Source organism: Castor canadensis, chromosome 1, assembly GCF_047511655.1.
Source record: "Castor canadensis chromosome 1, mCasCan1.hap1v2, whole genome shotgun sequence".
NCBI classification, from domain to species: domain Eukaryota; kingdom Metazoa; phylum Chordata; class Mammalia; order Rodentia; family Castoridae; genus Castor; species Castor canadensis.
Window position 1 is genome coordinate 187,648,842 of NC_133386.1, and position 72,089 is coordinate 187,720,930.

At 35.0% G+C, this 72,089-nt stretch overlaps 2 protein-coding genes and 4 pseudogenes across 2 annotated transcripts; 3 read left to right on the forward strand and 3 right to left on the reverse strand.

The window, feature by feature from the left end:
• Positions 1-6,436: 6,436 nt before the first annotated feature.
• LOC109702087 (olfactory receptor 5T3-like) lies at positions 6,437-7,420 on the forward strand. Its single transcript, XM_074050400.1, has one exon. It carries the CDS (start codon positions 6,437-6,439, stop codon positions 7,418-7,420), a length of 984 nt encoding a protein of 327 aa, XP_073906501.1.
• A 3,296-nt stretch (positions 7,421-10,716) lies between these two features.
• On the forward strand, positions 10,717-10,839 carry LOC141416687 (small nucleolar RNA SNORA51; annotated as a pseudogene).
• A 4,112-nt stretch (positions 10,840-14,951) lies between these two features.
• On the forward strand, positions 14,952-15,900 carry LOC109676755 (olfactory receptor 5T9-like; annotated as a pseudogene).
• Positions 15,901-29,067: 13,167 nt separating this feature from the next.
• LOC109674236 (olfactory receptor 8H1-like) lies at positions 29,068-31,201 on the reverse strand (annotated as a pseudogene).
• A 6,846-nt stretch (positions 31,202-38,047) lies between these two features.
• LOC109674232 (olfactory receptor 8H1-like) lies at positions 38,048-47,923 on the reverse strand (annotated as a pseudogene).
• A 4,402-nt stretch (positions 47,924-52,325) lies between these two features.
• Positions 52,326-53,261, reverse strand: LOC109674233 (olfactory receptor 5T9-like). Its single transcript, XM_020151264.2, has one exon. The coding sequence runs from the start codon at positions 53,259-53,261 to the stop codon at positions 52,326-52,328; it is 936 nt and encodes a 311-aa protein (XP_020006853.2).
• Positions 53,262-72,089: the final 18,828 nt, after the last annotated feature.

The window sequence follows — 72,089 nt, forward strand, 5'->3', positions numbered from 1 at the left end:
TATCAGACCACAAACTCTAAAGTTGATACAGGAAAGAGTAGGAACTACTCTGAAGTTAGTAGGTACAGATAACAACTTTCTCAATGAAACCCCAGCAGCACAGCAACTAAGAGATAGCATAGATAAATGGGACTTCATAAAACTAAAAAGCTTCTGTTTATCAAAAGAAATGGTCTCTAAACTGAAGAGAACACCCACAGAGTGGGAGAAAATATTTGCCAGCTGCACATCAGACAAAGGACTGATAACCAGAATATATAGGGAACTTAAAAAACTAAATTCCCCCAAAACTAATGAACCAATAAAGAAATGGGCAAGTGAACTAAACAGAACTTTCTCAAAAGAAGAAATTCAAATGGCCAAAAAACACATGAAAAAAGGCTCACCATCTCTAGCCATAAAGGAAATGCAAATTAAACCACACTAAGATTCCATCCCACCCCTGTAAGAGTAGCCATCATTAGCAACACCACAAACAACCCTTGTTGGTGTGGATGCGGGGAAAAAGGAAACCTCTTATACTGTTGGTGGGAATGTAAACTAGTACAAGCACTCTGGAAAAAAATTTGGAGGCTACTTAAAAAGCTAAACATTGATCTACCATTGGATCCAGCAATACCACTCTTGGGAATATACCCAAAAGACTGTGACACAGGTTACTCCAGAGGCACCTGCACACCCATGTTTATTGCAACACTATTTACAATAGCCAAGTTATGGAAACAGCCAAGATGCCCCACCACTGACGAATGGATTAAGAAAATGTGGTATCTATACACAATGGAATTTTATGCAGCCATGAAGAAGAATGAAATGTTATCATTCACCGGTAAATGGATGGAATTGGGGAACATCATTCGGAGTGAGGTTAGCCTGGCCCAAAAGACCAAAAATCACATGTTCTCCCTTATATGTGGACATTAGTTCAAGGACAAACACAAAAAGGGGATTGGACTTTGAGCACATGATAAAAGTGAGAGCACACAAGGAAGGTGTGAGGATAGGTAAGACACCTAAAAAATTAGGTAGCATTTGTTGCCCTTAATGCAGAGAAACTAAAGCAGATAAAAGCAGAAAAAGGGGACCAGGAACTAGAGAAAAGGTTGGATCAAAAAGAATTAACCTATAAGGTAACACACACACACAGGAAATTAATGTGAGTCAAATCCCTGTTTCGCTATCCTTATCTCAACCATCAAAAAAACTTGTTCCTTCCTATTATTGTTTATACTCTCTCTTCAACAAAATTAGAGATAAGGGCAAAATAGTTTCTGCTGGGTATTGAGGGGGTCGGGGGGAGAAGGAGGGGGTGGAGTGGGTGGTAAGAGAGGGGTGGGGGCAAGGGGGAGAAATGACCCAAGCCTTGTATTTGTATGCACATGTGAATAATAAAACAATAAAAAAAAGAAAATTAATACCATCAAAAAAAAGTATTAGAGTTAGGAAAAACTCTGCCATGTATAATTATAATTTTCCCACTAAGGAATCTTTCAAAAAATTGAAATCCAAAATTACTTTAGGTAATCATTTTCAACCTGTAGTTCATTATTCTGGAACCACTCACTTTTTTATTAGGACACAATCATCTTGACACATTCCCAGAATAGAATGCTTCTCCTCACTGGGGACTCCTTGTGGATCTCAGGTGTTTGAGGAGTTAGGGTGAAGAATCCAATCGTGTTATGCATAGTATTTCTTAACTGAGTGAGAAGCTCTTCTTCATGAGTAAGAGAAGGGACTTTGCTTCACTTTTAAAATATTTTAAAAGTTATAGCAGTGCATTTGAAGGTAAATGTTTGCCTACATATATAAATATAACAGGCAAGATTCTATTCAGCTCAAAGTTTTGAATTGCAAATTCAAAGAAATTCTGGAAACATAGAAGGAAAAAGATGAAGAGTTCCTAGATATTTTGGCTAATAGATAGATTTGTAACTTAGAAATTTGCTTTAAGTTTTTGATGATAGATAGCCATTAAGATAATGAGAAATAAAATTAACTTTCAATGAGCCATTGATTATATTTTACTTTTGGTTCATTTTTCTTTAGTTTTGTTTTCTTATGTATTAATTCAAATCTTAAATTTATTTTACTCGTTAGATAATTTGAAAGCAACTAAATTTCTTTCACATTCCATACCTTATTGTGCTTATTATGTTTTTATAAATCAAGAGGTATGCTGTTTAACATAATTTTTCAGGGATATTATTTCATAATTTCAGCTTTAATAGTGAGTTGGAAATATGGTAAGGAAGAAATTATATTAGGGTGAAGTAAGAGAAATTTAAGTTTGAATTCTGTGTTTTTATTAAACAACAATTTGACCTGATAAAATTACATGTCTTGGTGGGTCTCAGTTTTATTATGGACAAAATATGTTATATGATGCATTTTGAAGTTTGGTATGTGGATCACAGATGATAATAACACACAATATATTGCCTCTTTTAGTGGTTTAATAATATGCCGTGACTTCTTTGAACTGTGTATTGTAAGTATATTGTCTGCAATAGGATTGTTACAGAAAGTTGAGAAATAAGATTGACCAGCCAAGTTGAGAAACTGATTTTTTAAATTTTAGTTTTCTATATTGATCATATTATAGTTAAAAATTCTTTATACATAAACTTTGCATTTTTACTCTATTTGTTTTAAAGGAAATTAGGTAGGCATAAATAAATCATCTCTGGAATTGTTAAATATAAGTTAATAGAAATATATGCTTGACAGGTATGCTGGATAAAGTAACTAAATATGATATTTCCCCTGTCATGTCTATTGTTCCCACCAGGAAGTAGATAAATGCTCTAATGAGACATGATTTTGTGTAATATACATGTCCATTAATAAAACATCCTCTTGTTTTACATCCAAAATCAAAGACATTAAATTAACTAGAAAATTACATTGGCAAGAGTAGTAGAGGAAGTTAAGTAAACATACTTTTATTTTAATGACATCTTTGGGCAGAAAAAATGAAAAAGATATATTTTTTAAATTTGGCATGTAGCAATATAGAGTCATTGGATTTACTCTCAATAGGATACTATTTAATAGTTGTAAACTTATAGTCACATAGCAAATGTATATAAAACATAAAAACAAAAATGTTTCCAATTTTGTGAACATTCATTCATTGTCCAAAGTATTAGTAAAACAATCATTTTGTACAACTTTACCATTTTTACATGAATAAAATTGGAAGACATGATTCATATGTACACACTCTTCACAGATGATAAAAAGTTTCATTCACTGAAATATTAACACCTTTCATAAAATGGCATTCTACGATTACTCCATGCTCATGAAGTTGAAAAGTTTAATCTTATTCTTTTATTTAGAAGAGGAAATAATGTTTCCAAACTCATATTAACCAGGTATTGAGTATGAGATTTTAGAATCATGGTTTACAGACAAATATATTCTACTTTTTATTTTATCATTTTACATTTACTCACATGACATATGTATATATTATTTGCTATACCCTCCCCCCCGGACCCCCTCCCTACCCAGTTCTGGGTAAAACCTGTTCTGCCCTCTTGTTCTAAGATTTTGTTGAAAAGAAAACATAAGGGATAATAAGAAAGAAATAGCATTTTTGCTAATTTGAGATAAAGATAGCTATACAGAGAGATTCCTAGCATTGCTTCCATTCACATATGTATTGCAATCCACATTGGTTCATCTCTACCAGACCTCTTCACTACTTCCTGGTCCCCTTCCCAAACTGGCGTCTGGGAGTTTAAGATTGCTATATTCACTCCTATACAGTGGGCACATCAACCACATCCAAGTTTTACATTTCCTTCCCTTTCCCTATTCCTCCCGTGCACGTTCTCCGCTTAGTGTGTGACCCATGTCCAATAATATTACTTCATTTGTTTTGGGTCTATTATCTGCATATGAGACAGAGAATGTGATTTTTGGCCTTCTGAGTCTAACTAACTTTGTTTAAGATGAGAGACAAATATATTCTTAATTATCCACAATTGCTTTACATCAGACACTGAGAGAGACAACATTAGTTTGAGTTGTAATGTAGCTGACATTTTCTTGTACATGATGATCAGCATCCATTTTATAATGAATTCCCTTCATAGATTATTAGTAAATCTTTGAACATTTGTTGCATAATTATTCTTTGCTCTGTGTTTATTTATTCGTAATTCCTACTTGCCTCTGACCATCTTTAGTAAACAATTATATATATATATGCATATATATATGTTATATATATGCATATATAATATATATAATATAATATATAATATATATATATATAAATTCTTTTTGGGGGGAGGGGGACTGGGAAAGCAAGAAAATGAGAGAGAAGAAAGTAGGAAAGAAAAGACAAAGCATAGGGATAATTTAAACAAACAAGTATTTTTCTGAGCCAACAAAAACAACAAATTTATACAAATTTGTCTTTAGAAGCTATTTTATTAACATGAGTATTCCAGCAAAATTATACATTAATAAAGTTCTGAGTACTCATGTTTAATATGTAAATTATCTGTATTTAATTTAAATTAAACTTTACCTTGTTTATGCAGGTTGCTCTGGAATTTTCTAAGAAATAAATGAATGTTTTGTTTGGTTCTGTTTTTCTAGATTTATTAACCTATTCTGTGTATTAGAAAAAAAATCTTTCACATACAATTTTAAAGACACTCTTAGGGTAGTATAACTACATGTCTTCCGTTTCTTTCCAAAAGTAGCTAAATCTTATCAGTTTATTCTCTTCTTGGTGTATGTTCATCTTAAGATAGCAAAACTTATCAGGTTTCACATTATTAATACCAACCATTTGTAATCACTGAATTTAGTTTGCTCCTATGTATGGCAGAGTTTAAAATATCCTTTAAAAATATTTTCAGTCTATGACATATGGAAGGAAAAAATCACTATATAGAATTCTCCTCAATACAGCTCAGTGTACCCAATAAATTATTTTTTAATAAAAGGGGCTTTTAGGTCAGATACATGTGACTCTAACTTTATTTTCCTTCTTTCTTCACTTTTAAATTTCGGTCATATGTTTTCTTCCTTCACACTCACTGAATGAAAAAAGAGTGATATATCAGAAAGTATGTCCAGAAATTATAGGCTGAATTTGTAAAATATAGTGACTATTTTTTTTCTTTTGTGGAGGTACTAGGGTTTAAACTCAGGGCTTCACACTTGCAAGCAAGCATTCTAGTGCCTGAGCCATACATCCAGCCCTTTCTGCTCTGGTTATTTTGGAGATAAGAGTCTCACATTTTGCACAAGTCAGCCTGGAACTGTGATCCTCCTGATCTTTGTCTTCCACATGGATTAGGATGGGAGGCATGTATCACCACACCCAGCTATTGTCTGAGATGCACTTACAAAGTCTGGCCTGAACCACAGTCCTTCTGATCTCAGCCACCCAAATAGCTAGGATCACAGGCATGGGCAACCACTGGCCAGTTAGTGACTTTATTCTTTTAGCAAGAGTTTTAATAATTTTATTAGCCACTATCAATGACTTTTAGTTCATAGTATTTTTAGAAACTCTTATAAAAACTAATAGCATATTAAAAGAAAAGTCATGATTTATTTTCAACAGAGATATGTCTCTAATGACTTTGTAGGTAAGCATAAATGAGAAATGTCTTTCATGGTTATTAACTTAAAATTCGATAGGCAGTAATTTAATTAAGTAACCAGGCCTAAAAATTGGCAACCAGATTATACATACCAGGGTAGAAATAAAATTGTAAACAAAATACTTTACTGTTTTTGTTTGTAAACAAGGCACATCTGTCTCCACAATAAAATCTCTGGTTCTCTTTAGTGGAACAAGCCAGTTGCCAAAAAGAGAAGACATGAAATGGTTTTGTTTGAAAAGGCCACTCCATGTATCAAGTTGAGATGTTAGTCTAACATATCTATTGTTGTTATATGAGAACACTTTTCAGGAATTTTGATATGCTTTTTCACATTTTAATTTACCTGTGAGGTAAGTGTGGTTTTTCTAGTTTGGAAATTGTAATCCATTAGTAAAAAGTATTTCATGTACTTTGTGATATATCAAGGTCATTAATCAGGTGTGTTTTCCATTGTAACATTTTTTATTCAAGTATGGATATATTCATGCATATTGATAAATTTTAAGACAATGTGCTATAGGAAGAAAAGATAGGAAATCCCCCCAATTAATGGGAATATAAAATCACTTTAATTTCAGGATGTGTTAACACAATAAAATTGACCAAGTAAATGAAATTATTTCTTCCTTTCCCTTCTATAGAGAAATTCATATGCTTGGATCCATCAAATTCTTCATCACGGCCTATCTCATTATTATTAAGGAAGCTAAGATGTCCTAAGAATCAAATGCAGATATAATTAAAAGACCTCTGTTTACTGAAGCTACTTAGTTTGGAATCTGTAAATCAAAACTGAAATGGAACAATTGTCATCAGAGTTGGATATATATGAGACTAGGTTAAAGAACCTGACTGAAGTCACCATGTTTATCTTGAGGGGATTCACAGATGATTTTGGTATTCAAGTGCTTTTATTTCTATTATTTCTTGTCATCTATCTTTTCACTCTCTTAGGGAATTTGGGACTGGTTGTTCTAGTCACTGGTGATTCTCGGCTCCACAACCCTATGTACTATTTTCTGAGTGTTTTATCTTTCTTGGATGCCTGCTATTCTACAGTTGTCACTCCAAAAATGTTGATTGATTTCTTAGCAGAAAATAAATCTATTTCATTTCTTGGATGTGCAACACAAATGCTTCTCTTTGTTACTTTAGGGACCACAGAATGCTTTCTGTTGGCTGCAATGGCTTATGACCGCTATGTAGCCATCTACAACCCTCTTCTGTATTCAGTGAGCATGTCACCCAGAGTCTATGTGCCACTCATCATTGCTTCCTATGTTGGTGGCATTTTACATGCTACTGTACACACAGCAGCCACATTTAATCTATCCTTCTGTGGATCCAATGAAATTAGGCATGTGTTCTGTGATATCCCTCCCCTACTTGCTATTTCTTGTTCCAATACTCACACAAATGGGCTACTACTTTTCTACTTGGTGGGCTTTATTGAGGTAGTCACTATCCTGATTGTCCTGGTCTCTTATGGCTTTATCCTGTTGGCTATTCTGAGAATGCGTTCTGATGAAGGAAGACAAAAAGTTTTCTCTACTTGTGGGTCTCACTTAACTGGAGTATCCATTTATCATGGAACCATTCTGTTCAGTTATATGAGACCAAGTTCTAGCTATGCTTCAAACCATGACATGGTAGTATCAATATTTTACACTGTTGTGATTCCCATGCTAAATCCTATCATATATAGTTTGAGGAACAAAGATGTAAAAGAGGCAATGAAAAAATTGTGGAGAGAATTTGGTTCATTATTAAAACATTTTTAGAAATGTATAAAAATGTTGGATGTCAGTCCAAACATGTGTGGTCAGAAACTAGAGAGGAAAATATTCTTGTTTTGGTTAACAGTGCTATATGTGTTAAAATATTTTTAAATAAAGCTTTAGTCAGCTCTCCCATGCAGTATTTTTCAAAAATTGTAATTCCTATGTGCTACGTTGTTCAAAACAATTCATATTTAATATACTTTGTATAAATGTTATTATTGTTTGAGTCTTGTGATTAATTTGAACTTTCCTTAAGTAGTGGTCATGTTCCCAAGATTGTGTAATAAAAATTAAATTTTCACATTTTTTGTAGTAAATTGTCAACATTTGTGATGGAGATATTTCCCCATTCTAGAATCCTTGTTAGGGCATTCTCAATTCTTACTTTTCCACCAAAACATGTCCTCACATGATGACATATATCTAAGCTACACATCTCTTTCTGTGTATCTCTGCCTCATAAATTTTCTTATACTTTCTTCACCTCTTTCAATCAAAGAAATTAACTGCACCCATTCTGAAACTATCAGAAATGTAGTGAAATGATACTTTGATGCTCATAGAATATGTTCTGGAGAATCAGAAAAACAAATAAAACTTGGTTATGGAACAAGCATTTATGTAAACATGCATGTGTGTTTATACATATATGTGTGTATATGTGTACATATATTTGTGTGTATACATACATACACACACACATACTAATATGTATGGCTACCATAAGATTTGAAAAATTAAACATCTTTTGGAATTTCTCTTATGCTAAACCCTTTGATAGTAGTTCTTGTTCAGTCACAGCCATGCCTATCTTTATCTACACAAAATGATTTTACATTTTTATCATGCCTCAAAAATATATGCCAATGGAACAAGCCAATAGAATGAAAACAGTCTTACTGCACTTCTACTCCCATCAACGTCTACTTTTTTATCCTATTTGACTTAGCTTTATCCTAATATTTGTCTATTGGAAAAGAGTATAAGTTCACCTTCCTTTCAATGAACATTTGTTTTTCACTAAACTTATTTTTCTTTGAATCCACCAGAACAGTCCATTCAAAGCATAAGTGATTGAACAATGTTCCTTTTAAGAATTATACTTGAATTGTGAATTTGAGATCATATAATTTTCATGCATCAGTTTCTAACCTTTTCTAACCAATTATGCAAAAGGAACTCAACCATCTACACTGAAACAAGAAAATATTTGCAGGCAAAATGTATATTCAAAACTTGTCACCAAAAAAATTGGGTTGAGAGATGTCATACTATCTTATAGACAACATTTTGTTTTATGAAAGTCAAGCAGGGCCCTACAGTCTCATCCTTGTAATCATAGCTGCTCAGGAGGCAGAGATAAGAAGGATTGCAATTCACAGCTAGCCCTTGCAAATAATTCACCAGACCCTATGTAAACAAAAACCATCACAGAGAAAGACTAGTGGAGTGGTAGAGTGTCTGCCTAACAAAAGTGAAGCACAAAGTTAAAACCCAGTGTAAAATGTCAGACTACATGGACTACTACATCTTAATATTTACTTTGTGTTTTATGTAAGATTAAATAATAGTATAAAGGGGTTTCACATGAAGATTACATATTGCTTACACTGTATTTTGAGCATTTCTACCCTCCCCTCTATTATATTACACTAAGCCTCTTTGCCTCTTCCTCAATTTTAAAAACAATATTTAGTGCATTTCTTTATGTGATCTCCATGAATATACAAGTAACATACCTGAATTCTTTTCAGCCCCTGTTGCTCTCTCCATTTACCTTGCCCCTCCCATTGAACACCCTTAAGTTATTTTTATCATTTTGATCCAAGTTCCACATATATCAAAACTTTATGATATTTGGCTTATTAGAGCTTGAATTATGACACTCAATATGATCAAGTGTCAGTTCCATCCATTTTTCTGCAAACAATGTAATTCTACTCCTTTTTATTGCTAAGTAATACTCCATTGTGTATATATACCACATTTTCTTTATCCATTCATTGGTTGTTTGGCACCTAGGCTGATCATCACTTGGCTATTGTGAATAATGCTCAAATATGAATGTAATAAATATGAATGTGAAGGTTTTTCCCTCATATGTTGATGTATACTTCTTCAGATATATGCCCAAGCATTATCTAGTAGGATCATAAGGTAGGTTTATTTTTAGTTTTTTTGATGAATCTCCATCTTGATTTCTACAGTGGCTGGACAACTTTACATTCCGCTCAATCATCTCTGAAGTTTCCTTTTTCACCACATCCTTGCCAGCATTTGTTGATTGCTTTTATTTATTATATATTGACGAGAATTATCTGGAAGAAAAAGGTAAGTACTTCAAAAATATGGCTAAATATCCATGTCCAAATATTTTAGAAGCAATTGCGGTATTTCCTTTTTATCACAGATGAGGAAACAGGAGCACACCAATGTGAAGGAATTTGTTCAGTGACACACATAGCTCCTGATTGTACAAGGATTCAATTGCAAGCTACCTGAGTGCTGAGTTCTTGTTTTGAGCAAGCTATTCATTAAATGAAAAAAGAGGCTTATATTTTTCTTTTCCAGCCTCACTATTCAGCCTCATTAAATGTACTTTAGGAAGTATTGAACAGCCTCATTAAATAAATGGCAGAAAAAAAGAGGAAAATATTTACATTTAAAATATTAGAAATGTCATTTCGACAAGACTTGATAATCTGTTTTACTTGAGTCATGAAGAATTTTCAAGTTTTGAGCCTGTGTAGTTAAAAACACAAAGACAAATTTTTTAGTGAGGAGAAAAGAAGAAAGATGGAATAAAAAGAAAGGAGGGAGGGAACAAAAGAAAGCAAGAAGAACATCATTTTGGAGCTGAGTGCTTGAGAGAAGTTAAACTATACTGATTCTGAGATTTCATTGCTTTACCAATGAGGAGACCAAGAACCTCAGAAACATTGTATGGTGGAAGTGGAGCTACCCAGAAAGGACATATTTGAAATCATAATACTGGATAAGGTATAAAGAGGCTTACATAAATTCTACTTCCTCACAGGATTTGGAAAGCTGTAAAGTATATACCACCAAATCTAATCATCTCAAAAGCCAGATAATTACAAAACACTGACTTTTGGTGAGTCTAGCAGAGATCTGTGTCAAAAACACACAATCTCAGTTCCTAGGAGATAAACCTCTTCAAATGGAGATAAGATACATGAACTCTTTAGAACACAGTGTAGGAGAAAATTTGTTCATCTTTTGAACAGATAAGGAGAAATCAACTTACATATAAAATTATTAAAACTGACCAGGGAGGCTTCCTGGTATTTATCTCAGACTCTGTTCTTACACTGACTGTTTAGAAATTGGAGGCAAAGTAAACCTATGCTATGTTCACCTCAGCCATGATTGTTCTGCATTGTGAATTGGTGACAAAAAAGTAAAATAAATTAATTAACTAAATAAATAAATAAACTGACCAAGAACTACTGGAAAAAACTGAGATCCCTACAATGAAAGGATTTACATTCTTTCTCAAAGTCTTTTCTGCATGCCTTTACTGAATCTTTATAAAAATTACAAAATCTGCTTTTATAAATTGAGGTGTTTCTGGTAGTCTGTGACTATAGACCCTTCAAAAGTACTGGCATGAAAGTTCAACTCTACAGGAAAACCAACATGTATAAATTATCAATTTTTCCATTAGAAAAATGGAAACTATGAGGAATTATGCAATGAAATTCTAGAAATAAAAACACATTTTCACACTTACAATATTTAAGAAAAAAGTTTTCCTTCTATGAGATCATCAGTAATTATATGATGATGAAAGTAATTATATGATGATTCATTTTATCAATGAACTTGAAGATAAGAAAATCAGAGCAATTAATTTAATGGTAACAAAGTAGAAATAAATGTATCCCCAATAGTTTTACAAAAAAAAATCTGTCTCATGAACATGTAATCTGATTTTCATAAGAATACTAAAGAGAGACTCCAGTAGAAGTATTTGAAAATATAACGGCCAAACATTTCTAAAAATAAACATCAAATTGTACTAATGAACTTAGGTTGGGTCTTTTCTGTCAAAGAGTTTAATCAATAACAAACACCGTTACAAATGTTAGTCTCCCTAACTTGTTTTCCATATGCTTTATGAGCTCCACTTGACTTCATAAGAAGTCGGGGTATGAACAAAGGTTGTTTTTCATAGCTGAATAAGTTCCAATCTTCACAGATGTCCTGGTTCTGACGTTTATGACCTAAAACAGCTATTGTTTTACTGAACCTTTAAACTTCTTGCCACTAAGGCTCTTTACCTGATCTGTCAGCATTCAAATTATCCAACTGTGTAGACTGTGAACCTGAAACTCCACGATCCAGGTAGGAGAACAGTGTTATGTTTGAGATAAAATCTGAGAGGACTTCCCGCCCAGTGTGCTTGCTTACTGGACTCTTTGTAGATTGCACACTGTTTTGAAGAAGTACATTTTGCTTTGTCCAGTGGCTTCTGAGTTGTGTCATCTCTTTATTGACAACCCAATATTATGAATTCATTTCTAGTGAAACTATAGGTACCAAAAAAATCAGAAGCCTCAAGGAAGCATGAAGGATATATTAGATCAAATTCTAAAGAGAAACAGAGTTTTTATTATACAGAGAGGACAAATATTTATTATAAGGAACTGGATGTTGTGAATATAGTAGCTGCTAATTCTACATTCCTCAGATAGTCAGTAGACTGGTGAACAGGCAGAACTGACAAGTTATTTCTAGCCTAAAGGCAGTGGGTTAGAGAGGAGGGAGAGTCCCTGATACGAACAAAGTTCAAAGGCATGCTGCTGGGGAATTAGCTCTTGCTCTAAAGAGGCTGATCTTTTGCTCCATTCTGTCCTGCAGATGATTGCTTGATCCTCATCTACAGTGTGTTGGGCAACTCAAATCCACCAACCTCAATATTTATGTTATTCAAATCATCCTCACAGCTACATGCAGATTAATTTTTCCCAAACATGGATACCCATGACCAGTTTCAGTTGACACATTAAAATCAGTCATTACAAATCTAATCCTTGCAAACTTGACATTCATATGGATATACTTAAACCATATTTGATTTCCAAATGAAGAAAATAGTGTCATACTTCTGATGAATATGACATTCTATTCTAATTACAGCCAAAAATCTCCTAGCCCTCTTTCTGCAAAAGAAAATGTGAAATCCTTAATTGATATCTATTCTTCTTGATATCCTAAAACTTAAATGTCAAGTTAACAATATTTAAGTAATTTGATATAAAGTCAATAAATCTTGTGTGTCATAGTCTGTTGTGAGCTACCATTACTGAGTATCTATGACTAGGTATTGTAATGATTATGATTTGATTATAATTAGTTTTGCCATGCTGGGGTTCAGAACCAAAACTTCATGCATGCTAGAAAAGTGCTGTGCCACTAATTTATATATCTAGCCAGGTGAGACTGTGTAATTTATAAACAGCAGAATAGTAATTCACTTTGTCTCAGTTCTGAAAGCTGGGAAACCCCTGATTACAATATCAGTATTTAATCTCTGGCAGGAGTCTTTCTACTGAGTCCTCATGTGGTAAAATGTGGAAAGACAAGAGAGGGAGCATTCCAAATACTTCAAGCTTCTTTCATAAAGACCTTAGTCTCACTAATAAGAAAAGAATCTTTTTGATAACTACCTCTAAAGACCCCACTATCACAATGACAGCATCTGAATTTTGTTGAATACATCCAAGCCATTTCACCTGACCTATGTTCTTCTCATAGAAAAATATATTTATTTCATCTCAATAGTTTCAGATAGTCTTTGCATATTCCAACATCAACTCAAAGTTCTAAATTCCAGATTCATTAAAATTAGATAGGCATGAGATGCAAGACAGATTCATCCTGAGATAAATTTAACTTCAGCAATTAGCCTAGGCAATCAAATGAGTTTTTTTGGTTGTAAAACACAGAGGCAAAGTAGACACAGAACAACCATTCCTATCACAAAGGTAAAAAACAGAACTATGAAAGGAGTAACAGGGCCTAACCTTAAGACTTAATAGCCAAACAACATTCAATCTTAAGACTGGAGAGCGATCTTTCCTGACTTTACATCTGTCCTACTGACAAAATTGGGGCAAGGTATTGGGACCCAATAGCCATATGCCTGCCTGCATTCATGGTGTTGCTGGCCAAAATGCCTATGTCAGCTCTCATGCATTGAAGTATTGTGCCTTTGGCTGTGCATTTCCCAGGATGATGCAGCACACTGATGGCTCTAGAAACCACAGGTCTTAGGTGTGGCAATGCACCCATGGCTACACTAAGCACTGCCATAGTGGATGGTCTCTGCATTAATTCAAGCCTTGTGTCAATTCTCCTCCTTGACAAAGGGGCTATCAAAATGGAGGAAACCATATCTCCACAGCTTGTGCACTCTGATAAGGAGCTTCAGTGATACAGCTGTTCACTTTTGGGTAATGACTGCATGTCATGCAAAAACATCTATAAACCAGTATGGAGGCATTGTTTAGCCCATTAATACACGGTAGGGAGCTCCCTATGCGACTGAGAAAGAGAATGCAATCTGAAAGGATTGTGAACAATGGTGTCTTTGGACAGTTCATGTAAATTTTCTGGGCCTTTGGAGCATGCTAAGGCCCTTTCTTCATCATACAACTTTGATTCAGTGAGGGAGTACTTCTGGACATACCAAAATTTGACATTAGAAAATAGCATTTTCCATGGAAAGCTGAAGTCTTGTGGAAACTTGGTAGTTCTTTGCTAAAACTCAGTATTTATCAAAGTCCACCACAACCTATAACTATTTCTCTAAAGATTGTTCATCAATAGATGATGACCGGGCCCTGATCCAAAATCTTCAAGGCACATATAGGGGGATTGAAAAATGCTCCAAACAGTATCCCTGTTCACCTCTGACATCTCAAGAACTTTGATCTCCTGTCTCTAAAGAACAAATAGTCCCATTAAGTATTTTGTACCCTCCTAGGCTTAATGAAAGTGTTCCTCAGTTTAGAAAGGATCTTGCAATATACTCCATAACCCTTGACACCTAGAACTTCTACTGAATTAGAAGGCCCATGAATTTTTATTAGATAGTTCTCCACTATATGCCAAAAAATGTCTGATGAGCCTAGAATAGCTGCTACTTGTTCAGCAGGTCTATCCAGTATACTATCAAGATACTGTTCCAATATGACATATTCTGGAAGATAAAGATGTTTGGGTTTCTGTGAACCAAGTTATGATGTAGGGCTGGAGAGCTGATATACCACTGAGTAGGACAGTGAACTTGCATTTGAAACCTAGCTGCTTCTGCTGGTATTTATTAACAATGAAATGCATCTACTTGGACTTAATGCCTTCATCACTGCTGATCCCCCAATGGCCATGCTTTCATTTTGCCTTTATAAAATGGAACACGATGACTTAACTTGGTGGGCTCTATATTCACAAGGTATTGCCTTTAAAACCTCTGATAATGGAATTGTCAGGTATTTAATCAGATATGGAATTAAACAGGATTCAGTTGTACAATGTAACTGACTTCAATATGTTTATGTTAATGGGCTTCATATGATTTTGACCTGCAAGTCATCTTATTTTTACTATTTCTTGCCATCTATATTTTCATTGTGATAGGAAACCTGGGACTGGTTGTCCTGGTCACTTGGGATTCCTGGCTTCACAACCCCATGTATTATTTTCTGAGTGTTTTATCATTGTTGGATACCTGTTATTTTCCAACTGTTACCCCAGAAATGTTGGTCAATTTCCTGGCAATGAATAAATCCATTACATATTCTGGTTGTATATCACAGATGTTTCTCCTTGTTACTTTTGGAAGCACAGAATGCTTTCTGTTGGCTGCAATAGCATATACTGATATGTAGCCATGTACAACCCTGTTCTGTATTCAGTGAGCATGTCACCCAGGGTCTATGTGCCATTCATCATTGCTTCCTATGTTGGTGGCACTCTACATGCTACTCTACACACAGTGGCCACATTTACCCTGTCCTTCTGTGGATCCAATGAAATCAAGCATGTGTTCTGTGATATTCCTCCACTTCTTGCTGTTTCTTGTTCTGATACTCAAATGAATCAGCTTTTCCTCTTCTACTTTGTGGGTTCTATTGAAGTAGTCACTGTCTTGATTGTTCTGGTCTCCTATGGCTTTATCCTGTTGGCCATTCTGAGAATGTGTTCTGATGAAAGGAGACAAAAAGTTTTCTCTATGTATGGGTCTCACTTAACTGGAGTATCAGTATATTATGGAACAATTCTCTTCATGTATGTAAGTCCTAGTTCCAGTTATGCCTTGGAGCATAACATGATAGTGTCAACATTTTATGCCATTGTGATTCCAGTGTTGAATCCCATCATCTATACTTTGAGGAACAAAGATGTAAAAGGAGACAATGAGAAAATTATTTAAGAGCAACTTTTATAAATGAAGTTCATTTTATAAGTTGAGTAGATTTTAATACTCATGTTTGTAAGTCTATATCTTTATGCCTAGAAAACAAGGAAAAATTCTTGATTATAATTAAAAGTGCTTATATTCCTTAAAGATTTCACAGAAAGCATTATCCATTCCTGTAATACAGTGTACCATAAATGCCAATGTATTGCATCATTTACATACAATTGAGTATCTTCAAGCATATGTGCATTAAATAATGATACACCCACATTTCTGCCTTCACAGCATTTTGTAACTTGATTTACAATGGTTATGTGCAAATAATTTCCTCTGGATTCTCTGAATTCAGATGTCTTCACTTTGGTCATAAGTCTCTGGGACTCACTATGAATTTAATTATTCCATCTTCAATCCCTCTGCTTCCAGATGTTACTGCAATTGTCTCATCTGTTCACATACTCAGATCAAGCCAGGCATTACTATCTGCATTACACCTGCTTAGCTCATGCATAGATTTTTCTTTCATTAATAGTTTTTCCTTTCCACTATCTGATATTTTCTTTATCCAACATTTTAGTAGAAATGGATCAGATTTATGTGAATTTCCAGAAAATACAATGGTAACAGGCAACAATGTTTGTTGGGAGTACACACAAGTATGAAGAAAATAAATAAAAATATATCTTAAAGGATACCTTACAAAAGGCTACTATATACATGACTTCTCCAAGATTTGAAAGCTGGCCTGTTTTGATGCTGTGATTCTTGTTCCTGATTTCCAAGTTATGACTCAGTCCCTAGTTCCCTTTTTGTCCTAGATCTGTGAGTCATGTTCTTTTGCTTGTTATTGAAAAATTTTAAACATGTTAAGCAAGGCCCAAGTTAAAAACTATGTTTTCTACTTAAATTTATATTCCTATTTCATTTATTATAGTCTATTTACAATTGTCCTAAGATTTCTGTATATAAAGGATCATGACTAAATATCTACTTTTAAAGATTTTCCATCATTTCCCAAGGTGGTGATCATCCTATAACTGTACCAGAAAAATCTCAGCAGATTATAGCAATCAAAACAACATTCCTTTGAGTTAATACTTGAGTAGCCCAGTGGTGTATCACTAGCTTAGTATGAGTGAGACCTTTGGTTCCATTTGAAGCCCCACAATAAAAATCAAGGAGTTAAATTGTAAATGTGTGATTGAGATTAAAAATAATAATTTTTAGTAATTAAGTCTTTGATTTTGTTTTCTGCTCCATTAAGCAAAAAAGAGCCACAATCTCTACTGGAACAAGTAAGTATTTGAAAGAATATATATTTTTTAGAGGAAACATATTCAAAGTGCCTCTAAAAATAAAACAATCTGGTTTTAAGAGACCCAGCACAGGCTATCGTTGTATGTAAGAGTTTATCTTATAAAACTAAGGAACTCAAAGACATAAGACGTTGTTTATCATACACAGTAAATGTTAAATGACAAGACGACAGAAAGTAGAATTCATGCTTTTCTTCTAAGGAATGATAATTCATTGGTAGATTTGTTATTGTTACTTTTCTTTGGCTTTGCTTTACTTTCTTTTTAAAAATATCTTTTTTTTGTACTTATTTTATTGTGTGTCTCTCACTATTCCTTTCTTTTTTTTTTTTGTGGTACTGGGGCTTCAATTAAGGGCCTACACAGTGAGCCACTCCACTAGCCCAGGCTGGCTTCAAACTGGAAACATCCTGATCTCTATCTTCTGAATAGTTATGACTACAGGTGTGAACTATGAGCACCTGGCTTCTCTCACCTTATTCCTATGCCTTCATACTATCTACTTCACTCATATATCTTGCAATTTCTCTTTTCTGTGAGCCTATGCAAGACTTGAGTTTGCATGCATTATAGCAATCTGAATTCCAAGGAATGATAAGATCACAAAGAAACCCTTGAACTTTTTGACTTTCAGCAAATGGCATGAGGAAGATTTGGCCACACTGCAAGCATGTATGAATAACTCAGGAAGATGTGGGAAGTTGGAAAAAGCAAAGAGTCCTGAAATGACAGCATTTACATTACTCTCAGTGACTTCCCTAAGACTAAACAGAGTGCTCATAATAATATCTTAAATAATCAACAGGCTTAAATACACATATTCCTCATCATCTTTTACTAAAGCTATTGCAATTGCTTAAATAAATTTCTAGTGGAGAGGGTAAACATCAAGAAAAGATAGTAGGAAACTACAAAAAAGTGTCCAGTGAAATATGGGAAATAAACATAGACATACACAATCACATGCATGAATCAGAGACAAATAATTCCTCCAATAAGCCCCTTAGTAGAGCCCCAAAGTTTAAAAAAGGATCTGCAAACATGAAAATAAAGACACCCAGGTGTGGGCACATTTGATAAGAAGCACACTGAGTACTCTAACATTAATGGTACTTATGGAGAACAAGTGGATTGGTATTTGGCTTTAATGTACCCTAGGGTGGGTGTTCCACTTTGTTTTGGACACATTGTACATTCAATCAATTTTGTGGGTACACTGTTTTGACATTATCAATCAGGCCTAGAGATACTATGTCTGTTCAGTTTTCTAAATTTGAGTCTCTGTGATACAGATGTCTGTTTTCCTTGATCATCTCCTTAAACAAAAGATGTTTATTTGAGTTCAAACTATATTACAGAGCCATATCAGTAAAACAGCCTGGTACTGGCCAAAAACAGATATGTAGACCAGTGGAACAGAATAGAAGACTTAGAAACAAATCCACACACCTATGCCCACTTTATTTTTGACAAAGCCACCAAATACATACAATGGAGAATAGACAACTTCTTTAACAAATGTTCCTGGGAAAAGTGGTTATTTACCTGTGGAAAACTGAGTCTAGATCCATGTCTATCCCGTGTACTAGTATCAACTTAAAGTAGATCAAGGATCTTAATATCTAACCGGAAATTATGAAGTTAGCACAGGAAAGAGCAGGGAATACTCTGGAAGCAATAGGTATAAGAAAGGACTTCCTCAATACAACTCTATCATCCCAGAAACTAGGAGAAATGATGGACAAATGGAACTGCATGAAATTAAAAAGCTTCTGCACAACAAAAGAAGTGGTCTCTTAACTGAAGAAACCACCCACAGATTGGGAGAAAATATTCTCTGCCTATACATCAGACAAAGGCCTGATAACCAGAGTATATAGGGAGCTTGAAAACTAAACTCCCTGAAAATCAATGAACCAATAAAGAAGTGGGCAACTGAACTAAACAGAACTTTGTTAAAGGACGAAATCCAAATGGCAAAAAACACATGAAAAAATACTCACCATCCCTGGCCATACAGGAAATGCAAATCAAAGCCATAGTAAGATTCAACCTCACTACTGTTAGAATAGCTAGCATCAAGAATACCACCAAAAACAAATGTTGGCAGGATGCATGGAAAAAGGAACCCTCATGCACTTTTGGTGGCAATGTAAGCTAGTACAACCACTTTGGAAAACAATATGGAGGCTTCTTAAAAAACAAACATAGCTCTGCCATATGATCCAGCAATACCACTCCTAGAGATAAACCCAAAGGAATGAAACTCAGGTTAATCCAAAGGCACCTGCACACCCATGTGTACTGCAGCACTATTCACAATAGCCACATTATGGAAACAGCCAAGATGCCCCACCACTGACAAATGGACTAAGAAAATGTGATATTTATACACAATGGAATTTTACTCAGCCACAAAGAAAAATGAAATTTTGTCATTTATGAGCAAATGGATGGAAGAGGAGAACAACATCTTAAGAGAAGTTAGCCAGGCTCAGAAATTCAAAAAACATATGTTCTAACTTATATGCTTATTGTAGGCCTAAAACAACTGCAGGAATATTATTGGATATGGTCACATGCTAAGGGGAGAACACATACAGAAGAATAAGGAAGGGAAACATAAAACTTGCAAGTGTTTGGTGTGGCCACTGTACAGGAGCTAATAAAGTAATCTTAAAATGATAGAAGCCACTATGGGAAGGTGACCAGGAAGTAGTGAAGAGATCTGGTAGAGATGAACCAATTCAGGTTGTAATATACACGTGTATGGAAACAATGCTAGGAATCTCTCTGTATATTTATTTTTATCGCAAGTTAGTAAAAATGCTGTGTCTTTCTTATTATTGCTTATATTTCTCTTCAAAAAAATTGGAGAAGAGAGCAGAACAGGTTCTGCCTGGAAGTGAGGGGAAATGAGGAGGACTGATGGGAGAGATGGTCCAAACAATGTATACACATATGAGTAAATGAATAAACACTATAAAAGTGATGGTTATTATCAGGTGTTCTTTTTTAGTCAGGCGTCCCTCATAAGATAAGTTTTTTTTTTCTTATTTGCAAACACTTCTGTGATACAAGGAGACATTTTGAAAGTTTTTCCCAGGACAAGGGTCATTATTTAAGATATTCTTGTTCTGATTCCAGTAATCATTTGTGAAAGTTGACAAGGTGTGAGAAAGAAAGAGCTTTAAAAAAAAAAAACCTGTATATTGCAGCTTAAAAAGTATTGTGAAAAAAAGAAAGTAGTGTCTGTGTGCTTTTCATCAATCTATTCATTAATATAATGATTATATCTGAATTCTGAACTGCTCTTCCCCATGCCTCATTTTCTTTGATCTATCCTGCCTCAGTTCCCACATAATATTAAAAATAAAAATATTATAAACACAATTTGCTAATAAATTTAATTATTAAATGAGCATAAATCAGAAGATAGGTAATCAGAGTAGTCTTATAATTGATTGGTTATTTAATGAAGACCATCCATGTGAAAGTTTTGAAAAATTTTTCAAGTGTAGAAATCTTGCTTTTTCATCAAAGTGGAATGCAGACCTTTACCTCATATTGGATGAACTTCTTTTCAAGCATATACAAGAGGGCAAAATATGAGAGATTGCAGAGCAATAACAGAAGCTGCTGATACCCTAGATATTCCTGTGAAGGATAGTGATCCACACACTTTATTCAGTACAAGAGCAATGAGAATGAGGCTGTATGTAAGGATATTTTTCTTCTTGCAGAGTCAGTCTATTGTTGCATCCTTTTTACCACTAGAGTAATCTGTATCCTAACTAATACACTTTTCCATCCAGGATTCATGTTGTGTAGTCTATTACCAAGTTCATTATTCTATATGTTAGACTATCTGAAAGTTTGAGAAGATTTGCTACTGCCAAAATCATACCAGCTGCCTACAGCACCTCTAGAGCTCTAGATCATATTTGAAGAAATGTACACTTACCAATCATTTCTGATATTTTTAGTTTATGTTTTCTTTGATGCAAAAGGGAAACAATCTGACTATAATAAGATACTCTCAAAAATTTTCATATAATAGTATGCCCATGAGTAATGGGGGCTCTTGGGCAAGTCTCTCTGAGTTCAAATGTGTGTTTGTTCTTTACTTGTGTGACCATGGATAAGTTATTTAATCTCTCTGTGTTCCAGTTTCATTTTCTATAAATTGATGCAACCAAATAGACTTATGCAGGTGCTATTCTAGACTGTGGAAAAAATCTTGTGCTCATCGTTCCCTAACCATTGGTAAAGACACAAAAAACAAAAGGCAAGTGCAATACATGTAAAACAACAGGTAGTTATACCTACTGTGAAATATTAAGGCAGTATAATCGAGGGATATGATTTTAAAGAGAGTGGTAAGGAATGCACTTGTTAAGAAAAGAATAAAAAAAAAACATGTAGTTACTTGTATGAAGTTTCAGGAAAGAAAGAAATTGAATCTTTCCAGACAATATCAGGATTATTTTTTGAGAATAGTAGGAAATTCATGCAGCAAAAACTAAGTGTGTATGACGGGTATAAAGGATGAGTTCATAGAGATGATGAAGGAGAGCAATATCATTTCCATCCGTTGGCAGTAACAAAGCTTGGCATTTTGCACATCCTGAGATAAAAAATCTTGTAAGTTTTTTAAATAAAAAATTGAATTGACTACTTCACACTACAACTATGTTCAATAATGGAGATTATACTGCACTGTTAGGTGCTATGTTTTATATTTGCACTACTTGAGTTTAATTTCATGAGGAGAATATTGAGTTAGACAGCTGAATCAGTAATTTAGTCAGTGGGGGTTGAACTGACCAAAATAAAGTATACTTGAAGCTATGATGCATTCAGTAACTCCTTAGAACTTTGACTTTGAAGTTAAAAGTGAAAGTCAGGACTGTAAAATAGGTACATGTGTGTGGGAGGGGTACTTATGGGTGGGGTGAGGGTGAATGGAGGTGATGAAAGTGAGGGAATATGGTTGATTGGCTTCATATGCATATACAAAATAGAACTCATAAAGAAGCCTTTATAAATACTTTAAATGGAGTGGGGAAGGAGTTGTGTTGGGGAGATGGGTGGGGTAGATCTAAAGAATGTAAAATGGAAGGTTATTCAGAATTGGCAAAATTAATTCCCACTGCATAATAAATATTTCTAACAAACATGAAAAAAAGCAAAACAAAAAACAAGCAAAAAAACTGAAATAATAGCTTGTCGATGTTGATAAAGTGTTGAATTAGAGTTCAAATTTATTCTATGCATACAATCAACTTATATTGTATATTGAAAAGATGTAAGATGTATTAAATTAAAAAATTCAATAAAATTTGTAAGGCTTTGATTAAACACATAAAAATAATTACATTAAATTATATTAGATTAAAGCTTTTTTATTGCTATTGCCCCAAATGCCAGCAATTTTGTAAACCTAAAATATATTAATTATATATGTAAAGTCCTTTGTATGTTGTCAGAAGCATGGGAAGTGCCAAACAATGTGTTTTATTACAATTACTATTTTTCTATCAATTTTCAAAGCAAAAATATTCATACTTTGTCATTGTGCATTGCAGTCTATTTTTTACAATCATATTTGTATTACATTGCATTTGACATGGTGCCATGAGCTAAAGGATAATTTAAGTTATTTCAGACAGCATCTTATGTAAAATATAATATGTGGTGATATAATATTGAAATTATATGACAAACATAAATAGTTTAAATTTTCATATGGCCTATGTAATTATTTAGTAATGGTATATAAGTGCTTTTGAGTCTTTATTATGAAAAAGAAAAGAAGTCTTATTTTAATTAAAATTTAAGAATTTTCTCATCTTAAAACAGTATGCAAAGTTGTTGATGTCATTGACCATTTTGCTAACACAAATAGAATAAATTTTCTGTAACATAGAAACAGACATAAATGCAAGTGAGATAAAAGCAAATGGTATAAAAATGTGCCCACAAATATTTCATGACACATAAGGAATTTACAGCATCAAGATGACTCAAAATCATCTATCAGAAGCATTAAATTTGCTCAGATAAGATAAGGATATGCTAAATTCTTTTTTCTAATTTCAAAAAAGGTAAAATGCCAACAAATATAGTTCCTATACCACACAGATACAAATGCTAAATAATATATGTTATTAATAATGAATGAGGCAAAATTTTGAAATTGATTAAGAAAGTTGGGGATAACAATTTTGTTTAGAGCCAAAGCACTGGAAGATGAGAGTCTTGATTTTGTTCACATTTTGAGAACACATTCACTTCACAACCATCATTAACAAAGAGATTGCCAAATATAAAACTGTTAAGTGAATGTAGAAAGTTACAAAAGAGAACATAGGAAATGACAGAATCATTGTTTGCATATGTTATATAAGGACATATAGTAATAATTATTCACTTTTAAAAACATGTACAAAACTGTCTCCAATTTTTACATTGCTCCTCTTCATTAATAAAAAAAATGGACTCAAACATAGGATACACCATTTTCCTTCAACAAAATAAGATAAAATAGTTTATTCAAAAAGGAATTTGGGTAATGCTGATTGTCTCCTTTTTAAAAAATTATTCATTTATTCACATGTGCATACATTGTTTGGGTAATTTCTCTCCCTTGTGCCCCTCCCCCCTCAGTTCCAGGCAGGTTCTGTTCTGCCTTTATCACTAATTTGATTGAAGAAAAGACACAAGCCTAATAAGGAAGAAAAAATATTTTTGTTAGTTGAATTGAGGATACCTATACAGAAATATTCCTGGCATTACTTGTGTGTACACATGTGTTATGACCCATGTTAATTCATCTCTAACTGATCTGCTTCTCATGCTAACATCTGTCACTTTAAGGTTTCTGTATTAGCTCCCCTGGAGTGGGGACATCAAGCGCTTTCATGTTTTGGATTTTCTACCTATTCTTATATCTCCCGTATGTGCTCTTCTCTTGTCATCTGATCCAAGTCTAACCACATTGCTGCATTTGCCCTAGATCTAAGTCCACATATGAGGGAGAACATACAATTTTTGGTCTTCTGAACCTGGCTAACCTCACTCAGAATGATGTTCTCCAGTTCCATCCATTTACCTGCAAATGATAAGATTTCATTCTTCTTCATGGCTGAGTAAAAATCTATTGTGTACAAATACCACATTTTTCTGAACCATTCATCAGTAGTGGGGCATCTTGGTTGCTTCCATAACTTGGCTATTGTAAATAGCGCTGCAATAAATATTGGTGTGCAGGTGCCTCTAGAGTAACCTGTGTTGCATTCCTTTGGGTATATCCCCAGGAGTGGGATTGCTGGATCATATGGCAGGTCTATGTTTAGATTTTTAAGAAGCCTCCAAGTTTTTTTTCCAGAGTGGTTGCACCAGTTTGCATTCCCACCAGCATTGTACAAGTGTTTCTTTTTTCCCCACATCCTTGTCAACACTTGGTGGTGGTGGTGTTTTTGATGATGGCTATTCTAACAGCAGTGAGGTGGAATCTTAGTGTTGTTTTGATTTGCATTTCCTTTAGGGCTAGAGATGGTGAGCATTTTTTCATGTGCTTTTTTGCCATTTGAATTTCTTCTTTTGAGAAACTTCTTTTCAGTTCAGTTGCCCATTTTTTAATTGGTTTATTGAATTTAGGAGAGCGTAGTTTCTTAAGTTCCCTGTATATTCTGGTTATCAGTCCCTTGTCTGATGTATAGCTGGTGAATATTTTCTCCCACTCTGTGGGTAGTCTCTTCAGTTTACAGACCATTTCTTTTGTTGTACAGTAGCTTTTTAATTTTATGAAGTCCCATTTGTCCATCCTCTCTATTAGTTGCTGGGCTGCTGGGGTTCTATTGAGGAAGTCTTTGCCTATGCCTATTAGTTCCAGAGGGTTTTCTGCTCCTTCCTGTAGTAATTTCAGAGTTTCAGGTCTGATATATAGGTCCTTGGTCCATTTTGAGGTGATGCTAGTGCAGGGTGACAGAAATGGATCTAGTTTCAGTTTCTTGCAGACAGGTAACCACTTTTCCCACCAACTTTTGTTGAAGAGGCTGTCTTTTCTCCATTGTATGTTTTTGGCACCTTTGTCAAAAATGAGGCAGGTATAGTTGTGTGGATTCATATCTGGGTCCTCTAATCTGTTCCACTGGTCTTCATGTCTATTTTTGTGCCAGTACCATGCTGTTTTTATTGCTATTGCTTTGTAATATGGTTTGAAGTCAGGTGTTGTGATACCTCCAGCATTGCTCTTTTTGCTGAGTATTGCCTTGGCTATTTGTATCTCTTGTGTTTCCAAATGAACATTCGGGTAGATTTTTCAATCTCTGTGATGAAAGTCTTTGGGATTTTGATGGAAATTGCATTAAACATGTAAACTGCTTTTGGTGGTATAGCCATTGTCACTACGTTGATCCTACCGTAGTCTTCTTCAATCTCTTTCTTCATGGATTTGTTATTCTATGTGTAGAGGTCATTCACATTCTTTGTTAAATTAACTTGTAGATATTTGATTTTTGTTTTTGAGGCTACGGTGAATGGAAATATTTCCATGTATTCCTTCTTAGTTTGTTTCTGTAGGCAATGTTCCTTCCTTTCCTATTTCATGGAGCAGTTTAAGGAGAGTTGGTATTAGTTCTCCTTTAAATGTCTGATGGAATTCAGCCATAAATCTATCAGATCCTGGACTTTTCTTTTGTGGGAGGCTCTTTATTGCTGCTTCAATTTCTTTTTGTGTTATAAATCTATTCAGGTGATTAATATCGTCTTGGTTTAGTTTTGTGTGGTTGTAAGTTTCTAGAAATCTGTCCATTTATTCAAGATTGTCAAATTTGTTATATTATAAGCCCTCAAAGTAGTCTCTGATGATTTCCTTGATTTCTGTAGTGTTTGTTGTTATTGCTCCCTTTGCATTTCTTGTTTGGGTTATTTCTTTCCTCATTTTAGTCAGATTTGCCAAGGGTCTGTCAGTCTTATTTATTTTTTCAAAAACCAGGTTTTTGTTTCATTGATTTTTTTGTATTTTTTTTTTGTTTCTATTTCATTGATTTCAGCCCTTATTTTAATTATTTCTTTCCTTCTGCTTGTTTTGGGATTTACTTGTTCTTGTTTTTCTGGGAGTTTGAGCTCTAGTATTAGGTCGTTGATTTAAGATCTTTCTGTCCTTTTAATATATGCACTCATGGCTATAAAATTTCCTCTTAGGACCACCTTTGCTGTGTTCCATAGATTCTGGTAGGTTGTGTTTTCATTTTCATTAACTTCCATGAATCTTTAATTTTCTCTTTTATTTCATCGATGACCCATTCATCATTGAGCAAATGATGTTCAGCTTCCAGTTTGCATGTTTTTTATTTCTGCTTTTGTTGTTGATTTCTAGTTTTAATGCACTGTGGTCAGATATAATACATGGCATTATTTCTATTTTCTTATATTTGTTGAGTCTTGCTTTGTGCCCTAAGATATGATCAATTTTGGAGAAGTTTCCATGGGCTGCTAAGAAGAATGTGTATTGTGCAGAAGTTGAATGAAATATTCTGTGATATCAGTTAGGTCCATTTGATCTATGGTATAATTTAGGTCTTGAGTTTCTTTATTGATTTTTTGTTTGGATGACCTATCTATTTGTTGAAAGGGGTATTATTTTACTGAATATATTATACATTCCTTTTGCTTACACCTCTTCTTCTTCAATGCTCATGATTCTCAGGTTTGGTCTTCTGATGAAGTCAGTGAGTTCTTGAATTTTCTTTTCACAGGTCTTGAGTTGTTTAACTAACAGTTCTTCAGTTTTTCCTTTAGCTTTCATTTCATCTTCAAGTTCTGAGTTTCTGTCTTCTTTTTGTTCTATTCTGCTGGCATAGCTTTCCATTTTGTTTTGTATTTCTGTTTCATTCTTTTTTCTGAGGTTTTCCATATTGTGGGTTACTTCCCCTTTAATATTGTGAATTTTTATCTTTAATTCATTTATCTCTGTTTATGGTGGTCTCAGTTTCAGTTTGGTGTTTATTTAGGGCTTCTATGATTTCATTTATATTTTTCTGGGTTTTCTCATATTCTTTGTTTTTGTTGTTGTGGAATTTCTTGAATGCCTTCTGTACATTTTGGTTGACCATGTCTACTAACATCTCTTTGAAATTTCCATTAATTACTTGTAGGATTTCTTCTTTCAGAGTGTTCTTGTGGGCTTCATTGGGTTCCTTGATAAAATAGTAAATCCTTTACTATTTTATTTTTGGGGGGAGAATGGTTTTCATCCCTTTTTCTTGTACCTGTATTTGCACTAGGTACCGTTTCTGTTCCTGGACTATGTGTAATTTAGTATTAGCTGGGTTGCAATATTAATACTAATGAAACCAAGAAAGGAGGATAAAAAAAAGAAAGAGAAGGAAATATAAAAGGAAGAGAGAAGAGAGGAAAAAGAAAGAAAAAAATGGGAGAGGTGGGGGGTGATCAAACAGCAAACCAGGCAGCCAAATCTTTAAAGAAGGGATAAAAAAAATGGAAGAGATGGTGGGTGATCAAATAGCAAAACAGGCAGCCAAATCCTTAAAGAATGGAAGACAAAAAAAAGAAAAGAAAAAGATCACCAATTCTGGAACAGTAAAATTGCAGGCAGTCTTAGTTATTTTATTACTCCTTTAGCATCAAGTCCTTTCTGTGTGTCTCTTAGGCATAATTTGAGCTCTCTAGTGGTGGCCTGAGCAGGAGCCTGGTGGATGGTTATCTGGAAAACCTTAGAGCTGGGGCCTGGGTCTGTCCAAGGGGTGAGGATACCAGTGGGCTGAGGATACCAGCAGGCTGAGGGATGTGGTTGTCTCACGCCAAGTTTGTGCCCAGCCCCAAGGTGCAGGGATCCAGCATGGCAAGGCTCTGGGCATCTACCACAGAGCTGGGGCCTGGCAGAGCTTGACGGGTGGGGGCCTCAAGGAGCAGGAGTCCCCACAGGGCATGGATGCAGTGCAAACTAAGAAGCCAGGGTCCTGGTGGGGTGTGGATCCAGAACGGCCCAGGAGGCAGGGATCCAGGCAGGGCATGGATCTGGTCATCCCACAAGGACCTGATGACCAGCAAAGATTAAGGGGTGTGGGGTTGATAGGCAGGTGTCCTGGTGTGGTGTGGATCCAGTGCAGCCCAAGAGGCAGTGGTCCCAATGGAGCATGGATATAGTGCAGGTCTGGGGCCTGGCACAGCCTGAGGGGCGTGGATCCTGGTGGTGTTGGTGCATGGATCCGGCATGGAGCTGTGGCTTGGCACAGCCCCAGGGAAGGAGAGTCCAGGGGAGCTGAGCACTGGCTCTGCAGGCCTATGGGGTTTGGACTTGGCAGACCAGCTGTTATTTTATTAGAGGTGGCCTGGAGAATCCTTCTATGATCTAAGGGTTTAGAGTGTCATATTTTTGGCCCTCTCTGGTGCTTTACCCCAACCAAGTATGTCTCCAACATCTCTACAGGGTCCCTGGTTCAGGAGCTCACCAGGTCTGTGGCTCTGTCTCAATTGCCATCTTGAAGTCTCCTGATTGTCTCCTTTTTTATCTATTTTTATGTTTGTGAATCAAAAACAGAGTGATTTAAAAATTATACATATTGTGCTATAGTACCTCTCTTTGTCATAATAAAATCTAAAATTTCAGTTTCCATGAGGTATCACATTTTGAATAGTAATTACCCTTAAAACATATTAACTAATATTTCAAAACTTCCAATTGTGATATGGATTTCTAAAATCAAATCCTGGGTATGTCTAAGACTATGTTTGCATGAGATTTGACAGCTCCAGAGAAATATATGCAAAGGATTCAATTGTTTTGAGAGAGAGAGAGAGAGATCAAGGGCATGCCCAACATGAAAAAAGATGAGTATAAATATTTAACATCACTAATATTTTATTTGCTTTGATCCCCTTCTCTTCTGCATAATTCCAATGAAAGAATATTTTACTTCTTTGTTTCTATGACTATAAATGAGAGGATTCAGCATGGGGATGGAAATGGTGTGAAAAACAGAAGCCACTTGATCCTTTCCCAAGGAGTAGGACATCTTTGGTTTTAAATAAGTAAACATCACACTGCCATAAAAGATGGTGGTTCCCAGGAGATGGGAGGTACAGGTAGAGATGGTTTTTTGCTTTCCTGAGGTGGAAATAATTTTCAGAACAGTACAGAGAACAAACACATAGGAACCACATATTATGATAAGGGACAATATTAGGGTGGAACCAGCAGGAAAGATTATCATCATTTCAACATCAAATATATCCTCACAGGATAGGACTAAAATTAGGAATGTTTCACAGAAGTAATGTTGGATTATATGAGGCTTTCAAAAATGCAGCCTACTCATCAAATCACATTGACAAAGGAATCCTTAAAGCCAATCCTACAGGACCCAGTGAGGAGGGCATGGCACAGCCTTGTGGACATAATAAATGGAGAGTGTAGCGGATTGCAGATGGCTATGTAGTGATCATAGGCCACTGAGGAGAAAAGAAAAAATTCCTCACCACTAGATAGAACAAAAAAGAACATCTGCATAAAGCAGCCCACAAATGAAGTATTCTTGTTGGAAGTTACTAAGTTCCCTAAGGTTTTAGGAGTGATGACATTTGAGTAACAGAAGTCTAGAAATGACAGGTGACTGAGAAAAAAGTACATAGGTGTGTGAAGCTGGAGATCCAGGTAAATGATCAGTATCATCCCTAAGTTCCCCAGCACAGAGACCAGGTATATCAGCAGAAAGAGCACAGAGAGTACCAGCTGGATCTCCTCAGTCTGTTAGCCCCATTAGGATGAAGTCAAACAATTTTGTTTTCATTTTATTCCACATATTTATAATGTGCTGTTTTTAACTGTTCAGAAATCAAAGTCAAAACTTAGTTTAAATGGCTTAAGTTTTATATAAATGGCATAGTATTAATTTTTATAATTGGATTTTAAACATTGACAATAAATTTTTACTCTCTGACTCAAAAATCAGTTGGCAAATATTGATGTAGGCCCACACTGACATTTAAATATTGGAAAACAAAATGTTACATTTTTCATAATTAGAAGAGACCTGGTAGTGTTCCATATGTTTCCTTCATTTACACATTTAATGTCCATGAAGCATTAAACCACATTTATTACTATTTCTCACGAAATTTAGATGTAGAATAGGATACAGAAATTTCAAATTACTAATATGAGGTCACTGTAAATATATGCTGACTTTAGGGTTTTATACTTTGATTCTGAACAACATCATAGTATTGTATGGCAGTTGATGATTAGTGCTGCAAACCTGAGCAAAATGCAGAACACATAATGAACAATGATAGAAAACAACTACAATGTACCATGGACTGTTCTTTTCTTTGCAATATATGTTAAGTCTAATTACAAATAAATTTGACTTACAGGATATTCTACAATGGTGCATAAAGAGTACACATCACATGTAAGTCTTAATTTCAGAATGCATGATATTTTCCTAACCTGAACATTAAAAAAATGTCTTCCATGTTATTTTCAAGAAATGAACACTGCTTGTAGACTCTGATTTTATCATTTTTCCACTAATGCTGACATCACTCAGGGTATAAAAAAAGATACATTTACTGGTAGAGCCTCTGTTTATTTTAATGTATCCAAAACACTCCAATTTTACAGTTTTAGCATCAATACTTACTGTGAGCCAAAGATGGTGAAAAACAAAAGAATTCTTCTAATATCATATGCCTAAAAATTCATCAAGTCCAATTTTTCTCACAAACAGAATATGAAATCCATTTAAGGAGTTGAAAAATTCTGCATTGTAGCATTTATTTCCTTTAAATAGTTTATTTTACACTTTTGTACATTAATTTTTTCATTCTGTAATAAACTAAGTCACACATAAATTTTGTTTAGGTCTCTAAAAGTGAAGGTTTACCAGGAAGTTACATCTCAAAATAATTCAAGGAGGCTACTGTGATTATATTCAAAGTATTGTGTGCCTTCTCTCTTACCTTGCAAAGTCCAGGGCTTCTCATTTACTACAGATGAGAATCATATGAGAATTTGTCATTCTCATGGAACAATTTCCAAGGAAATTTACTTGGCATATTTTTAAGTACAAAACTTGAACTAAATCAGCAAAAGGTTTGCCTTTCCACATACAAGCTCCATAATGAATCAGATGATCACTTCAGAATCTTTTTTGGTGACCTAATTTTTTAATAAACTATTATTTTCACTCACACCTAATAGTTACATAAATTTATAAATTATAATGTTGACATAGTACATTTAACAAATTAAGCAATTTTAAACTAGTTTGCAGAAGAGGTTTTCAGAGAAATGATTGGTTTATGATTAAAATTATAAAGAATAGCAGTGTAAATTTTTCACATGAATATTGTCAAATTCAAAAGTGTGATTTCCTCATGAGTAAAACATGTTCATTAAAAATGATAGACTGCCAAAAAGTCAGTGAAAACAATTCTAAGCCATTAACACAATAAATGTTTCTCTCAATCATTTCACTTTGTGCACATAATACTTATATGGAAAGACACATGAAGATTTGCATAATTATACTTATACTGTATATTCAGTATCTCATGCTCACATTATAGGTAAATTTTATAACCATATGTTTGTATTACTTGGTGTCCCATAATTCAATAAGTGAACCTAGAGTTCACTAGGTGATATACATCTTGAGGCATCACAGGAAATGACAGATTCTTCTTTCTGGTTTTGTAGTGTCATATATTTCATCATATGCAATATTTGTACTATATCATATGCTATCTTATTATACTTGATTTTCTTATTAAAAACATCAGCAAAATGACAAAAACAACTTTGAAGATAATCATTTTGGAATTAAGTTAGAGGCTAAAACCTCACTTCTTGTGTATATAAAAAGGTCAAAATGATAATTAACAGAACTAAAGAATGTAATATATGATTAATAAAATAAAATGTTTTACTATAATTTACTCCGGATGAGGAAGTAAAAGGAAAATCTGAACAGCTGTACAGTGAGAATCAGGAAAAGGTCCTTGTGAGTTTTGAATTAAGTGATTATAATATCTATTTCTATGTAGATATGTGTGTTCACACTCCAGAATTACAGGAGAGAATATGTTTGAGTAGATAAAGAAGATAATTTTTTTTGCATTATTTCTCTGAGGAACATTTTGAAAGACACAGAGTAAACTGTAGTTTATAAAAGGAGCATCAAACTATGGGAAAAAGTGTAACCATGAGGTACAAGACAAATGAGCAGCCAGATGTGATTTTCCTGGTCATGATGCATGGTGTGGCAATTCACCTTGGACAGTTTTTCTAGTCCAGTTTTCTTCTCATTGAAATCAATATTATGCAGTATATAGCAGCTTATGGAATCAAGGCAATTCTTATTCCAGAACTGTGTCATAGCAGAAGTCAAAATGTGATAAGAGATTTTAAATGTTCTTCCATGTAAGCAATATTGTAGTTTAGTTCCTAGTTCATCACATTTTAAACCATGATATTTGCATCTTTCTTTGCTCTTTCACTCTCTAATCTCACACTTTTTCTCATCTTCATTTCTCTATTTGCTCTTCTCACTTTTCCTTTTTAATGAATTATTTTTACTGTTATCTCATTTTTTGTATCATTGGCTCAATAGAAAATGAGAAGAATTTTTGTTTTTTTCTTTTACTTATTTTTGACAGTACTCATTAATTGTAAAAATTTTTTTCATTGTGATATTACCTTACATGTACATAATGTACATTTATCATATTCATCTTGCCTCCTTCTGGTTGTCTTCTTTTTCCAAAATTACCTACCATTGTAGTTCAATGTCTTTCTACATTCTACATATGAAGGAAAACATGCAATTTTTGTCTTTCTGTGTCTGTCCTATTTTATTAAACATGATCTTAAGGATCACTCATTTCCTGCAAACATGATTTTATTCTCCATAATTCTTCATTATGGACATATGCCACATTTTATTTATCCACTCACTTCTTGATGGGTACTTAGGCTGATTCCATGACTTAACTACTGTGAATTGTGGTGAAAAAACATAGGTATGCAGGTATGAATATTATATGCTTAACCATGATTCCTTGGGCTATGCCCACACACACACACATAGTGTGTTCCTGTGGCATATTCAAATCATCCCTATGCACTGCAAATATTTCACTCCTTTAAATACAATTTGACATAGGACATACTTTCTTTTTTCCTGTTGACTCTTTGAATTGAATTTAGCACTCAAATTTTAGGCAAGCATTTTATACCCTGAGCTCTCATGATGAAATATTGGTGTGAAATATGTTGGCTCTAATATTTGTATCAATAACAGAGGTATTCTTTCCAGATTCTGTTGCCTTTGCATCTTTTGGGTTTTTCACAGTTGTGAAATAATTTAATTCTTTTAGCAGAAGTTTCTATAGATAATTATATTGGTTATTATTTGGTGATATTTAATTTGCAATAATTTTGCCAAGCCCATAAGAATTATGACAGATTAAGGGAATGGTTATGAGTTATTTCTGACACAAATATATCTCAAAAAATATTTCCAGGGTTTGTATAAATAATGAGTACACAATTAAACATATGATATGGGTATTAGGTTAAAATTAGAAATAAATCTTTAAAAAACCCCCAAAACCCAAAACGGATTATACTATAATATTTGTTTCAAGAAATAAAAGGGAACAAGAAAAGTAAAACTTAACAAAAATTTTAAATAACACACAGGGTTTTTGTTTTCAAACAGTTCTGTCCAGAAGAACACCTGTTCTGTTCATCACTGTCCTTTGAGTAGAAACTAAATGAAATGTGTTAGGAGAGAAAACTTGAAATTCTTTGATCAGAAAATCTGATCTGAATGACAATTTTTAGATGTAAGTCTCATTTTCCCCATGTTCTAGTTATGTTATTATACTTGGGGGGGAGAGGGAGGGGGCGGAGTGGGTGGTAAGGGAGGGGGTGGGGGCAGGGGGAGAAATGAACCAAGCCTTGTATGCACATATGAATAATAAAAGAAAAATGAAAAAAAAAGTTATTATACTTGTATTTCTATTAAATTTTTATTAGGGTATATTTGTTATACGGGGGGAGGGATCATAGTGACAACTCCTATTAAGTTTATATTGTACGTTCTTTACATTGCCCCACCATCATCTCTCCCCCTCGCCCCTCTCCCTGCTCCATTTAAACTAATTGCAAGAGGTTTCCTTGTTCGATTTTATACAAGTATATGAAGTTCATCAACCATAAACCCTCACCTTAATCTCCTTCAATAACCCTCCCCTGCAACTAATACTCTCCATGCACTATACCTATTTTAAAGTCCTGATTTTAATTATTAATATTTAAGTTGATGTTCAAAAGTGTTTCTCAATGTATCCCTGCTGTAGGTGTGCTTTACTTTTGTCCATTCAACCCCTTCCATTACTCTCTCTTACACTTTTACCTCCCACCCACCATTTTCAGCAGCTTTTAATACATATCCTTGTATTCTCTACTTTCACAGATGTTAGGTTTTATGATATTACTGAGCCTTTATCATTGTCTTTTCCATTCTCTCTTTCCCCACGTTTCATAGACTATTTCTACTATTGCAAGTCACCTTTTTTCTCTTATATGTGGAAGGCAGGTCCAAAGATAAACATATACACAAAAACAACATGATCATATACAAAAACTCATATGTAGAACATTTTTATAATACTGGGACTACTGTGTGGAAAAGGGAAAGAGGGAAAGGAAAACAGAATGATAATATTTATTAAATAATTTTTTCATTCTCTCATTTAAATGGAATATTATAGAAAAATCATTCCATGAGCTCTGTATGAAATCTTAGATGAGTCTTCAAGGTTTTTGAAATTTAAAACTATGTAATATAAAAGCAGGTAAATGAATAAGACAGAAATTAACATGGAGAATAAAACAATTATACTGACAGATTTTTTTAACACAAGAAATTTAATCAAAAACCTGAAAAATAATTTCTCCAATTTACTTAAACAGAGAAATGCGTCTACTTGGACTCAATGCCTTCATGCTGCTGATCCCACCAATGGCCATATTGTCATTTTGCCTTTATAAGATGTGAACAAGAAGACGTAAGTTGGTGTATTCTATGTTCAGAGTGTATTTTCTTTAAAAACTCTAGTAATAGAAATGTCAGGAATATAATCAGATACCAGATGTATACAGGATTTATTTGTACAATGTGGCTGATGTCAACATGTTTATACTGATGGGCTTCATAGAAGATTTTTACCTGCAAGTTATCTTAGTTTTATTATTTCTTACCATCCATCTTTTCACAATGATAGGAAACTTGAGATGGTTGTTCTGATCATTGGGGATTCCCGATTGTACAACCCCCTGTACTGTTTTCTGAATGCTTAGCCATTCTTGGATGTCTTCTATTCTACAGTTGATACCTCAAAAATATTGGTCAATTTCCTGCCAATTTTCATTGCATAGCCTGGATGTGTGACACAATATGTGATTATGTAACACATATGCTAATAATATATCTAAAATTCTTTGTAAATGTATAAATTATTTTAGACAGTAACTTACATGAAATATAACATGTGGTGGTATAATATTGAAATTATATGTCAAATGTAAATAGTTTTAATCTTTCATATTGACCATATAATTATTTAGTAACAGTATAAAATGTTTTGTCTACATTATAAATAAAATAAAAGTCTTACTTTAATTAAAATTTAAGAACTTTCTTAACCTAAAACAGAATACAAAGTTACAGATCCCCCTGAACATTTTCGCTAACATAACTAATGGTATAAATTTCTTGTATCATAGAAACTTACATAAATGCAGGCAAGGTAAAAGAAAATGTTACAAAATGAGTAGAAGTGGAAAGAGACCACAAATATCTCAAATGACAACAGCAATTTACAGGATCAGGAAGACTCAAAATAGTCTATCCAAATATTAAATCTACTAAGATTTGATAAGAATTTACTAAATGCTTATTTTTAATTTCAAAATAATAAGAATAACAACAAATACAGATTTTATATCACACAAACACCAAGGCCAAAAAAAGTAGTAATTTATACAGTATTAATAGTGAATAAGACAATATTTTAAAACAGATTAAGAACGTAGAGGAACATAATATATATGTAAAACATTTGAAAAAAATTGAGTTGACAATTTTGAATTTGATTAAAGAAACTAAATTTCTGACTTCTAGGATATGGAAGTCATACTCTGTTTCAAGCACCCAGAAAGCAGTTAGGGAAACTATGCAAATACAATTTTAATAAAAGGCTTAACTAAAATAAATAATTTATAAAATCACATTGGTTGGTTATGTAGTAATTGTTATACAAATTTAAATAACAAAAATTTAAATGCTCACAAATGGAACAGCATGGATTATACACAGGTTAGCTCAGCCTATATTCCCTACTACACAGGTATTGTGAGATTGGGAGGATTCCCCAGACTGGGAAAAAAGCTAGTGAGTCCCTACCTCCAAAAGAAAAAACCAAGGAATTATGGTGTGTGCTACACTGGAGGCATGAATAAGAGAATGCTGTTCTAAGGCCATTGGGAAAAACAAGAACTCATTGTTTGAAAAAATAAACTAAAGCAAAACAGGCTGGAGGTTTGACTTAGGTGGTACAGCACTTCTATGCAAACAAGCTCAGGGTCCCTGAGCTTTAACTCCAGGACCACAAAAAGAGGAAAAAAAGAAAAGAACATGCAACTATTCCTCCTAAAATATCAAAAATGCAGAAAAATGTAAAAATAAAAGAGATTTCAGTACTTTAAATAACCAAATTTTATGAGAAATTACAAAACCTAACTCATTATCAACTCAACTCTTGCATATGTCTTTCATTTATTAAAATTATAAAATAAGGTGAGTCAAGCAACTAAGGCAAGATTAAATTTTTAAAGAATATTCCAAACCAAAAGGAATGAGATGAAAACCAATGAAGCTCTTTGCCAAAATTCTTGATATGTCACAGACAAACACAGTTTTCAAAGGTTTACTAGTACACACATAAGAGATATTACAGCCTGTGGATTAGTAAATTGGAATATTTACATTATTCCAGGTTCAAAGCACTGGAAGAGAAGAGTCTTGATTTTGCTCATATATTGAGAATATATTCACTTCACAGCTATCATTAACACACAGATTGCCAAATATCAGGCTCTTAAGTGAATGCAGAAAGTTGCATAACAGTATATAGAATATGACAAAAATATTGTTTGCATATGTCATATGCAATATGCATACATACAACTATGTACTTATAAGAACATGCATAAAACTGTTTCAACTTGTCACATTTTTTTCTCTTTCTTAATGAATGTCATTATTTTCCAAATTGCCTCAAACTTAGACTATACCATTTTCCTTTAACCTACTGCAACTTCAATAGTTTACTCTAAAAACAACTTGGGGGACATCTAATAGTTTTATTTTTTATCTATTTTTAGGTGTGAATTCAATTCATGGAATGATTTGAACATTGTACTAATTGTGCTACAATACCTCTTTTTGTCATAACAACATTGTCTGAAATTAGTATGCATGCCCTATCATATTTTGCACATTAGTTACCTTTAAAACTCATATATTCTCACCAAGGATTTAAGAGATATTTCAAGACTTCCATTTACCACCTGGAGTTCTAAAATCAAAACCCAGGATTTGTCTAAGATTATGTTTTCCTAAGAATTGACAGCTCCAGACAAAAACAATCAAAGGATTTAATTCTTTTTAGAGAGAGATCAAGGACATGACCGATATGAAAGAAAGATGAATTTAAAAGTTTATGATCAGTATTATTTTAACTGCGTGGAGCCCCTCTCTTTTACATGACTCTAATGAAAGCATTTTTCACTTCTTTTTTTCTAAGACTACAAATGAGAGAATTCAGTATGGGGATCACAATGCTGTGACAAACAGAAGCCACTTGATCCTTTCCAATGGAGTAGCACTTTTTGATGTTAAATAAGTAAACATCACAGTGCCATAAAAGATGGTGACTCCCAGGAGATGAGAGAAGTCTTTTTGCTTTCCTGAAGTGGAAATGATTTTGAGAATAGTATAGAGAACTGACACATAGGATACACATATTATGATAAGGGATGTGAATAGAGTAGAACCAGCAAGGATTATTATCATCATTTTGTTGTGTGGCAATGTGAAATGTGGGCCAGTATGGAGAGTCCATACATTCCCAGGCCAGAGAACTGGCTGTGAGGCAGCTGGTTGACTTGTGAGCCAAAGCCTGTATATGAAGTAGGATTTATTGGAGAGTAAAGAAAGTCTGCAGCAACAGTAGTGTAATGGAGACCAGAAACTGGTGGCTCTCTGCCTTTGTGAAGGCTGGGGCTTTTATGGATGTTTTAACTCTGAATTTGAGTAGGGGTTAGGTGGACTGTTCTCCTTGGCAGAGGATTTGTGGGCTTTCTTAGATGAGCTGGTCTGTTTGCCCCTTATGTGGGGGTGGAATATTGAGAGCCTTTTGATCACCAGCCCTGTAGCAAATCTATGAGACCCTGTTTCTCCTCTTCAGGGTGCAGACTTACACCTCCTTCTCAGGATGCAGGAATCATAGTGCTCTCCATGAGGGATGGGATACTCACTCATCTGCTCTTTAGGTTTCCAAACCCAACAAGTCCCCCCTCTGAGACAAGTACTCAATTGCTGTTGGGGAGAGGGGTGATGACACATCTAGCTGCTTCGTGCTGGCAATGGGTAAATGGGAGTAAGGGTGGTTGTACTTTTCTCATGGGTTGACACATATAGTCTCCAGAGGCTCCCAATGGAACTGGATGTAGGGCTCATGAGTAGGCAGATGTGAGTATTCCTTGACTAAGAGCTGGAGTTTGAGCTGTTGAGATATGAATCTGGAGAAAACATTTATTATTCCAGACAGAAATATGAGCATTAGAAGGAGCAAAAAAAGGGGTCTGGCAAAGGCTGCATATCTATGGATCCAGATTCTGCAAAATCCTGCAAGTCCCAAAAAAGCTCTAAGCTGCTTTATGGTCTAGGTAAGTGGGAAACAGAGGATTGGGTCAATTTGCTCATATCTCAGGGAGCAAGTCTGTCCCTTTAAGACCATGTCTAGGTAAGTAACCTGAGGGAGGCATAATTGAGCCTATTTCTGGGAGACTTTTTATCCCTGGGAGGCCAGAAAGTTTAAAAGGGACCCAGTCACCCTGGAGATGAGTGGCTCTGTTGCTCTGCACAGAAATAAGTCATCAACATATTGAAGAATGGTGTCTCTGGGTAGTGCCAATGTAATAAGTCTCTGATTAGGGCCTGTGCAAAAAGATGAGGGCTGTCTCTAAACCCCTGAGGCAAAACTGTCCAAGTTAGCTGTTGTGAAGGGTTTGTGGGATCCTCAAAGGCAAAGGCAAACAGAGGCTGACTGTCAGGATGCAGAGGAATGCAAAATAAAGCATTCTTTAAATCTAGTACAGAGTAATATTGGCCTTTTGAGAGTATTTTAGCCAATAGAGTATAGGGATTAGGAACAATTGGATGGAGGGGAATGCCTGATTCATTAATAAGTCCAAGGTTTTGAACCAACCTCCATTTGTTTGGCTCCTTACAGATAGCACAAATACAAGTATTGTGGGGCGAGAGCAACTAATTAACAGCCCTTGTTTTTTAAGGAATTTATGTTAGGTAAGATGATTTGTCATCCCTCAGGCTTGAGGGGGTACTGTTTTTGATGTGGAAGCTGTGAGTGATCTTTGAGTTTTATTTGAATTGGGAGAGCCATTTTGTCTTGCCCTATAATCATTCCATTGGTCCATACTGTGGGATCTACTTGTTCCTGAAGAAAGGGCAGCATAAATAGTCACCTGGAGGGAGAATAATTTGAGCCTTAAGAGAATAAATCTCATCCCAGCAGTGGCTCTGAAGTCTCAGGGACTATGAGAAAAGAGTGGCAGAAGTGGAGGTCTCCCCAAGAGCAGGCCACAGGCTGAGTAAAATAATGCTCTAGAGGCTGGCCAGATTTACCCCAAACAATAACCTGGGACCAGGAGGAGATGGCAAGACAGAGAAATGAGCTTCACTGTCTAGGAAGAAAATGACCTCTTGCTTCTCTACTATCATGGATACCCAAGGCTCCTCAACATTGATGTTAAGAAGTGGAGGCTGGACAGGAAGCCCTGGGACCCATCAATCCACATGAGGTGGTACCCTGCCTCCATCTGGAGATTGGGTCACTTAGACCTCCAATGGTTACCTTTGCAGAGAGGGGTTGGGGGCTGGGGCTGTCTCCAGGGCTGTCCCCCTATTGGGCATTCTCTATGGAAGTGTCCCTCCTGTCCACAATGTCAGCAGCCTCAGGATGTAAGCCCCATCAGGTGGGGCACTCCCTGAGATCCACGATTGGGTCATGTCATCTTTCATCTTTTTCTTTCTTTTTAGTGAAATCCCAATTATATTATATATAGACATAGCTAGTTGCATTAGTTGGTCCAATCATTTTTTTCCCTCCAGCCACAGACTTTTGGAGTTTTGTATGGCTATCTGGGGCTGATTGAGTTAGAAACTTTTCTTTGAAGAGAACTTCTCCCACTGTGACTCTGGGTCCACTGTGGTATGCTTTCTGATAGCAGCCTTAAGACTCTATAGAAAAGTAAGGGAGTTTTCATCAGGGAATTTCACCTGGGAATAATTTAGAGGTTTAACTTTGGCCCTTTTTAGCCCTTCCACTACAAGATAGATGCCATTCATCCTCCTCATCATTTTGATACCAACGTGGATCTGCCAAGAGGACTGCCTGTGTCCCTGTGGGTATAGGTATACTCATCCCCTCATTTCCAGGTGCCACAGGTATTGGGGATTGTTGTAGATGGAAATTATCTCCAAACTGAGTGTCCTGGGCTGGGACCCATTGTTTTTCTAATGAGGAAAGAGTATGGTCTAATAGAAACATAATATCCTTCCATGTTTATTCAAAGGTTTGGATCACAGAGCTAAAGTCTTGGATATATTTGCCTGGGGCATCAGTATAGCTACCCATATCTTTTTAATCTCCCTTAGATCTAATAAATGGGGGTGGATATAGACTCACCCTCTTCCTACCACTGCCTGTTGAAGAGGGAAACACCCATTAAGAGGTTCCAAATATTGGGGTGGCTTTGAAGATAGGGCAGAGGGTGAAGCAGTAGGGATGGGGGCCTTGTGCTTGGTAAGGGGCTTTTCTGCTCCTCCTTCCCCATGTTTATCCTCTGGTTTACAAAGAATGGCCAGTGTTTGAGCATCTAGTTAGCAATTATGGAGCCATTTTGGGTGGTCTAAGAGATAAAAGAAATGATGTATATAGGTGACCTCAGTCCATTTTTCCTCCCTTTTACAGAAAATGTCTAATTGGAGTATGGTATTATAATTCAAGGAGCCCTGTGAAGGCCACTTCTCCTGGTCACCCAAGGGATATCAAGGCCAGTACTCAGTACAAAGAAAGAGGAGGGGTTTTGTCTTGTGATTAGTAAGGTCAAGGTCCTTCCAAGGATTTAGTAGACAGGCCAGTGGAGACAGCTTGGGAACTGAGGCCAGAAGACTGGAAGGGTCAGGTCCCATCTAGAAGAACAACAACAAAAAAAATTGGATCAGTTCATCTCTTGTTGGCATTCAACTGGGGATCGTGGGTGCAAGAACAGACACCCCTGCCTCATGATTTCCTTCTCCCATCTGTGACCAGGACAGAAGGAAATGCAGTGACTGGTTCGACTAGGCCACCTACTGACACAGTGAGAGAAAAACTCTAGGATCCTGCCTTTTAGCCTTACATTACCAAAAGCAGGCAGTCTCTTTAACAAAGGCTACCTCTTTAGCAAAGGGATGCATCACCTGGAGATGTGCCTATAAAGTTAGAGAAGGGTACTCAGAGGGAGACCCAGGCCAATAACAGCACCACAAAGGGACAACTAGTGTAATATTTGGAGGAAATTTTTTATGCTGAGACCAAAGTATAGGAAATTTTAAATAAGAAGCTTAGAGACCATAGCAACACCCATGTTTTTGCTGTTCCTGGAAGGTTACATTAGTGGTTTTTGGGACCATAACCTTGAGATAAGAATTGGCTCCTAGGACTGTGTCGGTCAGGCTTGAGGGATGAGGTAGGGCTCAACACAAAGCACTGCCACTCCCCTCACACCCAGACTAGTGACCCTCTCTGCCAATGCCCACCCCTGTGGCCAATCAGTCCTGCCTCAGTGTATGCACACCTGTGCACATTTATTTTTTCTCTCATTCCTTCTTGGGGGAGTAACATTGGTTCCCATTCATTGGCATGTATGGCTGCCTTCTGAGCCCTCTGTATGGATTGCCTTAGCTATGGCAGGAATTACCACTGCACCCAGGAAGTCTGGCGGGATGGGACTGTGTCCCTTTGCATGCACACACCTATTTGTTTTCCCTCCTCCTCTTATGGGGGCAGAATTAGGGTGTGTGAGGGAGCAGTTTTCTGCAGGTGCCTTTGCCTCTATCAGCACTCAGCAGTGCTGTGGACCAAGGGGCATAACAAATTAGGTGTGGGAATAACTTAAGAAAGTCAAAAGGTACCATGGTATGAGTTTTCCATAGGAGAGCAGGAAGCACAGGGAAGGGAAGGCAGACAGAGGTGAAGAGAAAGGTGGTGGGACTGGGGAAGGAGCATGTGAGTAAAAGTATTTCTGGTGCTTCTGTCAGGGACAGAAGGGGTGACCTATCATCCTAGGTAAGGGAGTGGAAGGCAGAGAGCTGGAGGCAGGACACATACCTGAGGGATTAATGATTAGGGTGCTTTCAGGTCATTCCCAATAAGTGGTACTGGAATGCTGTCAGCCACACAAAATCCCCACTCTTGGGCCACTGCCTCCAGCAGAAGGGGGTATTTGACAGGTGGGAAAAGATAAAGAAGATTGTCAGATGTCACAACCAATCAGGTCTCCTCCAACGTAGCATAAGGTATACCCACATAAACCCTGGGCTTGGTCTCAGTTTGCAGGAAGGGAGCAAAAGCACCCCCAGAGGCAGAATTGCCATGGGGCCAAAGTTGGCTAGGAGCTGCTGGTTTGATATTGTGACAGGAAAGTCCCTCAGGAAAATATGAACAGAGAGAGATGGAGCAGCACAAGGAAGTCTGCTTTTGGTCATTCCTCAGCAGAGGTTTTCCCCCAGCAGGAGAATCCAGCAGAGTGCGAGAAAATCACGGCTGCATCTTAGGCATGCCCCTGCTGGTTTGGTGCTCAAGTTATACAGACCTTGGTCCAGGGGAGATGTTCCTTCATGGTCACCAAAATGTTATGTGATGATGTGAAATGTTGTGGGCTGGTGTTGAGGGTCCTTGTCTTCATAGGCCAGAAAACTGGCTCATGAGGCAACCAGTTGACTTGTGAGCCAAACCCAGTATATGAAGTGGGGGTTATTAGAGAGAAAGTAAAGTCTACAGTAGAGCATGCAGCAGAGCCTGGAAACTGGTGGCTCTCTGCTCATGTGAAGGCTGGGGCTTTTATGGGTGTTTTAACTCTTGGTTTGGGGAAGGGTTAGGTGGGCTCTTCTCATGTGCTGAGGACTTGCAGGCTTTCTTAGATGAACTGGTCTGTTTGCCCTTTTTGATGGTGGGCAATCTTGAGAGTATTTTGTTAATCAGCCCTGTGGCAGATTTATGAGACCCTGTAACTCCTCTTCAATGTTCAGATTTATATCTCCTTCTCAGGATGCAGGATTTCAGATTTATACATCCTTCTCAAGATGCAGGAATCATAGTGCTGTCCATGGGGGATGGGATACTCACTCATCTGCCCTTTATGTCTCCAGACCAAACAATTCCAATATCAGATGTGTCCTCACAGGACAGGGCTAAAGTTTGCAACATGTAACAGAAATAGTGATGAATTGTGTTTGTGTTGCAGAAATGCAATATACTCATACAAATCATAGTGACAGAGGAATCCGTCAAGCCTATCATATAGGACCCAGTAAGGAGGCTGCAGAGCCTTGCCAAGATAACTACTGGATAGTGTAGGGGATTGCAGATGGCTATGTAGTGATCACAGGACATTGAGGAGAGAAGAAAATATTCAGTGGCAGTATACAAGACAAAAAATACATTTCTGTGAAGCAGCCCATGAATGAAATATTCTTGTTGGAAGTCACTAAGTTACTGAAGGTTTTTGGAGTGATGACATTTGAATACCAGAGGTCAAAAAATGACAGGAGTTTGACATAAAAGCACATGAGTATGTGAAGCTGGAGATCTAGTCAAATGATCAGTATCATCCCTACGATCCCCAGCACGATGACCAGGTATATCAGGAGAAAGAGCATAGAAAGCACCAGCTGGATCTCTTCATGTCAGTCCCATTAGGATGTGTTGTTTCACATACTCATTGTGCTCCTCCAAACTGTTGAGGAATCAAAGTTAAACTTAGCCCAATGACTTTTAAAAGCTTTCTTGTTTATATAAATGGTCTAGTATTAATTTTCATAATTAATTCACTTTTCATAGAAATCAACAATATAATTTTACTCTTTCACTCAAAAAGCAATTGCCAATTATATGTGTAGGGCCAAATGAAATTTAAGAATTATATATTTGATACATTGTAAAAACTTTTGGTCAAGTGCAATGGATCCCATCCAGCACAACAATCAGTCTATCTATCAGTAAATAAATAAATATCACATAGCAAAAGGTTATATGTTTCATAATTAGAATTGACTTGATCATGCTCCAAATGCATTCTTCCATTAACACATTTAATGTACATGAAGTATAATACCATAGTTACTGTTATTGTTCATGTATTCTAGATGTAGTAAAGTATAAGGACATATCAAATAATTTAAGATCAGTGTGAGTACATGTTCTTTGTAGGGTTTTCTGCTTTCATTCTGAACAGCGTGATCACAATAATGTAATCCAGTTGATGACTACTTCTGTAATCCTGAGGAAAATGCTAGAGACATAATGAACAATGATAGAAAACAACTTTAATGTACCCATGTATTGTTTTAATATTTGCAATATAAGTTAAGTCTACTTACAAATAAATTTAACTTACAAGGTACTTTAGTAGGGTGTATTATGAGTCTTAATTTTGGAAATCATGATATTTTTGTATCTGGATCAGTCAAAATCAAATGTTTTCCATAGTATTCAAGACGTGAACATTGCCTGTAGACTCTGATTCCATCAGCTCCATAATCCCTTTTCCAAAAATGCTGACCATTTTTGGTAAGGACCAAATGATACTTGTAGCAATAGTCTATAAAGCTGCTATTTTATTTTACCTTAACTAAAGCCTTTTCACTTTACAGTTATAACAAGAATACTTACTTTGAACCAAAGCTTTTGTTTTCCTTTAAATACAGGTTTCTTTTTACATTTTTTGCACATTCATTTTTTTATTCTGTGGTAAATTATATCATTCTCTAAATTTTGCTTAGGTCAATCAAAGGGAAAGTTTGCAGGAAGTTATGTCTCAAAGGAATCCCAAGGATCTACTGTGAATAAATCAGAGCAGTGTGCTCCTTGCTTCTCAGCTGGGAAAATCCAGGGAACCTCATGTAATAGCCTTGAAAATCAAGCAACAGTTCATCAATCTCAGGGAACAATTTCCAAAAAAAGTTACTTGGCATATTTTTAAAGACAAAAGTTCAAGAACTAAATGAGCAAAGAATTTTCCTTTTCACATTGAACTTCCACAATAAAGGATATGATCACTTAAGCATCTGTTTTTGATGGCATAATTTTTAACAAATTACTTATGAAACTTCACACCTAAGGACTTATTTATTTATAAAGTATAATTTTGATGTAGTATACTTAGCAAATCAAATAATTTTAAACTAGTTTGAAGAAGAAATTTTCAGAGAAATAATTGGTTTATGAATGACATTACAAATAATCAAACTGTAAATTGTTTCAAATCAAAATTTTTATATTCAAAAGTATGATTCCATCCTGAGTAAAATATGCTTATTAAAAATGATAGACTTCCAAAAACTCAATGAAAGCAACTATAACTTATTAACATGATAGCAGTTTCTCTTAATCATTTCACTTTGTGTGCATAACACTTGCTTGGACATATACATGAAGATTCCATAATTACTATTATATTGTATATTCAATATCTCATGCTCATTTTGCAATTTTAATTTTTACATGCACCATAACCTCTGTTCTGTTAACATCTTTTAGGCATCAAAATTTCATTTGTGTGTTATTGGTTGGAGTCCCATCATTCAGTATGTAAACCGAGAGTTCACTAACTGATAAATTCATCTTTAGAGGCATCACAGGAAATGACAGATATTTTTTTCTAGCTTGGTAGAGTTACATGGTTCTTTGCATGAAATAGTGTAAAATGTGGTTTGCTATCTTATTAAATTTTTTTTATTAAAGAAAATGACAGAAAAATGTCAAAATCAATGCTGAGGCTTGTAAAAATTTTGTAATTAATTTAGTGACTAAAATATCACTTCCTTTGAATATTAATGAGTCAATTTTTTTAAAAAATATAAATAATTTTACATATAATAATAAAGCTAAAATATTTAGTTTTATTTAGTATTATTCTCCCAAGATGAGGAAGCAAAAGGAAAATCTGAACAGGTACACAGGGAGAATCATGAAAAGTTTCTTGAGAGTTTTGCATTAAGTGATTATGAGATATATTTTTCTATGATATTTCTGTTCATACCCTAGAATTTTTAGGCATCAAAATTTCATTTGTGTGGTATTGGTTGGAGTCCCATCATTCAGTATGTAAACCGAGAGTTTACTAACTAATAAATTCATCTTTTGAGGCATCACAGGGAATGACATATTTTTTTCTAGCTTGGTAGAGTTACATGGTTCTTTGCATGAAATAGTGTAAAATGTGGTTTGTTTAGGTGAATAAGGAAGCCTTTTTATGAATTATTTTGTTGGTGAGCTCTTGGAAGATCAGTATTTTTTCTCACAATTTTATTTGTTGCTGAGACAGTATAATTTATAGCTTTTAAATTCAACATCAACCTATGTGACAAAATGTAACCTTGAGGTTTAGGAAAAATGAGCAGTTATTTTCTTGGTTATGAGGAAAGGTGTTCCAAATCAGCTTGGACAAGGTTTTCTTGTGTAGTTTTCCTCACATGGAAATAAATATTGATTAAATATAGAGCATTTTATGGCATCAATCAAATCTTATATCAGCACTGTATCATAGCAAAAGTCAAAGAGTAATAGGGGATTTTTAAATGTTCTTCAGTTTAAATGAAAATGTATTTTAATTCTTAGATCACCACATTGTAAACCATGATGGTTTTATACCTTTTTTTCTCTCTTTCTCTCTGCCTCCATTTGCTCTTCCCTATTTTCTTTTTGCTGAATTATTTTTATTATTTTCTTCTATATTTGGCTTACTAGAGAAAGAATGAAAAGCTTAATTTTTTAAAATTTTATTTCATTCATGTTGAATGCCATGTATTAATTGTAAGAAATAATGTTTCATTGATACATTTTCATACATGTAGATAATCTACATTGATCATAGTCAACTCATCTCTCACTGTTGCCTTCATTTTCCCAAATAACCCCTCTTCTAACTCAATGTCTTTCTAGATTTTTCATATGAAAGAAAACATGTAATATTTGTTTTTCTGAGTCTGTCCTATTTTCTTAACCTGACGATCTCAAGGACAACCATTTCCTGCAAACAACATGATTGTATTCTTTGTAATTCTCCATTACGGACATATGTCACATATTATTTATCCACTCACTTCTAGATGGGCACCTATGCTTATTCTATGACTTAGCTACTATGAATAGTATTGAAACATTTTGGGTAAGCAGGTATCAATATATGCTGACCTTGATTCCTTGAGGAATTTACAATCCAACAGACACAATGTGGTCCTGTGGCTGCCTCCTGCTCCTCCTACACAAGCAGCAGTGGAAGAGGAGAGAGAGACAGCAAGAAGTCAATCCAGGGTATTAAGTCAAAACACTCCCTCCCCTTTGAGCAACACCTTGGTGGGACCACACCCTCTACCCATGACGTGACCCAGAGAGCAGCACATGCTCTCAGGGTATGTCATCAGAAGAAAATTCCCTCCACAATCAGAAACTGCATTGTGTGGTCATAGAATTTACTTTTGGTAAGAGCCAGGTCTACAAGAATGAGACTAAGAGGATTGCCACCTATATTTTAAAACTTAACTTGCTGCTTACTGGCTCAAAAGACACACCAATGATTTGGAAATAAAACTCCAGCAAATGGAGCAAGCAACAGAGAAAATCACAAAACCAAGTAGGTGGGGCAGTCCAAGTGCACTTATGCAACCTTTTTGCGATTTTATTGGTGTCATTTTCAATTGATAAGATATAATTGTATTCATTCATGGGGTGCATTGTGATGTTTAGATGTACCTATGCACAGTAGTCATATTATTTGACATGTTTATCACCTCAAAAAGACAAAACTCACTGGATCCCACTTATGTAGAATATGAAAATGTTCAACTATAAGAAGAGAGTACAATGATGGTTACAAGAGTCTAGGGGTAGCAGAAATGGAGAGGGACGTTATAGGGAATGGTTGGTCAAAAAGAACAAAGTTTCAGACTTAGAGTTCTGCAAGATTCACCCTTTGCAGCAGGGCAACCATAATCAAGAATTATGTCCTGCATAGGTCATAGTCACTAATAGTCCTTTTGTGTCTCCCTGCATTTTAAGTGGATAGTGAGAGAAGCCTGGGTTTTATAACTTTTGTGATGTAGGTGATAGGCCAGGTATGGAACCAAACATCTTCAGGAGGGAGCCAGATGGAAGTTCACACTGTGTGTGACCAGCATACATAATACAGGATTCTAGTTGTAAGGGGATCTGGAACCAGGCTAGCCTTCCAAAGAATTCTTTATAGTGAGATATTGAACTGAAAGGATGCCCAAAGCTGCCTGGTAGCAAGAAGCCTTTTGAATCTCTGGTGGTGGAAGTGGAAGTGTCACAGATTGTTTTTCCTAGGTTACTATACTGGCTCTGATCTTTTCTGTATTTTCTCCCACATTTCTGAGGATGGTTCTTAATATATTTCTGTTTCTCATAAATCTTATAATAAAACAATTTTTCTTGTAAGATAAACAGAATTTCTTTGTAAGAAAAAAATCCAAATGAAGAAAAAACATGAAAAAATGCTCACCATCCCTGGCCATATAGGAAATGCAAATCAAAACCACACTAAGATTCTACCTCACTCCTGTTAGAATAGCTAGCATCAAGAATACCACCAACAACAAATGTTGGCAGGATGCATGGAAAAAGGAACCCTCATGCACTTCTGGTGGCAATGTAAGCTAGTACAACCACTTTGGAAAACAATATGGAGGCTTCTAAAAAAAACTAAACATAGATCTGCCATATGATCCAGCAATACCACTACTATGAATATACCTGAAGGAATGCGACTCAGGTTACTCCAAAAGCACCTGCACACCCATGTTTATTGCAGCACTATTCACAATAGCTAAGTTATGGAAACAGCCAAGATGCCCCAATACTGACAAATGGATTAAGAAATGTAGTATTTATACACAATGGAATTTTACTTAGCCCCAAACAAGAACGAAATTTTGTCATTCACAAGTAAATGCATGGAACTGGACAACATGAACTTAAGTGAAGTTAGCCAGACTCAGAAAGCAAAAAATCATATGATCTCCCTCTTATGTGGATTATAGACCTAAAACAATTGCAGTAATAATATTGGACATGGGTCACATACTGTGGGGAGAACATGTACAAGAGGAATAGGGAAAGGGAAAGAAAACTATAACCTGAAAGTATTTGGTGTACCCACTGTAGAGGAGCTAATAAAGTAATCTGAAAGTGACAGAGGCCACTATGTGAAGTTGATGGGGAAGTAGTGAACAGGTCTGGTAGAGATGAATCAATTTGGATTGTAATATACATGTGCATAGAAGCAAAGCTAGGAATCTCTCTGTATAGCTGTGTTAATCTCAATCTAGCAAAAATGCTATGGCTTTCTTATTATCATGTGTTCCTTCTCTTCAACAAAGTTGACCTAGGGGGATGAGGGTAGGGTGCAGGATGGAGAGATGGCCCAGGAAATATATACCCTTCTGAATAAAATCAATAAAAAGTGTTGATCATAAGTATTCTTCTGTCTTGCACAAAATGAACATTCCTTTGATTGGCAAGTAGTGAAGTAGTACTGGGAGTTAATCCAAATGCCTAAGGGAAAGTTGACTTCAGAGACTTACCAGGCAATAAATCATTAAAAGTACTTCAGAAGGGAAAAGACTCTGAGCTTCCTTCAGGGCAGAAATTAAAGACTATGTATGTGAACTTCAGACACTAATGTTACCTGTTTATCACTTTTAGAAGGATCAACAAAGTGTTAGGTGCTACCCCACCTGTCCTAATTCTGACCAGAAGTCTACAATAGCTGTAATCAAGTCTTGTGAACCAGACTGTGATGGGTGTCATGGAAGTGGCCTGGTTGAGGTTCCCAAGCAGTTTAGGGATAACTTGTCTATGTTGCTGATTTCCTCTGAGAAATTATGCAAGCATTTTGCTCTTCCATGGTAACATTTACTCCTTTTTTAGGGCAGTAGTAGAACTTTAATATGAGTGACTTTATAGTAGTCTATTAAATATTTATAGCACTTTTTTTTGCAGTACTGGGGCTTGAACTCAGGGCTTCAACCTTGAGCCACTCCACCAGTCCTTTATTGTGAGAGGTTATTTCAAGAGGGTCTCAGGAGCTATGTGCCAATGATGGCTTGGAACTGCAATCCTGATCTCTGCTTCCTGAGTAACTAGGATTAAAGGCACCCACCAATAGCAATTTTTGGTATACTGATTTTCACATTATTGATTTATTTATATGAATCATGTTTTCTGTTGATTTACAAAATGCAAAGTAAATAATGATTTCTTTACTTTGTATAAATAAAACGAGTAATAATCTAAGAACAAAGCTGTGGCTTTCAATTACATATTAATCTGAGGAATTGTAGAATGGTCTAATTTTTATTCTTATGAGTGTTGTCCATAACTATCAGTTTTCTCATAACATGCCTATTTGCACTTTTTAAAGCCTCGTATTATGAGAGCTTGAGAAGACAAAGATCATCTTATTAGAAATTCATAGGATTGTGCATGAAGAAAACTTCCCCATATCTCTAATATTTATATGGCCCACTCATCTTCAAAAATGTACTCTTTTTTTAAATTTGTAGTAGAAAACATACACATGTTTTATTCATTCCCACATATGCCAGAGCATGATATGTCAAAAAATTTATGAAATAAGTAACTCCAGTTTATTCAACAAATGAGTGTTGGGAATTTACTATGCCATAGATATTTCTCCATGAGTGCCAGGATGATGGAGTAGAGTAAGTTGCAGTCATTCCTCATGGGAATTTTAATTCTTTTTTTTTTTGCAATGGAAAGTGTGATGATTGAATGATGGAGGGAAAAGTCCAGTTTTTTCAGGACATTATGCAGAAAATGATTAGTAATATGGAAATTCTCTTGTGATTGTTTATGATTACTACATTGGAGGGGAATAACTCTGAACACTATGGTTCATATATATAAGAGAAGAAAAAAATTATACAAGGGTGAATTGACCAAAGCAAGTAGTACACTCTTAATAACTTATCTATAGATGTTTGCCCAGAGTATGTAGACAAAGTAGCTTGTAAACTAAAAATGAGAGGCAATAAAAAAAATGTAAAATAAAAATAGAAGATATGCCTTTCCACAAGTAAAACTATCTAGGTAGAGAGAGAACAATGACATTTATTTGAAATTTTTAAACAACCATAGAAAAGCAGCCAGTTATCCTAGTGCCCATCTGTAATCCCACCTATTTCAGACCAGTCTGGAAAAAGTTAGAAGACCCTATCTCAATACCAAAATACAAAAAATGAAATAGATTGGTGGTATGGTTCAAGTGGTAGAGTTCTTGATTAGTAAGTGGGAGGCCCTCAGTTCAATCCTCAGTACCAGCATCATATAACACAATTGAACCAAAACAAGATGTTTCCACAGTTGGGGTGATAAAGAGACCCTGAAACATCATTCTTAATTATTCACTTTAATGTTTGATATGAAAATTTCACTCTATCCATATATCATTGTTCCTAAATAATTTTTTCATTGCCTCTCTTACATCTTTGTTTCTCAAGCTGTAGATAATGGGATTCAGCATGGGAATCACAATGGTATAAAATGTTGACACTATCATATCATGCTCCAAAGCATAGGTAGTGCTTGGTCTCAGGTACATGAAGAGGATTGTCCCATGATAAATTGACACTCCTGTTAAGTGAGAGCCACATGTAGAGAAAACTTTTTGCCTTCCTTCAGCTGAATGGATCCTCAGAATGGCCAACAGGATGAAGCCATAGGAGATGAGGACAATTAGGATAGTGACAATCTCAATAGAGCTCACAAAGATGAATAGTAGAATCTGATTTACATGAGTGTCAGAACAAGAAATAGCAAGGAGAGGAGGAATATCACAAAAGAAATGTGTGATTTCATTGGATTCACAGAAGGAGAGGTTAGAAGTGGCCACTGTGTGTACAGTGGCATTCAGAGTCCCGCCAATGAAGGAAGCAATGATGAGTGTCATATACACTCTGGGTGACATGCTCACTGAATAGAGAAGAGGATTGTAGATGGCTACATAGTGGTCATAAGCCATTGCAGCCAACAGAAAGCACTCTGTGGTCCCAAAAGCCACAGCAAGAGACATCTGTACTGCACATCCAAGGAATGAAATGGCTTTCTTCTTTGACATAAAATCTATCAGCATTTTGGGGGTAATAACTGTAGAAAAGCAAGAATCCAAGAATGATAAAACACTCAGGAAATAGTACATAGGGTTGTGAAGCCTGGAGTCCCTAATGACTGATATAATCAGTCCTAAATTTCCCATGACAGTAAAAAGGTAAATTGCTAGAAAAAGGAAGAAAAGAATAATCTGCAGCTGATTGTTATCTGTAAAGCCCCTGAGTATAAATACGGTAACTGCAGTGATATTTGTCATTTTGAAATTGCTGGAACAGACTTGAAGATATTCAGAAATTTACTCCTCATATAATTATGGAAATAATGAATAATGTGTTATATTTATCTCTTAGAAATGTACAATATCCAAACAGTGGATTAATAGGCAATGACAAGATGATAGGACAGCACTGATGCATCTCATGAGGGATCAAATGGAAGATGCAGGTTGCATTCACTGATTGAACTCATGCCATTGTTTATTCCCTCAGGTCCATTAGTTCATTTATCTCTGTATTCTATTTACTTTCAAAGTAAATTATATTAAAACAAAGTGAATAGGTACTAAATTCCTTGGGAAATTCAGACATATGAGATAATATGTCAGTAGACGGATCACAGGATGGAAATGACAGAGTTCCAGATATTTCAGCAATGGTGTAAAATGATTTCTTACAATCTTCTTGCCTTTAGAATAAGAATAATACCTGTTTTACAAAAGAAGTATAAATATTGAAGGGAAACACATGTTAATAAATTTGAATGTTTAAAGCAATATTTTATGTAAACTATGCTGAATTAGTATAGAAAGCAGTAACTTTCTGTATGATAATATTTATGTGAAAATTTCTAATTGTGAATGTATTTGTAGAATTGATAATTGTTTGAGGGAGAAGATGGATCATGATAATTATATGATAGCATGTTTCCTCAGTATCTTTTTTCTTAAATTCTTGGCATTCCATTACCTTTATGCAACCAAATCATTGGTCATTTTCAATCCTTCTTAAAATATATATTCTTGCTAGTCCTTCAAGTTTTTCACACTTCCTCAAATCTCTGGTACAAATCAGTAGAATTATTCTTAAAAATAGAGTATATGAGATTTTTTCTTTAAAGTTTTTATTTCTGTGTGTTGTTCATGGATTCCTGAAATAACAACTAAGTAACTATATTAAGCCACAAGATAATTCATAACTATTACTAACTAAAGTTAAAATAACAAATAAAATCTTCATCACTAGATATATAATTAACCTTTAAGAATAATAAAGTGGGAAGAGAAGCAAGATGTAATGAAGGAAATCTTTGCTCATTAGCTTTACGTTTAAGCAAAGAGGATATCAAATGATAACCTATGTGTAAGTTCAGTTTCTACTGTTGGTCTCAACTACAGCACTACCTAGAGGATAGAGTTACTGCATTCACATACTGATTAATCTTTTGTGTCCCACAAACCATAGGAAATGTGGATCGGTCTTGAGGGCACATGACATGCTGCCAAGGATAATTCGTACACCACTTCAATTCATCAGCACTCACCAACCTCCTTATAGAAGACCAGCATTAATTCCTTCAGCAAGAGGACCAGCATTTGGATTAGCAGCAGTGTCAGAACAGAAAGAGAAGGAAGTCACACTCCAACAGTCCTCTGGAGAAGGTGGAAAGAATTTTGTTGAAGAATTATCAATATTAAATATATCCATTGATGTTTAGAAAGAATAAAGGCAGAGAAACACAAAAATTACTCTCAAATAATGTACCATATTTCTCTTTCTCCTCCTGCATTTTCTTTAGCTTATTTTTATTAAATATTTAAATTATGACTGTAAAAAGTCATTCTCTTTCCCAAGGGATGTCATTATCAATATTTTCAAAAAAACAATAATTTTGGAAGTCCAGATTTATTTAAAAGTTATTTTCCTAAAATTAAATTTAAATGTTTCAATAACACCTCATGAATACAAATACAGAACACCTCTTTTCACAGTGTATTGTTACCTCTGTATCTTGTGTTTGTTTCCTTCTCTCTCTCTTTTTTTTTGCAGTTCTGGGATGCTGGAATTTGAACTCAGGGCCTACACCTTGATCTACTCCATGGGCCTTTTTTTTTATTGTTTCTTTGAGATAAGGTCTCACAAGCTATTTCCCAGGGCTGTCTTTTAACCTCAGTCCTCCTGATTTCTGCCTCCTAAGTAGCTAGGATTATATGTGTGAGTTACTGGTGCTTAGCCTGTTTCCTATTTCTGGGATGGCTCTGTTCTCTGCATTTCATATGGTTTCATCCTTCAAATGTTGAAGGAGTCGTGCCTAATGATATATTTAATTGCCTATATTTAACAATATAAATGAAGAGTTTGTGTCTGATTCATCATGGATGAGATTCCTAAACAAAAGTCTATCACAAAGTCTAGTTAACTTTAATATTTTTAATCTTAAATTCCTGTCTAATAAAACTGATCAAAATTAAGAAAACACATAAACCATGGCTTGGTGACAATAGATACAATTATGTCTTACAGAATAATACACTAAAGTCCATAGAAATATGGATAAATATATACATACAGTCAATTCCCAAAAAAATCTCATAGAGGGAGTGCTTATTATTAACTTCATTGAATATCTGAAAAGAGCAAGTATAAAATGATATAAAATTCTCCTATACACTTAAAAAAATAAACATTCAAAATTCTGAAACTACAAAATGATGATGAGGTGATAAAGTAAAGCCATTTTAAGAGACAATTTGTAAATTTCTAAAAAATTTATGTAAATACAAATTCTGGGAACAACATGTATAGTCAAATGAATTAGTAAGGATGACTCCAAAAGCATACCTATGAATGACAAGAAATATTGAAGAATAAGGCAACACTATATTGCATTAATGAGGTAAAAATAATTATAAAATTATAGTGATTTTCTGAGTGAGTAAATGAATAGATACCTAAGTAACAACTTGCATGTGAATTGCAAATTATAGATAGTCTTATCTCTCAAAAAAGAGATAATTTGGTCCCAACTATGTTTATCAAGAAGAGGAAGGTGGATAAAGAGTTTTAATTAGATGTAGTTTGAATTTCTATGGTAAAAATGAATCAAATATGGGATGAGTATCAAAATCAGTTATTCCTCTGTATTATATTCATTAAGAAAATAAAAATCAAAAGAAAATAAACTTTGCTGAATATGATTGAAATACATTTACTATTTAATGCGCTTAGCATTCAGAAGAAAAGGATCAGGTTCAATATAATTTTTGCCATTAGTTCCATATTTCTGAGTCAAGATAAGAAACAAATGACTTGGAACCTGAAAGTGCATGAAGCATCATGAAGCTTCATGACTAAAACATCTGTGATATTAGGCTTTCTTTCCAAAGAGTTTTTCTCATTAAAACAACAATGTGTTTGAATGAACCAGCACCCTATGACCTATGAGAAGATGTACCAATTATATGTTTAAGGAAATAAATACACAGATGGGGGAAACTGCTCAATTGGTATAGCTCCTGCCTAGCAAATTCAAATCCCTGAGTTCAAGTCCCAGTACCACCAAAAATAAAGAAAAAATATACAGAAGTATTTATTTTAATGTACTAATTTAGGTTATAAATTTAGGGTGAGAACATAGTTTAATGTGTTTCATCAAACTTTTACTTAATCAGTACTCAGTTGGTCACAAAATGTATATTATAACCAAACCCTAGAAAATGTATATGACCAGAATCCTGAGTCATATATTTCATTCTTTATTTGTATTTAATTTAATGTATTTTTGCTGTGTTTAAGAGTCCAACCCCTAGTCTTATGTGTAAAACTATACCAGCTATTTTATGCTTTAGCTACAGGTAATGTATTTGCTTTGTAATGCACATGAAAACACTACTATATTAGAACCTAATTCAATTAATTCTGGATTTACTATTTTAATTATGACTATTTCTTCTGTCTCTTTATTTCTATGTATTGTGCTTTAAAAAACAAAAAAGTTTTATGAGGAAACAACTCATACTCCTGTCCCCTCATCCATACATGTATAGATATAATTTGAGTAGAAGGCAGAAAAAAACCAAATATCTTGGGTTTGGTGTTGGTATAATAAGTTTAGGAGAGGCCATATTTTGAGATTTCCTGATTCAAATGGACTTTTGACATATTTTGTTTCACTTTTGTAGCCACTCTCAAAGCTAAAGGTAAACTGCAAAATTCAATCCCATATCTCCCTCAAATTACCTATGCTTTTTAGTGCTTTGCATTTTCTCCTTTTAGAACATAGTTAATGTCTACATGTGACATCCTTAGCATCCTCCATCTGTAGTGAAATAAAATAAATTTTGATTAAAAAATGCCTTATGAGGGAAACATTAGCAGTTAATATTATTGTAGAGTTGCTCTAAAATTATATACTTAGCAGAACAAACTAACCTGAGTTATTGATTGCTTTTCTTATTTTATCAAAATGAGGGCTGATATATTTTGTCCCTATGTTTTTAGATTCTGGATTTATCATACTTCAAAGTAGTCTGTTAACCTCCATTGAGATTATGAAAGCATATAGTTTATTGAGAACATTCTTAGTTATCTCTACAAAAATAAATTCAGTATTTTTAAATTTTCGCTGTTGCTTTCCAAGATGTGCTCATTTTGAATTTTTAGGAAGAACTTTGTATAAAGTACAGTTTGGTAAGTACATTTCTATGTCATCTATTGAATAGCAAAAATTAAAATATTTTATCACATGTATTTAGTGGCTGAAGAGTTTGATACAAAATAACATTTTATATCAAGTTTTAGGTCTCCTGAAATATTCTGCAAAAGTGTGAAATTTCTCATACCTGTGGAATAGCACATTCAATTTCAGTTGAATATGAGCATTATTCACTGAGATTGTATATATTCACTCGCTCCCCCATTAAAGAAGCCTGCAGGAGCTGTTCCAAGGGGATTGCACTTCAATTACCTAACTCAGAAAACAATATGATGATTTATTAAGTGAAGGAAAAGTACATAGCTCTAGAGACAGACATTATAAGAAGATATTTATAGAATTAATTTTGTACTCCAGTTTAAAACGATGACTTAGAAAAGAACTTAAAATATTTTAATATAAAATGAGAAATCTTAAGGTATGGGACATGAACTTACTACAAAATAATATGACAAATAAAAAAAGACCACAGATATGGAGAAGAAAATGTAAACCTCAGAAAGATTTTATAAAGCATGCAATTTTATGATTGTAAATACTTATCTATAGATTATTCACTTGACACACACACATAAGTATGTATATATTTGTATAAGCATACACAGAGAAGCAGAAATGTGAAATACATATGCACTCACAGACACATAAAACCACATACGTGTGCTCATAGGTCCATAAAAAATACATTTAACATTATCAGACTAGGAAGACACACAAATAAATTGCCTTTTTTATCAATTTTCCCATTGCTTCCAAGGTAGAAACAACATATAGTAATAGTTTCTCATTCTACAGAAAAGCAAATTGAACTCTAAAAAAGGAAATTATATATGTATAATCACAAATGCATTTGAAGGTTTACAGTGTGGGATAAAAATAGAGAAATAATATTAGGGTCTATAAACAACAAAAAGAGACACAAAGATAAAAATGGGATGGGTACAATGTTGTGATGGGTTGGACACATTTTAGAGAATGTAGTGTGAACTTCTATGAAGACAAAACATGTAAGTGAAACGATAATGACTGATAAACATGACACAAAAATTCTTTTACTTTTATTTATTTTTAAATTTATTTTATTGTCATTTTATTATTGTAGTAGGGATACATTGTGACATCTACAAAAGTGTTTATAACATATCTTAAATTCACCCCTCCATCATTCTCCTTCATCCCTCCCTACCCCTATTCTTAGAATAGTTTCAGCAAGTCTCAGTTTTCCATTTTCATCATGAGTACATAATATTTCCATCTCTGGATCCTCCTGCCTCAGGGTTGGTATTGCATAAATATACCACAAACTCAGGTTCACATGCTGTTTGTCCTTTGCACATCTATTGAGATGGTGGTAGCATCTTCTATTCATCTTTTATTTATTTTTTATAAAATTTTATTAGGATATATTCATTTCAGAGGGGGTGCTTCAGAGTGACAATTACAATTAGACTAATATTGTACATTATTTACCTTGCCCCCATCTCTCCCCCTCAACTCCCCTCGTCACCTCACTTAAAGCAATTACAAAAGGTTTCATATAGGTACATGAAATCCGTCTACCATATACTGTCATTTTAATCTCCTTCCTTCACCCTCCCTCTTCCCACTAGTATCACTACCCCCTGCACACACTGCCTATTTTTCAGTCCTGGTTTTCATTATTAGTATTTAAGATGACTTTCAAAGGGGTGTCTCAATATATGCGGTGTGTGGGGGCACACTCTGTGTTTTACTTTGGTCTGTTCAATCCTTTACTCTCCCTTATCTCTTCACCTCCTTCCCCCATTTTTCAATAGTTTTGAATACACAGCCTTACATCCTGTACCTTTACATCTGATGGCATGAGATATTACTGATTCTCTATCATTCTTTTCCTTTCCCTCTTTCCCCAAGTTCCATAAAGCAGTTCCAATGTTATAAGCATGTTCTACATTTGAGAATATATATGATCTTGCTAGTTTTTGTATATATGCTTATCTTTGGATCTATCTTCCCTGTATGAGGAAAGACATGTGTCTTTTGTGTTTCTGATCCTGGCTAACTTCACTTAGTATGATTCCCTCCAATGGTATTCATTTACCTTCAAACTCCATGTCATTATTCCCTGTGGCTGAGTAATATCCATTGTGAATATGTACCACAGTTTCATGATCCATTCATCAGTTCCAGGGCATCTGGTTTGTTTCCAGAGCTTGGTTATTTTAAATAGTGCTGTAATGAACATCAGTATACAGGTGTCTCTATAGTATCTGTCTCACGTTCTTTTTGGTAAATGCCAGGAGTGGTATCACTGGTATTATATGGCAGTTCTATCTCTAGTTTTCTGAGGAATCTCCATACTGCTTTCCATATAGGTTGTACTAACTTGCATTCCCACCAGTAGTGTATAAGGGTTCCTGTCTCACCACATCCTTGCCAGCATTTGTTGTTGATATTACCCTTGATTATGGCCTTTTGGACTGGGGTGAGATGAAATCTAAGTGTTGTTTTGACTTGTATTTCTTTTAAAGCCAGGGAAGTTGAATACTTCTTCACATATTTACTGGCCATTTGTACCTCTTCCTTTGAGAATTCCATGTTTAATTCATATGCTCATTTCTTCATTGGGGTGTTGATTCTTTGGGGACAGAGTTACTTGTGTTCCTGGCAGATTCTGGATATTAGTCCCTTATTGAATGGGTAGCTGGCAAAGATTTTCTCCCATTCTGTGTACTGTCTCTTGAGTCTGGTGACTGTTTCCTTTGCTGTACAGAAGATCTTTAGTTTGATGTACTCCCATTTGCTCATTGTTTCTCTTAGATGCTGAATCCTATGAGTTCTGTTGAGGAAATCATTCCCTAGACCTATCTCTTCCATTGTATTTCCTACCACTTCTTGGAATTGTTTCAGGGTTTCAGGCCTATATTGGAGACTTAATCCACATGATTCAATTTTGATACAGGGTGAAAGACAGGGATCTAGTTTTAGTTTTCTACATGTGGAGATCCTGTGTTCCTAGCAGCATTTGTTGAAGAGCCTGTCTTTTCTCCATTGTGTGTTTTTGGCTCCTTTGTTGAAGTTAAGTTTGTTATAGATGCATGGGCTTCTGTCTTGAAGTTCTGTTTGGCTTGACTATTTGAGATCTTTTGTGAATAGTGAATAGTGAGATCTTTTGTGATTGTATATATATTTCAAGACTTATTTTTTTATATCTTTGCAGAATATCATTAGAATTTTGATAGGGGTTGCATAGAACACGTAGATTGCTTTTGGTAGCATGGCCATTTTCACAATATTGATTCTGCCAATCTACAGAAGGTCTTTCCATATTCTGATGTCTTCTTTGTTTTCTCTCTTCAGTAGTTTACTGTGTTCATTTAAAAGTTCTTTCATTTCTTTTGTTAAATTTATTTCAAGGTACTTCACTATTTTTGAGGCTATTATAAATGGGATTGTTTGCCTGATTTCTTTCTCAGCCTTTTTGTTGCTGGTATACAGGAAGGCTACTGATTTCTGTATGCAAATTTTGTATCCTGTTATTTTGCTGAAAGAGTTTTGAGGGTCTCTTAAGTATAAGATCATATCATCTGTGACTTGGGATGAAACCAACTTGGTCATGGTGTATAATCTTTTTGATGTGTTGTTGAGTTCTGTTTGCCAGAATTTTGTTGAGAATCTTTGCATCTGTATTCATTAAAGATATTGATTTATAATTATCTTTTCTGGTTGTATCTTTTTTGGGTTTTTGGAATGAGTATAATGCTGGCTTCATAGAAAAAGTTTGGTAGTGTTCCTTCCCTTTCTATTTCCTGGAAAAGTTTGAGTTGTATTTGTGTTAGTTTTTCCTTAAAGGTTTGGTAAAATTTGGCCATGAATCTGTCAGATCCTGGGCTTTTCTTTGTAAGGGGGCTCCTTGTTACTGCTTCAATATCATTACATGTAATAGGACTATTTCAGTGTTTAATGTATTCTTGGTTCAATTTTGTTTTTGGTTATATGTATCTCAGAATTTATCCATTTTATTTAGATTTTTCAATTTACTTGAATATGAGATTTCAAAGTACTCACTAATGATTCTATGGATTTCCTTAGTATTTATGGTTATGTCCCTTTCTTCATATCTGACTTTATTAATTGGGTTCTTTTCCCTTCTCTGTTTTGTCATGTTGGCTAAAGGTTTGTTGATATTGTTAATATTTTCAAAGAGCTAACTTTTTGTTTCATTAATTCTTTTTGTAGTTTTTTTGGTCTTAATCTCATTGATCTCAGCCCTGACCTTTATTATTTCTTTCTGTTTACTGGTTTGGAGGGTTTTTTTTTTTTCCTTGTTTTTCTAGGATTTGCTTAAGGTGCATCATTAGGTTGTTTATTTCAGAGGTCTCTGTTTTTTTTTAATGTAGGCATTTATAGCTCTAGTCTTTCCACTTAGCACAGACTTTGCTGTGTCCCACAGATTCTAGTAGCTTCTGTTTTCATTTTAATTTTATCTTAGGAACTTTATTATTTTTTCCCTCATTGCTTCAGTCACCTGCTGGTTGCTGGTCTTTTAGCAATGTGTTGTTCATTCTTCATGTGTTTGAATATTTCTGTGGATTTTTTGTCATTGAGGTCTAGTTTTATTCCTTTCTGATCTGATATGATGTAGGGGGGTTATTTCAATTTTCTTGAATTTGTTAAAAGTTGCTTTGTGTCCTAAAATGTGATCTATTTTGGAGAAAGTTCCATGAGCTGAAGAAAAGAATGTGTATTGCCTGGTTGTTGGGTGAAATACTCTGTAGATTTCAACTATGTCTGTTTGGTCTAATATGTGGGCTAGCTCTGAAGTTTCTTTGTTGATCTCTTGTTTGGATGACCTGTGCTCTTAGGTACATTAGAGTTTTTTATGTAGATGGGGGCCCCTTTGTTTGGTGCATATATGTTAAGGATTGATATTTCCTCTTGATGAAAGGTTCCTTTAATTAATATGAAGTGTCTCTTCGGATTGATTTTAGTTTGAAGTCTACTTTGTTAGATATGAATATAGCTACACCTGCCTGTTTGAAAATCTTTTTCCATATTTCACTCTAAGCCAGTGTTTATTTTTTTCAGTGAGATTAGTCTTTTGTAAGCAACATATGGTTGGGTTTTTTTTTTAAAGTTTGCTATTCTATGTCTTTTTATTAGAGCATTGAGGCCATTTACAATCAGTGTTAGCATTGAGAGGTGCCTGTTGCTTCTAATCACTCCCATTTCTCTGTTGTTTAGTTTTCCCTATTCCTTATTTATTTTTCTGCTTGAGTCTTCCTGTCATACTCTAGTTTCTTTTGCTATATGTAAAAGTCTGTTAGGTATCTCCTGTAGTGCTGGCTTGGCAGTCATAAATTGCTTTTGTTTTTCCTTGTTGTGGAAGGTTTTAATTTCTCCTTTAATAAGAAATGATACTTTTGTTGGGCAGACTAGTCTAGATTGACAGTTGCTTTCTTTCAGGGTCTGAGTATGTCTTTCTATGACCTTCTTGTGTTTGGAGTTTGAGTTGAGAAATCTGCTATTATTCTAATGGATTTTCCCTTTTATGTCTCTTGTCATTTCTCTTTTTTCATCTTTTAATCAGGTTCATTGTTTCATTATTTACTAGTTTTAATATTTCTTTGCATATTTTTGGAAACCATAATTTAGTAGATATGTCTTTTGCAAGTATTTTCCCTTAGTCCATGGCTTGTTTCTTTTAACTATCCATGCATTTTCATGATATTTGGAGTTTTTCTTATATACAAAGTCAAGCAGAAGTGTAGAGAATAATATATAGGAACTCAAGAAAAGAAAAGTTCCACAGTCATTTCAGTAACCTGGCTGGGGTCTAGGCAAGGAAAAGGTCTTCCAGATCTAGTAGTCCTGGGCCCTTGTTGGTTTTTGTAATGCTTATCTTATGGCAAAAGTTAGCAGCTGCAGGAGACAGCAGCATACATAAGTAGGAGATTCATTTCAGTGACACAGCTCTCCTATATGAATTGGGTGCTGGAACCCTTAGCCAAACAACAACTGTGTTCTTCTCACTCTTCCCAGACCTCTATCAGTGTTCTCAGTCCTTGAGGCTTAGCAGCTCTCTAGAACTGTAAAGAAATCCACATTTTTTTTTCTTTTCTGGATCTTTATGGCTCTCTTCTTTAGCATCAGCTCTCTACCATCTCTTAACTTTTCTCTATTTCTGCTATCACTCAGTGTCTCTGCTGGTTCTGCTCTGTGTTGTTTTTGCCCTGGCTGCTCTTTGGAACACTTCAACTGCTTGTCATCACTAGTGCTATTGCCATCTCTACTGCTGGGGTAGAGGCTGCTTGTGTCACCAGTCACTACTACCACTGCCAGGTATCCTGGTGCCTCTGTCACTGTTTATGTCACTACTGGTACTGTCACCCAATGACTACTGGTTTTACCACTGCCTCTGCCACTGCTGCTGCTGTCCCTGCCAGTGCCTTTGGCTTTGTCATTGCTCTTGCTGCAGATGCCACTATCACCACTGCCACCATGTGAATTGTGGTTGCTTCTGACTCTGATGCCATCTTTTCTCCTTTTTTCATTTTACCAATTCAACCCTCTCTATTAATGATGAAGGTTAAATTTTTGAAAGAAAATACTACTAGAAATAATCTTTTATTAGTCTAATTTTGCAACACCAGTGGACAGCACAGGAGGGTGTTTCTCAGCTGATTCACAAAGTTAGCTGATTCGCCTGCATACATAGACAGAACAGGTTGTGACAAGGGCGTCTGACCCTATCAAGGCAGTTAATTCATGCAAATAAAAGATTGTCTTTACAGCAATTTCAGGCCTTCTGTGAGGCTAGGAGGGGGAAGGTTTCCCTTTCTCATCTGGTAGATATGGCCTCAGGCTCATCTACAGTTCACTGAAGCTTTTGATGGCAAAATTATGGTGCAAGTTGTTTTAAATAGTCATGGCTACAGTGATATCTCCAAGACTTGGTGTTGTCCTTTGGCAGCCAGAACCTGTGGATTTGGTGCAGTTTTTCTCAGTGATCAAAATAGTCTGGCTGCTAAACTAGCAGTTATTTAGTCAAGGCAGCCAGGTACTAGGAAAGAGTCCACTTCTGTCAATTAGGGAGCCAATTTTCTCCATCTCCCAAAACACAGGTTATTTAAAGTAAAAAAAAAAAATTAAGAAAGGTGCTAGTGTTGTGGAAATATTGATAGATGAGAAACCAAGTGAGAGTCAGAGAAGTGGAGAACTCAGATTTTATTTTATGCCAGTGGTCCCAGATGGGTTCATACTCCTTATCTGGGCATGTCCAAAGGACTCACAGGATATTTAAAAGGCAGTGCAGGACATGAAAAGATGCTTACCTTCTCTAGCCATAAAGTAAATGCAAATCAAAACCACACTAAAGATTCCACCTCACCCCTGTTAGAATAGCCATCATGAAAAACACCACTAACAGCATGTGTTGATGAAGATGTGGGGGAAAGGAACCTTCGTATACTGCTGGTGGGAACGCAAGCTGGTGCAACCACTCTGGAAAAAAATTTGGAGACTTCTTAAAAATCTAGACATAAACCTACCATATGACCCAGTAATCCCACTCCTGGGGATATACCCAAAGGAATGTGACACAGGTTACTCCAGAGGCATCTGCATACCCATGTTCATTGAAGCACTATTCACAATAGCCAACTTATAGAAACAACCAGGATGCCCCACTATTGATGAATGGATCAAGAAAATGTGGTATTTGTACACAATGGAATTTTACTCAGCCATGAAAAAGAAAGAAATCTTATCATTTGCAGGTAAATGGATGGAACTGGAGAACATCATTCTGAGTGAGGTCAGCCAGGCTCAGAAGACCAAAAATGGTATGTTCTCCCTCATATGTGGACTTTAGATCTAGGGCAAATGTAGCAATGTGGTTGGACTTGGATCAGATGACAAGGGGAGAAAACAGATGGGAGATATAGGTAGAAAATCCAAAACATGAAAATGTTTGATGTCCCCACTCCAGAGGAGCTAATACAGAAACCTTAAAGCAACAGAGGTTATCATGAGAAGGGGATCAATAAGAAGTGTAAAGATCAGTTAGAGATGAATCAACATGGGTCTTAACACATGTGTACATGAAAACAATGCTAGGAAAATTTCTGTATAGCTATCCTCAACACAACTAGCAAAAATGCTTTGTCTTCTTTATTAGGCTTGTGTGTTTTCTTCGACAAAATTAGTGATAAAGGCAGAACAGGACCTGTCTGGAACTGAGGGGTGGGAGTGGGGAGAGGGTAGGGTAGCAGGCAGGGGGAAGAAATGACCCAAACAATGTATGCACATGTGAAGAAATGAATAATTTAAAAAAATTTCATTTTTGAGGATCTAAAAAAAATCAAATAAAACCATATCTCACATCATAAAATAAAATAAAATAAAACGCAATGCAGGGCAACAGGTTACAAGGAATGTACTGGGATTAATTGGGGAGCTAGTGGTTAGTTAGAGACCTAAAGTTGTTTAGATAAAAAGAGCAGGGGAGACCAGCTTTGGAAAGTTTATTTACAAGAGGAGATAAAGAAAGGTGATAATGGAGAATTATTTCTGCATGGTACCCTTTATCTTGGCTCTGAACTTTTTTTTACAGCTTTAATTGGCAATTTCTCATGCTTTAAGGCCCTGTGTGAGGTAACCTCTTTTACAGCTTTAATTGGCAGCTTCCCATGTTTTGTGGCCCTGTTTTAAAGCAATCTTCTTCTTCACTAGCAATGAACGATTACCATTAAATTAACAGTGCTTACTAGTATTTAACCATGCTCCATAATGCTAAAGTCATGCCTCAAAGCTTCAGGGAGAAGTAGTTCTCCCAAGCTGTCTCAACAGAACTGAGACATTTGAACTTTAACAAAGCCAAATTCTAATAGTATAATATCATTATATTGATATTAAATTAATCTGCATACTTTGCTAACATCCCTGTTAAAACTTCCTATTCATGGTTTTGCAGTTTAATTGTGGGCATTCATATATTGTCTTCTACATTAAACTTCAATATGCTTGAGTGGATCTCTCATTCCACTTGGAAGTATAACACTTTAAAATTTAAGCAAGTTCATTTTAGAATCCTTATTGAAGATTATAAATTCTGTAAAAAGTCATATTTTGTATTATTTCATTATATGTGTGTATACATATATATACATATATGTCTGTGTGTATATACATATACATATGTATACTAAAGGAATTAAGGAGGATACATCTTCATGAGGAGAAAACTGGATTTCAGAGAATTTATGAAATCAATAGCACAGAATTAGTAGATGTGCAAGAAATATGTTTAAACTCCATAGATTTATTTTCCAGTCCTGAGCATATATGCTTTTTGCCTTGAGGAACAATTTGATAACTGGGGATAATGGACATGACTGTAAACATTTTTGCCATTTGTCAAGTAATTCACTGCTTTGAATCCTTCACTCATTTACTATGAGAAATATCTCCCTGAAACTTTTGTGTTCCAGAAGATAATTTTTGTGTTTTCTCCTTGGGACGTTCCTGTGAACTTCCAGAAAAGCTCAAGGGTCTGATACAGGGATTAAAATATATAGTATCAGTGGCCTGCCTTGATTGGCTAAGCAGTTCATTTCTGAAAGTAAGAAGAAAGACTTTCTGTCACTTACAAAATATTTATTAGTCATAATCTTGCATTATAAATGGAAATACATGACTTAATATTTTATCTAACACAAAGGATTCATTCTGACTGAAAAGTATCCTATAAAACGAATAACAACTCTTCCATGCTATGCAGAGTAATTGGGAAGGACTTTTTTAAGTATTTTGGTCATTTGAGCTTTAGTTTAGGAATGTGTTTTAGTTTACTAGAGAGAAGATAAGAGAATAGGATCTGTAGAACTAAGGAATTACATTCATAATTCAGAAAAATTACCAAATGTGCTAAAATCTTAATGCTCATTTACACTGCATTTTGGGATTTTTTTCTTATCAAGGGAATTAAATGAAGTTTAAATTAATTTTCTTGTTAGGAAATTAATGTACAAGTCAAATTAGCTTTCTGTTTCTAATTTCATGGTCTATTGAGCCTTGATTGCAGTATGAAAGTTAAAATATGTAAGCATGTGAATTTGCATTATTTCTACCAGAGAATGGTTCCTGAATGGTCATATATCATAGTGTCCACAATGTTGTCTAGTAGAAATGGCTTAAATATGGAAATAGAGAAATAGAGACCACTAAATGTGTACTATGTATGTGACTTGCTTTATAGCTGGGCCTTCAGTTTTCTCTTCAATAAAAGGATGCTGAAGAAATTATTTTGCAGGTTGTTATGAAGATTACATAAGAAAATCTACACAGACTGAAGATGTGGTTCATGTGGTAAGAGCTCTTGCCTAGCACTCAAGGCCCTGAGTTCAGTATACTCCAAAGAAATGTACACAAAGCAGTATTGTTAAAAATGTGACAGATGCTGTTGTACCTTTCCTTCCTCTTGAGCTCAATGTTGGCGATACTATTATATTCCTTGGATGTCTGGTGATTTTTGTTTCATGGCTGTGAGAATTGAGGACCTAATTTTACTTTGGTCTTCAAGATTGATCAGGTTTACTAAAATTTCTGTAGCTTATTTTTTCCTAACTTCTGTCAAAATGAAATCAGATACATATGAACACAATCTGTTCCAATTTCCTAAAATAAAAGCTCACAGAGAGGCCTGTGTTCTTGGCACCATGGATAAAGTGTCTAAACTCCATAGCTTTGGTCCATCATGCCTCTTGTTCCCTGTGGTAAATTAAATGTGACTTGATTGAGAACAAAATGAAGTTCAATGCATAAACCATTTTGTTGCTTTGAAATCAAATTAGAGAAATCAAAGTAGAAGAAACATTTTATCCACAAAAAAGTAACAGGGGTTTGTAAGTATGCATAGTAATTATTTGACTGGTTTTCAAATGGGCATGATGCAGTGACATGGTGTATTTTTAAGGTCAAATACCCTAGAGAATAGCAGGCTTTAATAAGTATAACCTCATTAAATTTTACTGTATTATTAACTGTTAAATAAAACCATATTTTTAACTTAAAAATGAATACTTAGCCTTTTGTGGAGCATTGATTGTTCAAAGTAAGATGAAAAGTTGATGTTATACAATCTTATTTACTTAGGTTGTAGCTTAGTAAAATTGGAAGTGATGTGTGTCATATGTTTTCACCCTTCATAAATATTTAAAATGTCAATTTAATAAAATACACTTAATGTATTTCGTGATTAAGAGCTTTTGGCAATGATATCTTATTCATGTAACTAATACATCACTGAGAATTTTAGATTGATAATATTTTAACAGATTGAATTATTTATGACATAAATGCATAAAATATACTCAAGATCTTTGCACACATCATCAGAATATAAATTCTGACATCTGGCATCAATATTGAATTAAAATTTTAAAAATACCAGTAAATAATCCACACAAGGTCACAAATGAACAATTGGTGATATTTGTCTCAAGAATAAAAAGTGAAAAACAGAAACCAAAGCTCCAGAAATTTAAAAAGTTACATTGACTTATTTCTTTGCAAAGTTCACCCATATGAAGATCATCTGTTCACCCCAGCACTTTAAAAGTATTAAAGGAATGGGATAATTGTCCCATGAAAAAACTTCAGTTTGGAGACAAAGTGTTTCTCTAATGAGAAATTAAAAAGTCAGTATATTCTATCTTATTTCGAGTTAACAAATAATATTTACTTAATAACTTTCTCAGTGATTTCCACATTTAAATTCAAACCAGTCTGACAATGCTAATATATTTGCTCTCATTTTAAAAATAGAGACATTGCAGAGAATTATTCTCTGTGTTGTATGAAACTTGGTATGAATCCCTGGTCTTTATAAGTATGAAGACAAGATAATATAAAAGCAGGTGAAGAAAGTTGAAACGCTATTTTCTCAGTGTTTTGTCATTCTTAGATGCCTTCTATTCTATAGTTGTTACCCTAAAAATGTTGTTCAATTTCCTGGCAACAATTAAGTCCATTGGATATGCTCGATGTGTAACACAAATGCTTCTTTTTGTGACATTTGGGACCACAGAATGCTTTCTTTTGACTGCAATGGCTACCGCTATATAGCCATCTACAAGCCACATCTGTATTCAGTGAGCATGTCACCTAGAGTCTATGTGACACTCATCATTGCTTCCTATGTTGGTGGCATTTTACATGCTATTATACACACAGTAGCCACACTTAGCCTGTCCTTCCGAGGATCTAATGAAATTAGACATTTATTCTGTGATATACCTCCACTACTTGTTATTTCTTATCCTGACACTTGCATAAACCAGCTTCTACTCTTTTGTTGTGTGGACTCTATTTGCGATAGTCACCATCTTGATTGTTTTAACCTCCGATGGTTTTATTCTTTTGGTCATTCTGAATATGAATTCTGTTGAAGGGAGGCGAAAAGTGTTCTCTACTTTTGCTCTTCACCTACCTGGGGTGTCCTTTTATCACGGAACAATCATCTTCATGTATGTAAGATCAAGTTACAATTATGCCTTGGAAAATGACAAAATAGTCTCAACATAAAACTGTTGTAATTCCTGTGCTTAAACCCATTTTATAGAGTTTTAGGAACAAAGATGTAAAAGAGACCATGAAAATTTTCTTTGAGAAATTGATTTATAATTAAAGTACATTTTTAAATTTGAGTAGTCTTACAAAATATGTTGATAATAAATTTGTTTTGTCAGAAAACAGAGAAAATAATTTTAATTTTACATAATGGGGATATATTCCAAAAATATTTCCATATAAAGCATTATTTGCCTTCCAATATAACATGCTAGAAATGCCATCATTTTTTTCATTCACAGGTCTATGACTATGTTTAAGTTCATTTATCTTATTTAATCATTGGTCTACATGGAATGCTGTTGGTAGTCTTTGTATAACATCTTCTTCATGGACTGACTTGAAATGATTTCCTCAGGATAGTATGAATTGAAATGTCCCCCACTGGTTATGTTTCAGGATGAATTTAATCCCTCATCCTTTAGTTCCTCTCCTATGCAATGTTGATGAACTTACCCAATTTTTCCTCACATAATTAATCAAACTAGTCATTTGTACATTCTTTTGACCTCTTTAACTTGAAACTGTAGATTGTTCTCCCATTATTATAGCATTGCTTTCCACTGTCCAATCACAGAAATTAATTAGCTCCATTCTGAAACTCCAAAATTTTAATTGATAGTGCATAATAATGTTTATTGAAAGTATATTCAAATGTCAACGCAACAAAAATATAGCATAGATTATTATCTATGAAGCAACCTGAATGCTGCTCCAACATTTGAATAGCTAACCTACTTTGATGCTATGGTCCATGCTCATATGTTACAAGTCCTTATTGATTTCCTGTTCTGTCTTTGTAGGCCGTGTATGAGGAATGGCCTTGCACTTGTTATCATTCCACAAAGTATATGCTTATTCAAAAAGACCCAGAAAATAGAAACAATTACATTTTACTTAAGCTTATCCATCAATTTTCTTCCTTTATTTTCTGTATTTATTTTTGTTCCAAAATTTATTTACATGAAGAGATATTAAGATGAGACTTTGACTTGTCTATTGATGGAAATATATCTCTGAAAGGGTGATATTTTTCTATCTGTATGGGAAAAATTACACCAACCATATCAGCCAAATTGATTTCCTTTGAGAGTTAATTAAACAACTATATGATTAATATCCAGAATAATTTCTAGTACTTCAGTGTCTAAATTCTTTGGAATCCTTATCCACAGTAGCCACACATCTCTATTTGAACAAGTAAATATTTACCAGAAGAACCTACACTCAAAACTCCTTTAAAAATGAGTTAAACCAGGAATGGTGGAACATGTCTGTAATCCCAGTTACTCAGGGGGAAGATGTAAGAGGAATGTGGTTTGAGGCCACTCCAGTTTAAAAAAGTTAGTAAGACCCTATTTCAAAAAGTTAGGTGGGCATGGTGGCTCATGCCTGCTATACCAACTGTGCTTGGGGAGGGGAGTACATGTTCATAGCCTAAGCAAAACCAGGAGCTTTTATCAGAAAGTAATTAAAGCAAGACCTGGGGACATGGCTCAAGTGGTAGAGTTCTTACCTAGCAACCATGAGGCCTTGAGTTCAAACACCAGTGCTAGCCATCCCCCAAAAGTCCAATTTTCAGAGACAAAACACTTTCATTGCAGACAAGATTTTATCTTATTGAATCAAGCTCTTCAAAGCCACAACATGTTAAAATTTATATTTCATTTATATAATATTTTATGGAGTGATTTATGGAAGAAGGGAATTATCTACTTAAAAATATTTTAAAGTATTTTTCATATGAAAAAATTGTGCAGCTTTC

Excerpts from the sequence above, each read along its gene's own strand:
- LOC109702087 (XM_074050400.1), top strand. The coding sequence starts at position 6,437 with ATGGAACAATTGTCATCAGAGTTGGATATATATGAGACTAGGTTAAAG.
- LOC109674233 (XM_020151264.2), bottom strand. The coding sequence starts at position 53,261 with ATGACAAATATCACTGCAGTTACCGTATTTATACTCAGGGGCTTTACA.